General features: G+C 41.2%; 2 protein-coding genes across 2 annotated transcripts in view; one reads left to right on the top strand and one right to left on the bottom strand.

Moving 5' to 3' along the window:
• Positions 1–8,058, top strand: part of RUFY3 (RUN and FYVE domain containing 3) — a gene marked incomplete at both ends in the record, with an annotated part of 68,004 nt that extends 59,946 nt beyond the window's left edge. Inside the window, 3 exons of the mRNA XM_080697643.1 lie at positions 1,538–1,608; positions 6,696–6,813; positions 7,915–8,058. Of these exons, the coding sequence (XP_080553769.1) occupies positions 1,538–1,608; positions 6,696–6,813; positions 7,915–8,058 (333 nt within the window). The remainder of the gene's footprint in view (positions 1–1,537; positions 1,609–6,695; positions 6,814–7,914) is intronic.
• Positions 8,059–22,371: 14,313 nt separating this feature from the next.
• Positions 22,372–41,104, bottom strand: GRSF1 (G-rich RNA sequence binding factor 1; the record flags this gene model as incomplete). The annotated part of the gene is made up of 9 exons (XM_080697566.1): positions 22,372–22,421; positions 23,926–24,061; positions 28,268–28,389; positions 30,458–30,642; positions 33,620–33,755; positions 35,578–35,721; positions 36,539–36,694; positions 38,767–38,923; positions 40,769–41,104. The coding sequence occupies 9 exons, from the start codon at positions 41,102–41,104 to the stop codon at positions 22,372–22,374; spliced, it is 1,422 nt and encodes a 473-aa protein (XP_080553692.1).
• Between the last annotated feature and the right edge of the window lie 30,985 nt (positions 41,105–72,089).

Genomic DNA, 72,089 nt, shown 5'->3' with positions numbered 1-72,089 from the left:
AGTATAGCCCGGAGGTAGAAAGCTTCTGGGTTCCACCCCCAGTACCACCCAAAAAAAAGAAAAAGAAACAGAAAACTAGGCTTGAGGAAGGGAAAGTAATGTTTTAAAAGGTAATGATATAAAGAGCAGAAGTAGAAATTTCTTCATAACACTCTTAAAAGGAGAGACCTCAGCCAGGTGTGGTGGCACATGCTTGTAATCCCAGAATTTGGGAGGCAGAGAGATACGGGAGGATTGCAGGTTCAGAGCTGGCCTCAGCACCTTTGTGAGGCTCTCGGCAACCTAGTGAGACTCTGTTTCCAAATAAGAAATAAAATCAGTCTGGGGTATAGCTTGGAGGTAAAATGCTTCTAGATTCGACCCCCAGTACCCACTCCAAATTAAAAATCATGTACAACTGAGAGTACAGCTCAGTGGTACGGTGCCCCTGGGCTCAATCTCCAGTACCAGAAAAAAATAAAAGGAAAGACCTCTGGCACCTGTGGTGGCAAGGGAGCTAAAACTGGGCAGGATCCTCTCTGGAGTCAGGAGTCAGGAGCCAAGCTCTTCAAATAATGAAGGCTGAAAAGCAGGAGATACTTTTTACATTTTCTAGCAAAGATAGAAAGGAAATTGCCTCCTGTATGTATATTATTATGTAAAACAGAGCATATTTATAACCTTATTTAAAATTTCTAGAAAGCTAATTTGCTAGAGTAAAAAATGGTAAATGTAAATTTGTTATATAATAGTCATAACTAATTAGTTAAAATATGCAAAGAGCTATATATAAGAATGCCATCTTTATTATTTTAGTGAATCTGAAGGGTTTACAGAGGTCTGTTTAAAATCTTAGCCTATCTTGCCTCATTTTATTCAATATTCAATGAGGCTTTAAGTTTCTCAACCTCGAATTGCTCCGTAATAGGGTTTCTAGAAGGTTAAATATTGCATTGGTCTCTTACTTGATACTTGAATGCTCTGAGGACTCCTGTCCACTTTGGGAGGTAGATGGACACCAAGCAGGGAGCAGTGCATACACGTGAACGTGCAGGAATTTGTCTCAAAAACTGCCAAGCCGGGTCTGGAGAGCCCTGGTGGAGACGCAGGTTAGAACTGCATCAGTCCTCAAGCAGAAAGCCCTGAGCTGTCCAGGCTGTAAACGCTGCTGTGACGCCGGTGCATCCACACTCGACTCTGCGTCCAGAGGCTTACTGCTGGATATGGTGCGGCTTGGTTGTACCAGTTTTTCAGAGCTTGATATCTTGATCCTACTTTATAAGTAAATGGGATACGTTCTCAGTTTTATTTGAATTTCAGGAACTGAAGAAAATACCTACTCTGAAAATCATCTGTTGCGAGCTCTTACCGAAATGGTTAAGAAACTACTTGCGCAGAGTGTGAGATACCGTCTGCTTGAAACCTGGGTCTCTTCTCTAACAGCTGCTCCGCCTTCTGCCCAAGCTAAGGCATTGCTAAGGCATTGCAGAAGAAACTGCAATAGCATCATACGTGCCATCCTGAATAATTAACAAATTGGGCTGTTTTCTTTTGGCAGGAGGGGAAGCACAAATTTCAAGAGGAAAATGTTAAACTAGAAAAGCCCCTGGAAGAAAGCCGCAGGTGTTTGTTAATTAAGTATTAATTAAAATATAAAGTTCTGGGGTGGCGGGAAAGAGGGAACTTTTGATATACATTGGGATTGACACAGATCAGACACTGACTGCTAACATTACAATTCCAGAAAAGCATGTTGAAGGGAAAGGGAACAAATAATAAACCAGGTAATGTATATTACACCAAACCTGAGGGTGATCAAGGTGCCCTCTGCTCTTTCTTGACTAATCCTCAAGCTCAAACTATCACTTTAAAAAATAGGTTCTCAAGCCGGGCGTGGTGGCGCAGGCTTGTAATCCCCGCGCTTGGGAGGTGGAGACAGGAGGATCGCGCAGGTTCGAAGCCAGCCGTGCTGGCGTAAGAGACCCTGTTTCAAAAATATAAAATAGGTCTGGGAGTGGAGCCCGGAGGTAGAAGGGCTTCCAGGAACCCCAGTACCAAAAACAATAAATAAATAAATAAAATAAAATAAAAAATAGGTTCTCGTCTTTCCTGAATTGCTATCCCAAGAAGATGTAGCACAAGCCGTGTCATTCCTTAGGTTCTTAACTCTACTTGAGTGTGATTTGTTTCTACCTACGTGGCAGATTTCAAACACTACTCTGACATCACTTATTTTTCCTTTTTCTTAAGGATCTCAACAGCTTAACCTCATTCCTTTTTCTGAACTTTTTATCTGATCTCACTATGCAGAGCATAGGATCATTTCAAGGAAGATGAGTTTTAACAGTAACCCTAGCAGGTTAGGAATACCTAACCTAAAATGTTACATAGTGCCACTGCGTGAAAAAATGAAGAAGGTGCCGGCATGGCGGCACACGCTTGTAATACCTGCGCTTGGGAGGCGGAGACAGGAGGATCACGCAGTTTGAAGACAGCCACGCTGGCTTCAGATACCCTGTTTCCAAATAAAAATATAAAATAGGTCTAGGAGTGTAGCCCACAGGTAGAAGGGCTTCCAGGAACCCCAGTACGACTAAAAATAATAATAATAATAATAATAATAATAATAATAATAATAAATAAAGAATAAAAAAATAGGGCAGGGGGTGTAGCTTGGAGGTGGAATGCCCCTGGGTTCCATCTCCAGAGCCGCAAAAAAAATTAACAAAATATAATAGGATGGGGGTGTAGCTTGTAGGCTGAATGCTCTGGGTTCAATCCTCAATCTCTCTTCTCCTATCTCTCTCTCTCTCTCTCTCTCTCTCTCTCTCTCTCTCTCACACACACACACACACACACACACACACACACACACACACACTATGAATTCATACATATAGAAATGTAGATTGGGCCAGGCGTGGTGGTGCACACTTGTAATCCCAGTATTCAGGAGGCTAAGACCAGAGGATGGTGGTTCATGGACAGCCTCAGCTACTTAGTGAGGCCCTTTGCAACTTAGTGAGACCCTGTTTCAAAATAAAGAATAAAAAAGCCAGGCGTGGTGGTGCACGCTTGTAATCCCCGCGCTTGGGAGGCTGAGACAGGAGGATCGCACGGATTTGAAGCCAGCCTCAGCTACTTAGTGAGGCTTTCAGCAACTTAGCGAGACCCTGTTTCCAAATAATATACACACACACACACACACACACACACACACACATACACACACACACACACACACACACACACACACACACCTGGGAGTATGGCCCGGAGGTAGAATGCCTCTGGGTTCCACCCCTAGTACCACCAAAATAAAGAATAAAAAAATAGGACAGGGGGTGTAGCTCAGAGATAGAATGTCCCTGAGTTCCATCCCCAGACCCACAAAAAAAAAAAAGAAAAAGAAATGTAGATTGGAACTGCATAACATGTGGCACATTTTCCGCAGAACCAAAAGTAGGCTCTGAGCCGGGCTTGGTGACACACACTTGTATTCCATTGGTTGGGAAGCTGCGACAAGAGGATTGCACAGGTTCAAAGCCAGCCTCAGCTACTTACTGAGGCTCTCAGCAACTTAGTGAGACCTTGTTTCCAAATGTAGTATAAAATAGGATTACCAAAAAAAAAAAAGTAGGCTTAGCTTCTAAGTTCTACTCCAAGTTGGAAACGTCAGTTAGCTCAGCCTAGTCACATGAGTAAATAACACCACCTAGCTGGGCCTGGTGGTGCACACTTGTAATCCCAGTACTTGGGAGGCTGAGACGGGAGGATCGCAGGTTCATGAACAGCCTCAGCTACTTAGTGAGGCCCTCCGCAACTTAGTGAGACCCTGTTTCAAAATAAAGAATAAAAGCCGGGTGTGGTGGCACACACTTGTAATCCCAGTGCTTGGGAGGCTGAGACAGGAGGATCACACAGGTTCAAAGCCAGCCTCAGCTACTTAGTGAGGCTCTCAGCAACTTAGTGAGACCCTGTTTCCAAATAAAATAGAAAATAGGTCTGGGAGTGTAGCACGGAGGTAGAAAGCCTCTGGGTTCTACCCCCAGTACCACTAAAAAATAAAGAATAATAATAAAAAATAAAGAATAAAAAATAGGCATGGGGTGTAGCTCAGAGGTCAAATGCCCCTGGGTTCCATCCCCAGACCTGCCAAAAAATAAAAATAAAAAATATATAGAATGAGCCGGGCGTGATGGCTCACAATTTTATAATCCCAGCATTTGGGAGACAGGAGGATCGCGGTTCACGGACAGCCTCAGCTACTTATAGTGAAATCCTTTGCAACTCAGTGAGGCCTTGTTTCAAAATATAGAACAAAAATAAGGCTGGGGGTGTAGCCTGGAGGTAGAATGCCCCTGAGTTCCATCCCCAGTACCACAAAAAGAAAGGAAAGAAAGAAAGATAGGCAGGCTGGCTGGCTAGGGATGTGTCTCAGAGGTAGAATGCGCTGGGTTCAATCCCCAGTACTGCGCACACACACACAAAAGCATAAACTATGACTCTAAATCTATTTGTAAATGAGAATCATAATGTTTAACAAGGATCAGATTCCAGTAATAGTCTTAACAACCAAAATTTCCAAAACCTTAGAGGTCAAAATTAATAATTCTGTTGGTCCTAGCAATATAAAAATATAAATATAAAAGAGTGGCAGCATTGCTTGTTTGGCAGAGTATTTGTCTTCTGATTTTTTTTTTTTTTTTGGTGGTACTGGGGGTGGAACCCAGAGGCTTTCTGCCTCCGGGCTATACTCCCAGCCCTATTTTATATTTTATTTGGAAACAGGGTCTCACTAAGTTGCTGAGAGCCTCACTAAGTTGCCGAGGCTGGCTTCGAACCCGTGCGATCCTCCTGTCTCAGCCTCCCAAGCACAGGGATTACAAGCGTGCGCCACCACGCCCGGCGTCTTCTGATCATTTATTGAGGTTAGATAAATGGAAATATATTAATTCGTTATTTGTTACTATTTTATTTCTCTTATAGCCTGCAGTCTCACCCCACAGATCACCCCACAGATGAACAGGTAATCAAGCCTCCTGTTTTAAAGTGCCTGCATGACTTATGAAGCTGGTGTACCATGCCTAGACAGTAAAGAAGGCAGCATGGGAAGAAGATAAATGGTGCAGTCCTCTGTGTGCCATCCTTTTAACAGTGTCCTGAACATGTGTATGGCCTGAAGCACTCGCATGTTGGAAATATAAATGCTAACCATTTCTTGCAAGTCCAGTCTATTTGTACATTTGAAACACAATGTGGATAAAGGGCCAGAAAATAGCAGTTTTGAACAATTTGCTAAAAGTTCTCACTTATTTGAAATTACTTCTGATGTACTGTGAGTGCTAGGAGACGTCAGTCCACCTCGTTCCTTTAGTTTTCCCTTACATAAAGTGGAGAGGGGCCGGGCACGATGGTCACGCCTGTCATCCCAGCGCTGGGGAGGCAGAGACAGGAGCATCGCGCAGGTTCGAAGCCAGCCTCAGCTACTGAGTGAGGCTCTTGGCAACTTAGTGAGACCCTCCTTCCAAATAAAGTATAAGTTAGTTCTGGGAGTATAGACCAGAGGTAGAAAAGCCTCTGGGTTCCACCCTCAGTAACACACACACACACACACACACACACACACACACACACACACAAATGGAGAGGAAATAAAAACTTTTTCATCACTTAGAAATAAGCTAACATAAATGGTTGTAAAACACTTTGTGAGCCCAGCATGGTAGCACATGCCTTTAATTCTATTATTTGGGAGGCTGAGACAAAATAGTGGGATCACGGCCAGCCACAGCAACTTAGTGAGGCCCTCCACAATTTAGTGAGACTCTGTTTCAAAATAAAAGATAAAGCCGGGCGTGGTGGCACACGCTTGTAATCCCAGCATTAGGGAGGCTGAGACTGAAGGATCGCCGTTCGCGGACAGCCTCAGCTACCTAGTGAGGCCCTCTGCAACTCAGTGAGACCCTGTTTCAAAATAAAGAATAAAAATAGGGCAGGGGGTATAGCTCGGAGATCAAATGTCCCTGGGTTCCATCCCCAGACCCACCAAAAAAAAAAAAAGAGAGCTGAGAGTATAGCTTGAAGACAGAATTCTTCTGGGTTCAATCCCCAGTAACACACACACACACACACACACACACACACACAATTTTGTGAATATATAGTATGACAACCTTGTGAGAAAAATAATGGATGCTAATATATCTTAGTCACTCTGTGAAGTATCTATTAAGTTATAAATAAATCCTCTGATTTTCTTTCTTAATGGTGGCATGAAACAAGGGAAATGAGGCAGTTTTTAAAACTTTATACTTCTGTATACTTGAATTATAATTTTATAAATAAAATCATGCTGGGTGTGGTGGTATACACCTCTAATCCCAGTGCTTGGGAGGCTGAGACAGGAGGATCACAGGTTCAAAGCAGCCTTGGCAACTTAGGCTCTCAGCAACCTAGTGAGACCCTGTTTCTAACTAAGGAATGAAATCCAACTGGGGGTGTAGCTTGGAGGTAGAAAGCCTCTGGGTTCAATCCCCAGTACCAAAAAGAGAGAGAGAATATCATATTACTTTATTAAAAAGTTAAAAGAACTGTAAAGATAATAAGAGTTTTATTAAGGTGGTAAGACTATGTGAAATTTGATTCTTTAGTTTCCAGATAGAGTGGCTTTAGTAAGCTGAAAATTATGTAGCTAGATAGGCATGTTCTAAAAGCACTCATGTTCCTGGTGCTGAGAATCTGACTGGCTTGTTCTGTGTTCAGGATCGACTGCTGCTCTCCACAAAGCCACAGGTGTGTCAGCTATGCCAGGAAGACGGCAGCCTAACAAAGGTAACTGTTGAGAAATGAATGGGTTCTTCCCAGGAACGTCCACTGTGCCATGAGCTTCTTTCCTGGCATTGCAGGGCCTTTGCAAGGGAGTACAGAGTGCATTCTCACAGCATGCAGAGTGAGTAGAATGCACTTCTCAGGTGCTAATCTTTTTCCGCAATAGTAATTCATGGTAGCACATCTCACTCAAATGAATATAAACAACTATATAATTTAAAACAAATCAGCAGCTGGGCGTGGTGGTGCACGCTTGTAATCCCAGCATTTGGGAGGCTGAGACAGGAGGATCTTGGTTCGCAGACAGCCTCAGCTACTTAATGAGGTCATTTGCAGCTCAGTGAAACCCTGTTTCAAAATAAAATTATAAACAAAATAGGCTGGAGGTGTAGCTTGGAGGTTGAATGCCCTTGGGCTCTATTAAAGTGGCCCTTCTCTCCAGCCACTGTACTGCATACTAAGGAAGATGAATTGCTTGGGGTGAAGCTCCCCCATCATGGGAGCTCTGTACTGCGTGCAGCAGCTTTAGCAGCGACCCTGCCACCGCGACTGCGCACGCTCTCCCAGCACTTGGCCACAAGGCTTGCAGAGCTTCCCTGTGAGCATGGTGGAGAAAGCTGTGCTCCCGCTGCACTGATAGCTCAAACAACGAGCTCCTCGGGCATCACAAGAAAGCACTAAGCACATCAGTGTTTTGGAATTCTATTTTAAGCTTAAACTCAGCGGGCTTTTTCTAGGCTGTTCACCCAAGCCATTGCTAGGTCACTGCCATATTGGACTGTGCTTAGATACGTGCAAACTAAATTAGCCCACCCAAGTGAATGTAGGGATCAGAAGTATAAAGTGCATTCCAAAGACTTGAATGACTTGGCTATCTGTTCTTTTGAGAATTTTGTGCACTGCTGCTTCTCCTCGTTCAGATCTAGACTAATGAGCTCCTTTGTGGACCAGGATGGTTTGGTCAGCGACCGTCTGGCACATAGCAGAACTCAGTCAATAACTGATGAGGCTTTGAGCATTCACCATTATTTTCCTTTTCTATCTCATCCATGTTTACAATTGCCTTTTCTCTGTGCCCCACCTGACTTCCTCTTCTCCTTGCAGAATGTGTGTAAGAACTGCAAAGGAACCTTCTGTAATGCCTGTTCAACAAATGAACTGCCTCTTCCTTCAAGCATCCAGCCTGAGCGAGTCTGCAATCCCTGTCACAAGCAGCTGATGAAGCAGTACTCCACCAGCCCCTCCTAGACCGGAGGGGAAGCCTGGACCACAGATTTCAGGCAGGGCCCTTGTCTACCCGTGTTAGCGTCAAGATCCTCGACAGCCTCATTCTTAGAGTCAACCAAAGAATTAATAGGAATGATTCAAGTAAACCAGTCTAGGGAGAAAAGGCAGTAGTTGGGAATTGCTGGAAGTTTTGCTCGTTTTTTTTTTTAATGATTGTATAAATAAAAGTTACTCGGTTGAGCCTTTCTTTTTTAAATCTAAGCAACCCCAAGTTGAAGGGTTTATTTTATAGTATATCTTTGGAAAGGCTATTTTTGTGAATATTGATAATAATATTGGGGTTGATGTAATAGGAGAGTCCAAGCATCTGAGAATAAAAAGAAAGGGACTGGAGTTGTAGCTCAGAGGTAGAGCACTTGTCTAGCATGCGTGAGGCCCTGGGTTTGATTCCCAGTGCTGAAAATAGAATAAAAAGAACCAGTCATCTTATTATACTTGCAGCTTGAAGGGGGAAAATGTTAACTGAGATCAAAACAACAGGCTCTATCTAGTTTCCCAGGTGCTACTAGACACAAAAATTGTTTCCTTTTCACTCCCACAAACTACCTCTCTTTACTCTACCAAACTGTGAACGCAAACTCAGGGAAAAGAAATTAGAGAGTAATATAAATTCTGAATGTATTGAAAACAATGTTGTAATATATTAGGATTTCAGGACTAGAGTTTTCTGATCTTCGTCTACAAGTACTTTCATTATCAGAACAAGAACATTTGTTGTTTTTCTACTTAGTAACTTCAGAAATAAATATCAGCCCTTTTCAGAATCCCCTACCACAAAACAAGCCATCTCTCTTTCCCAGCCCTCTTCAACTCATAATGAGTATTAAAGGTTGGGTTAGTATTTTACAAATAGGAAGTATTGATTAAAACAAAGCTAAGTCAGGTATAAAGCAAGTTTAATTTGTTGATAACTGAGAATAGTTAGCTCTATATTTATTAAATTATTTTTGAACTGGGCGTAGTGGCGCATGCTTATAAACCCAGTACTTGAGAGTGTAGATTAGAGTAGAATGTCCCTGGGTTCAATCTCCAATACTGCAAAAACAAATAAATAAATAATATTCTTGAATAAGAAAATCCTTATTCTGAACCAAGAATCAGAGCTGCTAGACAGGTTGTTTGCTTGCTTGCTTATTTGTTTTTAAAAAGACAATACTCAAACATCTCTTACAAACACGCTCTTTGTGGGAGAAGAGGGGAATGCACTCAGCAAGGGGAGGAAGGAACTGATAATACTGTTGTGATGATGTTATGTGTGCCTAGATTGTGTGATTCCAGTTAAGACCTAAGAGGATATAATTCTATGACTGCTTTAGAATTCTGGGACAGAAACATCCCAGGACCATGTTATTTGATAAGTTCTATATCCTAAAAAGGCTTACAACCTGGGAAAGAATTGTTATTCTGGAAGTCTGGCCTGTTACTTTTTGAAGATGAGTTTAAGAGTAAGGGGAAAATAAAAATAAATAATTCTAGTCTATATGTTGTCTTTTTTCCCATTTATATATCTTTTGAGCCTTTGTTTCCTTATTTTTTGGCCGCCTAGCTGAGCCAACACTGGTTTACATATAATGAGGGGAATAAAAATAGACAAATGGAAACTATCCTAAAATAGCAAATGTCATTTTGAGTTTTTAATTAAATTGAAAAGAGGCAGTTCCATGACATAGAATTTAATGGTAGGGAAATAATTAACAACCTGAGATTTTACTTAGAATTGCACGACTATTTAGTGGTTAAAATAGTAAGTTTTGCATTTTCTATTTTACCAGTTTTTTCAATTGCACATGCCATTTAGATTCAGAAAATACAGAAATGTATTTTGGGGTCATTATACATGCATACAGCTCTATACTGAGACAGCCTAACAGCAGACACCCCAGTAGCAATAGGCACACCCAGCACCCACATCTTGTCTTCTAATTCCATTTTCCAATACAAGGAACCTCAGGGTTCCCTGCAGAAATGGCTGATTCCAGTTCTGGCACATCTTGTAGTGCCTAAAAGTAAGAAAGGACACACAAAAGCCAGGCATGGCAACACTTGTAACCCCAGTACTTGGGAGGCTGAGAAAGGATGCTCACAGGTTCAAAGCCAGTCTGTGCAACTTAGTGAGACCTTGTTTCCAAATAAAATATAAAATAGGTCTAGGAGTGTAGCCTGGAGGTAAAAGTCTGAATTCCATCCTCAGTACCACAAAAACAAAAGTGACAAAGGAGTCAACTGAAAGAACTTCCAGTGCCCAAAGATGAAGAAGTTTGAGCCACGTGAATGTGTTACAGGAGCATGGCCCAAAGTGGAGCATCCTGGGTCCACATCAACATGTGACTAAATGAATAGAGGTACCCTGTCAAACAATTTATACTCCTCCCTTCAAGGAGACTGAGTTAAATTCCCCACCTCTTACATGTGGGCTGTGATCACTAAGTTGCTTCTAATTTTAAAATGTGAGAGAAAAGCAACTTTATAGTAACACCATCTTCATTAAGCAATCAAAATTTCTTATCAGTGATAAGGGGTTTTGATAACATGTACGCTGATGTGGTGAGAATGCCCCCTTGTGGTCTTCCCAGAAACTTCTAACTTCAAGCCTAGCACAAGGAGATTAAAAAAAAAAAAAAACCTACTCAAGGGACAGTCTACAAAATAACTGACCAGTACTCCTTAAAACTGTCAAGGCCATCAAAAAACAAGTCTGAGAACCTGAGGTCGTCAAAAGAAAAATCTGAGTAGGCTAAGGAGACAATGATGACTAAATGTAATGTGGGGTTTCCTAAAATGAAAAGAATTGGGAAATATGCTTAAGTAAATTTGAAGTGTGGAATTTAATAGTAATTTACCAACACTGGCTTGTTTTTTTTATTTTTATTTTTTTATTTCTGTACTGGAGATTGAACTCGGGATCATTCTTCCTCGAGCTATACTCCCAGTCCCTTTTTATTTTTTATTTTTTATTCTATTTTGAAACAAGGTCTCAGCCGGGCGTGGTAGCACACGCTTGTAATCCCCGCGCTTGGGAGGCTGAGACAGGAGGATCTCACAGGTTCGAAGCCAGCCTCAGCTACTTAATGAGGCTCTCAGCAACTTAGTGAGACCCTGTTTCCAAATAAAATATAAAATAGGTAGAAAAGCCCCTGGGTTCCACCCTCAGTACCACAAGAAGAAAAAAAAGAAACAAGGTCTTGCTAAGTTGCAGAGGGCCTAAGTAGCTGAGGCTGGCCATGAACCTGCAATCCTCCTGTCTTAACCTCCCAACCTAGGTGTCCATCAACAGATGAATGGATTAAAAAATTCTGGGAAATACACACAATGGAATTCTACCCAGCAATAAAGAACAAAATTACATCATCTGCAGGAAGATGGAACATTGTTAAGTGAGAACATCAGAGAACATTAAGTGAGATTATCCGAACACACAGTGACGGGTCATGTTTTCTCTGATATGTGCAAGCCATATTAAGAGACATAAGGACAGGTATTTCAAGTTCAAAGATACCCGAATGGCCAGTGTTATGGAAAAGGGCTATCAATTGTCAGAGAAAGCAAATGAAAACACTATCAATTGTCAATGAAAGCAAATTAAAACAAAATACCACTATACACAGTGGCTAAAATTATAGACAACACCCAATGGTTAGGATGTGGAACTCTGTGGGAGCATGAAATAGAATGACCACTTTAGGAAAAGGTGTATCATCTAGTAAAATTTAAAATATTTCAAGCTGCGTTTGGTGGCACACCCCCCACCCCGGTACTGGGGATGGAACCCAGACACATTCTACCTCCGAGCTACACCCCCCAGCCCTAGTTTTTATTCTTTATTTTGAAACGGTCACACTGAGTTGCAGAGGGTCTAAGTAGCTTGAGGCTGTCTTTGAACCACAATCTTCCTGTCTCAGCCTCCCAAATGCTGGGATAACAAGTGTGTGCCACCACGCCCGGCGGCACACACTTATAATCCCAATACTTGGGAGGCTGAGACAGGAGGATCACAGCCTCAGCAAATTGTAAGGCCCTCCACACTGAGACCGTGTTTCAAAATAAAAAATAAATGGGGGTATAGCTCAGAGGCAGAATGCCCTTGAGTGCAAACCCCAGTAACACACACACACACACACACACACACACACACACACACACACAACACTATGATCCGGAATATGGGGGTATAGCTCAGAGGCAGAATGCCCTTGAGTGCAAACCCCAGTAACACACACACACACACACACACACACACACACACACACAACACTATGATCCGGAATATTTTATTTCTAAGCACTTACCCCCAAGAAACTAAAATGTAGATGCATATAAGCCAGGTGCAGTGGCACATGCTTATAATCCCAGGGTACTTATGACACCGAGGGTGGAGAATTCCAAGTTTGAAGCCAGCTTGGGCAACTAAATAAGACCCTCAACATTTTATTGGGATGTAGTTCAGTGGTAGAAAGCCCGAGTTCAGTCCCCAGTAACACACACACACACACACACACACACACACACACACACACACACAGTCACAAAAAAACTTGGAGAAGATGTTCATAGCAACTTTATTCATAACAGCCAAAACCTAGAAAAGCCCACTGCCCATTAGTTGTTCACCTAACAGACGAAAGGTTAAACTGTGGCATATTTATACAAAGAAATACTACTCAGTGATGAAAAGGAACAATGACCTGAAACTCAATCGAATCTCAAATGCAGGTAAAAGAAACACACGCATACACAATATGATTCCATTTATATTGTTCTAGAATAAGCAAAACTAACAAATCCTAATAATGTTTGCCTTTATAAGGGGAAGGAGAAGGAACAGAAAAGGTATAGGAATTAACTAGATAAAAAAAAAAAGTTTCTAATAGAATTATTCCATGGCTTGTTAAGGGCTGGACCACAGCACATCAAAGCTCATAAAATGGCACACATCTGTTCATCTTGTAAACTTTCATTCAAGAAAACAAACCTCAGCTAGACATGGTGGTGCAAGCATGTAATACCAGCACTCGGGAGGTTGAAGCAGGAAGATCATAGGTTCAAGACCAGACCCAGCAACTTAGCTAGACTCTCAGCAACCTACCAAGACTGTTTCAAAATAAAAAATAAAGAGGGCTGAGGGGTAGAGCTCAGGTAGAATGCCCTAGGGTTCAATCCCCAGTACCAAAGGGGAGGGAGACCAAAAAAAAAAACAAAAAAACAAAAACGAGTTAATGACAAGTGCGCTGAAAATCTTAAGATTCAAGTATAGATGTATATAACTAACTTTGATATAAGGATACATCAAGTGATAGGTACATGATAAAGTATGGCAAAATGTAACTAATCTGATGGGTAAATACATGTTGATAATCCAAAGTTTAATGTATGCTTAAAATACTTTACTAAAAAAAATATGGTATAGAGGTACAAACTTGTAATCCCAGCATTTGGGAGGCTGAGGCCGGAAGATCATGGTTCACAGCCAGCCTCGGCTACTTAGTGAGGCCCTCTGCAACTCAGTGAGATCTTGTTTCAAAATAAAGAATAAAAGCTGGGCATGGTGGCGCACGCTTGTAATCCCCGCACTTGGGAGGCGGAGACAGGAGGTTCGCGCAGTATGGAAGCCAGCCTCGCTGGCTTGAGACCGTTTCCAAATAAAAATATAAAAAATAGGTGTCTGGGAGTGTAGCCTGGAGGTAGAAGGGTTTCCAGGAACCCCAGTACCACCAAAAACAAACAAACAAAAAAAAAACCCCCAAAAAACAGGCTAGGGGTGTAGCTCTGAGGTAGGATGCCCCTGGGTTCCATCCCCAGCACCAGAAAAAAAAATTTTTTTACTAAAAAAAAAAGTTACAAGTAAAAATAAGCATAGCACCCAATTGCAACATACAGGCTATTTGCATCCTGATTCAAAGAAATATTTCAGATATATACTTGGTTACATGAAATTTTGGTTTTGGTTTTAGGAAATTATTTTAGGTGCTTTATTAAAAAGAGGTGCATAAAGCTGGGTGTGGCAGCCCACGCCTGTAATCCCTGTACTTGGGAGGTTGCCAGGTAAGAATCACAGGTTCAAGGACAGCCTCAACGAGTAGTGAGACTCATCAACCTAGCAAGACCCTGTTTCCAAATAAGAAATAAAATCAGGCTGGGGGTGTAGGTTGAAGGTAGGATGCCTCTGAGTTCAATCCCCAGTGCCACACAAACACAAAAAAAGAGGTACATACCTGGGCATGGTGGCACATAGCTGTTAGGGAGATCACGGGTTCAAGGACAGCCTCAGCAAGTAATGAGACTTACCAACCTAGCAAGACCTCGTTTCAAAATAAAAATAGAGCTGAGGGTGTGGTTCAGAGGTAGAATGCCCCTGAATTCAATCCCCAGTACCAACCACACACAAGAAAAGAGTTGCGTACTGAAACATTTACAGATGAGGTGATGCTGTCTAGGGTTTGCTTTAAAGTTAGTGTGTGTGTGTGTGTGTGGGGGGAGTATAGTGGCCTGAGCCCACAGTCCCAGCCACTCAGAAAACGGAAGCAGAATTACTTGATTCCAAAGTTCGGAGCCAGTCTGGGCAACAAAGTGAGACCTTATCTCTTGAAAAAGAAAATTAGAGTAAGTAGATGGGGATTATGGATGAAACAGGGCTAATCATAAACTTATAATTGATGACTACATGGGAGTTTAATTACACTATTATAGTTTTGTAGGTTTGAAAATGCCCATTTTCAAACCTACAAATGTAGGGTTTTTTTTTTATTTTTAAATGGGAAGAAGACATGAAGACAGTTCATAGAAAAGAAATCCAAATGTTCTTTTGTGTGTGTGTGTGTGGTACTGGGGTTCCTGGAAGCCCTTCTACCTCCGGGCTACACTCCCATACCTATTTTTACATTTTTACTTGGAAACAGGGTCTCCTAAACCAGCGCGCGTGGCTGGCTTCGAACCTGCGCGATCCTCCTGTCTCTGCCTCCCAAGCGCGGGGATTACAAGTGTGCGCCACCACGCCCGGCTCCAAATGTTCTTAAAGAAATGCTACATTATAAAAAAAAAGTGTTTTGGTGTTTTTTTCTTGTCACATTGGCAAAGACGGAATTGTTTATACACTATTGGTGATGATGTGGGGAAATGGGCACTTGTATTGCTGGTACAAACTATGGAATAACTTTAGATATAAATTTTAGATATAATTTAAAAGTGCACAAAATCTCACCATTTAACCCCACAGAGAAACTTATATATATCATGACATAAGTCAACACAAGGTAATTCAAGTCAGTATTGTAATAACAAAAGATTAGAAGGAATTTACATGTTCACCAGTAAGGGAGAGGTTACATACATACACCCACACTATATACAATCATAATATAGGAAAGATTTTATATACTGATACAAAATAATCTTTAGTTTGTTCAAGTGGGGAAAAAATGCAGACCAGTAGGCATAGTGTACTATAATTTATATTTTAAAAAGAATTAGAAATGTCCAATATTTTCCTATATAACACAGTAAAAATCACTCTTACGTTTACATTGGAAACTACTGAGTACAAGGTTGCTGAAGAACTAAATGTAGATGAGGAGGAGGATGTCCACTGTATCTCTTAATTGTCTTCAAAAATAGAATAATTTTTAAATTAGCCCACTCTTATTTCCACTTCATCAAGGATTAAGACAGATCTGATCTCTTCCCATATCCCCTAAAACTCAGTAAGAAAACTACTCAACTAAAATACTGGGCCAAAGATCTATATGGACTCTTCAACCAAAGATCACATACAAACAGCAATTAAGTATAAGAAAACAATGCTTAACCCATCACTATGGAAAGAGAAATTAAAACAGTAAGACAACACTACCCCCTAAAAGAGTAGCTAGAATTCAAATTGACTTACATTACCACATGCCGGTGAGGAGGGACAGCTACAGGAACTCTCATTCATTGCTGGTGGGACTGAAAAATTATATGGCACTTTGGAAGACAGTTCAGCAGTTGGTAACAACTAAACTGTTCTTTTTACCAAAGTGTTGAAAACATCCACACAAAAACCTACAAGCTAAGGTTTACAGATTTATTCCCTTCCTAGAAACTTAGGGAATTTTTTTTCTTTGTGGTACTGGGGATTGAACTCAGAGGTTTTCTACCCTTGAGCTAGAAAGCATATTTTAGTTTTTATTTGGAAACGGTCTTGCTAGGTTGCCAAGAGCCTCACTAAATTACTGGCTTGAACAAGCAATCCTCCTCTCAATCTCCCAAGTACTGGGATTACAGGTGCGCACCACCACGCCCAGCACCACCACGCCCAGCTCGAGTAGTTTCTAATGTGTTAAAACTAGGGGATGGGGAGGGGAGGCTGAGGAGGGGAGTACTGCATTAGAGCAGTCTTATTTTATCAAAGTCCCTGAACCTGCCTCTACGGCTGAGGTATACTATTCTACTTTGGTCCTACCAACCGAATATGAATCCTTTCAATAATCTATGAGAAATCCTCAGAACAGTGAAGTGTTTTAAATGATAAATGAACTGGATGTAACCCAGAGGGGAAAAAAAATCTCCAAATAAAAATCTAGTAAGAACTGTTTAGGGCAGAAGATTATAACAAAGCATGTTGGCTAATAAGCATTTGCTCCTGCACACCACACACCACACTGCCCCCATGGAAGTGACTTTCTCATGCTTCTTCATCCCCACAAGGCAGGAGTGAGGATAGAGCCTTCCAACCACAGCCGCTCAGTCTGCCTTCCCACAAAGGGACAGACGCTCGGCTCTGCCTGCTCCTCTGGAATCAGTGAGTGTATTGCATTGGCGTGGTCTTCAGGAATGTTCTTGGTATTAACACACTTCTCATTACAGTTTTCCCTTCCTAACAATTCCTTGAGAAGTAGGTAGGTCAAAGCAGATATGATATGAGCACCCTGACCTATACCCCAACCCCACCATTCTTTTTGGTAGCTTTACAACAAAGATTACAAACATATAAGGAGCACAAACACACAAGGGAAATTCACTATCACCGCTTCCTTCCATAGCAAATCATGACGCACAACCAAGTTTTAACAAATTTTGGGAGAAAAAATGTCTTTTGGTTGAATAAGATTGCTTTTATTCTGTTATGCAGTTCTTTTCTTCTCCCAAAACATTTGCCTTATCAGCCATCATTCACTAGTTGAAATTATGAACAAAAATTAAACTGAGTAGAATTTGTGAATTCATATGGTTGACTTCCCAGTTATGGGCCCGTTTTATGTGGGAACTCGGCCTCTTAGTGAGGCAAGAAGATTATAGAGTACTTCAAAGCTTTGCTCTCATAATCCTTTCCTAGAGATTTGCAATGACTCATTAGCTGAAAATAAAGTATCAATGAATTAACCCCTTACCAATCCCAATCCCAAGAGAACCTATAGATCTTTTCCAGAGAAAATTAGACACTGACTATAAAGGAGAGAAAAAAAAATCACACCAGAACAGATTAATAGAACTATGGACACCAGTTCTCACAAGTTGGTACATTCAACCATATATGAAAAACACATTTCCATATTAGTACAACTACTCAAGCTGTTTTATGTTCTTATAGAATGACTTTTTTTAAAAAATACAATGGAAAACTAACCATTTTTCTTATGTTAATATACCAGGGCTTAATGTATCACAAAATATATGCAGTTGACACACACTCCAATAATAAATACTCTTAGGTAATATTCAGCCTGAAATAAGCCTTCATTTATTGACTACAGTACAATGATTTCATATCTTAGCTGGTAATCAAAGACAATTATATATTAAGTGAGAGAAGATATAATCTCTCTTCTAGATATCACCTCTCTGAAATCTGGGGAAATTCAATTTTAAGAACTAGAATTAATTCTCCTGGTGGCAGCTGTCACCCTGAGAGCAGGAACAAGGCAAGTAAAGCATACAGGACTTTGATTCTCCTACACAGGTTCATGTAAAGTTAGTTTATTAATGACTACATTTTGAAGCCAGCCATTTGTCCAATATTTAAATAACAAGCTGTTTAATATTAAAGCAGAAAGTACTGCCATAATGTGACAAGAGTACAGCTTTACTCATAAACCCTTCACACAATTATACATTAAATGCTATTTTTTATTTAAAGCAAGGCACCCCTACTTGTTCTAAAATATGGGATGTGCTACCCCACTGAAAAAGCGAATGAGACTTGGATTTTTTTCCCTAACTAGAGCTGGTTTAAATTCAAGTGAAGCCATTAATGTCCTTACCAGCCTGGACTACTCTGACATATCACTTTTCAGTTTTGATTCCGACAAATACCCTTAAGACTTAATCAAAACCAAAAAAAGTGGGGTGGGGGGGTTTCAGACAACTTTAAGTTAAAACTAGTCATCCCCCTTAGACAGACAGGCACCAATGTCAAACGCCTTTAGTCACAAGGCATAGAAAGGTAAAATATTTCTAAAAACATAAAACTGCCAAATTGTCGTTACACTCACTAACCTGTGGTATTTTAATTGCTATCCCTTCTCTAATCAAATACAGCTAAAATTAAAACTATTTTGCCAAACCATACTATTTAAAAGGTTGAAACCTTCCTTGCTTTGGTGAGTGGTTAAAATAAAGCATTACTTTATTCCACGGAAAACTTTATATCAGAGCTCTCAATTCAAAGGCAAAAAACAAAACCTTGAGCAGGTTATTTTTTAAGTGGGAAAAAGATTTTAAAGAATAGCACTGAATAAAAATATGTTGTCTTTACAATGGGTAACATATTCGCTATAAAAACAAACTACTTAATTATATAAAATAAAGACCAGATTTTCTTAACCAGATCCTGGCACAGATTAAATGAAAATTTAAATCTTTGATCTACTTCATAATCCCAATTAAATCTTTCTCTTTCTAAACAGTCCATTATAAATTTTCTTAGGAGCAATAGACCCAAAATCTTTTCTCTAGCAGCTGCTGCCAATAAACTGGAACTTTATAGCCCATGTCCAAGAAAGATGTGCAAATGAAATGCTTTTTGCTTCATCCTGAAAATAAAAACAGAACAAAAAAGGTTGCATTTACTTAAAATGAAAAAGGAATATGTGTTCCTGTATTATTTAAACTACAAATCCAGCATTTTTTTTCTTTCTGACTTACTCTAAGTTATCTGACAAAATTTAAGGGAAATTAGGCACTAGTAAGAAAAATTAGGCACTAACGTATGCAACCTGGTAGGATAGATTTCTGGAACTGAGCACAAAATATATTTTACTTAAAACTGAGCTATATAATTATTTAACATCATGAGATTCTAGAACTTTAAATCCAAAAATAGTTTATTAGATATCTATAGTAATAAAATTCCCATGTGTTTTTGAAAAATCATTAGTTAAATATTTGTCTCAGCCGGGCGTGGTGGCGCACGCTTGTCATCCCCACGCTTGGGAGGCAGAGAGGAGGATCGCGCAGGTTAGAAGCCAGCTGTGTGCGCTGGCTTAGGAGACCCTGTTTCCAAATAAAAATGTAAAAATAGGTCTGGGAGTGTAGCCCGGAGGTAGAAGGGCTTCCAGGAACCCCAGTACCACCAAAAAAAAAAAAAAAAAAAAATTGTCTCAGAAGAAGCCAGGCATGATGGTGCATGCCTGTAATCCCAGTACTTGGGAGACTGAGACAAGAGGATCACAGGTTCCAGAACAGCCTCAACAAGTAGGGAGATTCTCAGCAACCTAGTGAGATTGTTTCAAAACAAAAAAATAAAACAGACTGGAGATATACCTTGGAAGTAGAATGCCTGGGTTCAATTCCAGCATCACACAAAAAAGGGAGGAGAGCTGGGAATATACCTCAGTGGCAGAGCAATCCCCATTACAGTAGAATTCAACTCCTAGGTGTGAGGAGGGGGAGTCTCTCTAGCAATATGTCATAGGTAACCAATTAACAATATAAAATCATGTTTTCCTAAGATAAAAATAAAAATCATTTTCAAAAGGAAAAAAAGAAGCTGGGTGTGGTGGCGCACACTTGTAATCCCAACATTTGGGAGGCTGAGACAGTAGGATCACAGTTCGCAGCCAGCCTCAGCTACTTAGTGAGGCCCTCTGCAACTACTTAGTGAGACCTTGTTTCAAAATAAAGAGTAAAAAAAAAAAAAAAATAGGGCAAGAAGTATAGCTCAGAAATTAAATGCCCCTGGGTTCCATCCCCAGTGCCAAAAAAAAAAAAAAAAAGACCTAGGTGCAGTAATCCATGCCTGCAATCTCAGTACTTGGGAGACTGAGAAAGGAGGATCGCAGGTTCAAGACCAGCTGTAGCAACAAGCGAAACTGTTTCAAAATAAAAATAAGCCAGGCGTGGTGGCACACACTTGTAATCCCAGCATTTGGGAGGCTGAGACCTGAGGACCACGGTTTGCGGACAGCCTGAGCTACTTAGTAAGGCCCTCCGCAACTCAGTGAGACCGTTTCAAAATAAAGAATAAAAAATTGTGTGGCTTGGAGATAGTATGACCCGGGGTTCAATCCAAAGCACCAAAAAATAAATAGAATTTAAAAATAAAGAAAAGGAGATGGTATTAACTGTGTATATTAACAATATACCCAGATTTCATATATATCTTTTTTATGGTCACTGGGAATTGAAATCAGGGGTATTCTACCTCCAATGTAAACTCCTAGCCTTTTTTATGTCTTGTTTTTAAAACATGGTCTCGTTAGGTTGCCGAGAGTCTCCCTAGGTTTCTGAGTCTGACCTAAAACCTGCAATCCTCCCAACTCAACCTCTCAAGTACTGGGATTACAGATGCTTATCACCACTCCCAGCTAATATATAAGTTCTTTTAAGCCAAGCATGCTGGCACAGAATTGTAATCCCAGTACTTGGGAGGCTGACACAGGAGGATCAAAAGTTCAAAGACAGCCTCAGCAACTCAGTGAGGCTCTCGGCAACTTAACAAGATCCTATTTCCAAATAAAAAATAAAATAGGTCAGGTAGTGTAACCTGGAGGTAAAAGGCCCCTGGGGTCCATCTTCAATATCACACAAATAAAGAAAAAATATATGCAACAACTTTTAAACATCTTTAAAAAATTCTTACAACTGAGGAAATGTGTCTGCATTTTAGTGGGGACAGAAACTAAAACAAGGTACATTTTCCATGTATTATGGTTTATAGGTAGCTGGTACAATTTTGAGAGGCACATAACATGATGAATCTTTTTATGCAAAAAGATTGCACACGGGAAAACCCAGGCATGGTGGTGCATGCTTGGCTTGTAATTCGAGTACTTGGGAGGCTGAGACAGGAGGATCACAGACTCAAGGACAGCCTCAGCAACTTAGCAACTAACTCCTAGCAAGTCTGTTTCAAAAATAAATTAAACAAAGGGTTAGGGGTATAACGTAGAGGAGGAATGTCCTTGGTTCCAACCTTGACCCCCCATCTCTCTTGCTACACACACACACACACACACACCAGCACGCATGCATGCGATTCTACACAGGGACAATGCTAGACCACTATATAATAATAAATTTTCATTCCTTATATTGATGCTTCAATTATCATTACTTTGATCTTTATCTATTTAGCAAAGAGGAAAGTTGTGGGGCTAAGCTTTGTATTTTCTTTCTTAAGCTCTAGAATATTTTTTCATATTTTTATTATTTATTAAGTAATGGAGATTGAACAGAGGGCTATCTCTGAGCTATACTCCCAGCCCAATTTTATTCTTTATTTTGAAAAAGAGGATCCGGGAGTGGTGGCGCACGCTTGTAATCCTAGCATTTGGGAGGCTGAGACAGAAGGACTGCGTAGGTTCAAAGCCAGCCTCAGCTACTTAGTGAGGCTGTTTCAAAATAAAGAATAAAAATTAGGGCCAGGGGTATCACTTGGAGGTAGAATGCCCCTGAGTTCCATCCCCAGTACCACACACACAAAAAAAGCAAAAGGGTCTAAGTTATGCAAGGCCTCACAAGCTACTGAGGCTGGCCACAAACCTGAGATCCTCCTTTTTCAGCCTCCCAAGTATTGGGATTACAAGCATGCACCATCACACCTGGCTACGTGTGTTCTTTTTAACAAATATTATGTACAATCTTTAATTTGATCAATACTTGGATCAAAACAAGACCTAGCTTATTTTTTATTGCTATAAATTACGCAAATTAAGAAAACATACTAAAAACAAAATGAAGGAGATAAAGGAGAATACTTTCCACATTATAAATTAGTAAGCTGCTAATTATCAATTTATCTTGATAATAACTTCTAAAATTTACCTCTTAAATTTACCTTATTATCTGGAATCCCTGGAAATCTTATTTTCCTTTTGGACAGGAATTCAGGAACAGCTCAATATACCTATGTTCTGAAAATAATAATTCAAAGAACAAAGATTAGCTTTGAAGGGAAAATGCATAAAAAAATGCCAGAGCCTTTTTTTTTTTAATGGTACGGGGGGGGGGGACCCTGGGGCTTTTCTACCTCTGGGCTATAATCCCAGATCTATTTTCTATTTTATTTGGAAACAGGGTCTCACTAAGTTGCTGAGAGCCTCACTAAGTAGCTGAGGCTGGCTTTGAACCTGTGCAATCCTCCTGTCTCAACCTCCCAAGCACTGGGATTACAAGCGTGCGCCATCATGCCCGGCTCAGAGCCATTTTCTCATAACTCAAACAGCAACTATAGCCTTTGCTCTTCCCCTAATTAAAAAAAAAAAAAAGCCAGTTGTGGTAGTGCATACCTGGAATCCTAGTATTTAGGAGGCTGAGACTAGGAAGATCAAAGGTTTGAGGCCAGACTCAGCAATTTAGTGAGGTTCTCTGCAACCTGGTGAGACCTTGTTCCAAATTAGAAATTTAAAAATCGGGCTGGGGATGTAGCTTGGAAGTAGAATGCCTTTGGGTTCAATCCCGAGTACCACAATAAATAATAAATAAATAAGTAAATAAATGAATGCAAGCCAAATATGGAAGCACATGCCTGTAATCCCAGTATTTGGGAAGTTGAGACAGGAGGACCACCGGTTAGAGGCTGACACAGTTCCTTAGTGAGACCCTGTTTCAAAATACGAAAAAGAAAAACAAACAAAGGCAGGTGCGGTGACACACAGCCATAATCCCAGCTACTTGGAGCCTGAGACAGGAGGATCACTTGAAACCCTTCAGTTTGAGACCGGCCCAAGCAATACAACAAGGCCCCATCTTAAAAAGAAAAAAGAAAAAAAAAAGCTAGAGTGGTGGCACAGACCTGTAATCCCAGTACTTCAGACTCAGCAATTTAGCGAGACTGTTTTAAAATAAAGAATAAAAAGGGCTGTGGGAGCCGGGCACACTATTGTAATCCCAGGTGGGAGGCTGAGACAGGAGGATGGCAGGCTGGAGGGCAGCCTCAGCTACTTAGTGAGGCACTCTGCAATTTAGTGAGTCCCTATTTCAAAATAAGAATAAAAAATAAGGCTGGGGTATAGCATGGGATAAGAATGCCCCTAGGTTCAATCCCCCGTACTGAAAATAAATAAATAAATAAATAAATAAATAAATAAACAAACAAACAAATAAATAAATAAATGGACTGTAGATAGAGCTTAGAGGGAGAATGTCTCTGGGTTCCATCAACAGTTCCATCACCTCCACCCCTCAAAAAAATAAAAATAAAAATAAAAAAAATAAAAATCCAGGTAAGCAAAGAAAAGTAACTCTGGGTAGAAACAAGCAGAATAATCAGTAAATAAATGTTTTTCATTTTAATATAGTATTTTACCCTTTACATTCCAGTTCAATATTCCCAAGGAAAAATTCTAGGCCAATCCCCAGAGAAAGACATAAATAAGAGACAAGCATCAAAATAACAAGGGCAAGCACAGTACTTACGAACATGGGACCGATCCTTGAGCATAGCTGCAACGGCGTCCTCATGGGTATCGAAGTGCACATCAGCTTCCCCAGTGGCCTTTCCGCTTGAGCTGTATTCCATGGTGATTCTCACAGGCTTCAGCGGAGCGAAGAACTAAACAAAGGCAACCCAAAGGAGTGTGTTCAACTGAACTAGGCCCAATTTTACACGTCTGATGGCTCTGCATTTTTCTTTCATACTCTGAATCACTCACCTGACACATTTGTCTTCAGGAAACCTTTTCTTATTTTTTTCCCCCAGAACTGGGATTGAAATCAGGGGCATTCTACCTCTGAGCTACACCCCTATCCCTATTTTCTACTCTTTACTTTGAAACAGGGTCTCAATGAGTTGCAAAGGGCCCCAGTAAGTAGCTGAGGCTGTCTGTGAACCCAGATCCTCTGTCTCAGCCTCCCAAATGCTGGGATTACAAGTGTGCACCACCACACCCAGCTCTCTCGGCCCTATTTCTTAATTCTTTATTTTGAAACACTGAGTTGCAGAGGGCCTGCCCGCGAACCCGTGAGCCTCCTGTCTCAGCCCCGCAAGGACTGGGATCACAAGCGTGCACCACCACTCAAGCTTATCTACTAGTCCTTTTAAAAAAAATTATTATTTTGCCAGGCATGGTGGCGCATGCTTGTAATCCCCGCACTTGGGAGGCAGAGACCGGAGGATCACGCAGGTTCGAAGCCAGCCGCGCACACTGGCTTAGGAGACCCTGTTTCCAAATAAAAATGTAAAAATAGGTCTGGGAGTGTAGCCTGGAGGTAGAAGGGCTTCCAGGAATCCCAGTACCACAAAAAAAAAGAAAAATTATTTTGAAACAGAATCTAAACTGGGCATGGTGGTGCACATTTGTGATCTCAGTATTTGGGAGACTGACACAGGAGAATCATAGGTTCATGGCCAATCTCAGCTACTTAGTGAGACCCTGTTCCTGTTTCAAAATATATAACAAATAGGATCAGGAGCCAGATTTGGTGGCACACCCTTGTAATCCCAGTACTTGGGAGGCTAAGACAGGAAGATTTGGCTTCATGGCTAGCCTGAACTACTCAGTGAGATGAGACCCTGTTTCAAAAATAAAGAAGACAGTTTGCAGACAGCCTCAGCTACTTAGGCCCTTTGCAACTCAGTGAGACCATTTCAAAAAACAAAGACTATAAAGTAGGGCTGAAAGTGAAGCTCAGAGATAGAATGCCCCTGGGTTCCAGTCCCGGAAACACACACACGCGCACTCGCGCGCGCGCACACACACACACACACACACACACACACACACACACACACTAAAATTAAATAAATTAGAAAATAAGGCTGGGGTGTTGCTTAGTTACTGAGGCCCTCCTCAAACCTGCAATCCACCTGTCTCAGCCTCCCAAATGCTGGAACTACAAGGCACATACCACCATGCCCAGCTAGACTTCATTTCTTAATAATACTTTTTTTAATCATACATGTACCCTTATCATCAGATTCTTATCATCGGAACTACCACACTAAGTTCTTATCACTCCTCCAAACCAAAGCAACAGAATATAATGCTTTAATGAACACATGCAACCTTCATTTAGGACAATATATAATTCTTCCATCAGGCTTTTAGAAATAATGACAACTCTCAGGTTTCACTAATAACTGATGACTCTGTGTTTAGATCTTTTGTATAAGGTCTCAAGTTCATAAAGTCCAGGGCATTATTTTTTTGTGTTTTTATTACATATTGTATCTACCATAAGACAAAAATGCATTTTAAATTTATTTTTTCAGAATTTAGGGAATCCTATTGCAATAAAGCTACATGATATCTAATGAAAACGGTAGGTATTTCAAATTCCTAGATTCATATGTTGCACAGATGGGCCCCTTAAGTCTGAGACTAGCCCAGGAAATAGAGCAATACCACCGTGGCTCAGAGGTACAATGCCCCTGGCATTCAATCCCCAGCACCACTGGAGGAAAAAAAAAATTTATATACACATACATACATACATAATATATACATACATACATACATACACAGCAAGGTATCCATTTCAGAAAAGTTAAAACACACACACACACACACACACACACACACACACACACACACACACGCTGGGTATGATTGCCCGTGGTTGTAATCCCAATACTTGGGAGGCTGAGAAAGGAAGATTATAGGTTCAAGGACAACCTTGAACTCAGTGAGGCCCTCTGCAACTTAGTAAGACTCTGTTTCAAAATAATTAAAATAGGAATGAGATATAGCTCAGAGGTAGAATGCCCCATGGGGGTGCAATCCCCAGTACCACACACACAAAAAAACAGGTTAAATAAAGAAAAATCCGAATTCTAGATAAAAACATGCAGGATAATCAGCAGGTAAATAAACACTTTTCATTTTAATATAGTATTTTAGCCAGGTGTATGCCTGTCATGACAGTACTTAGAAGGCTAAAACAGGATGGCAGATTTGAGGTCACCCTTATCATGTAGTGAGACTCTCATGAACCTAGTGAGACCCTGTTTCAAAATAAACATAAAATAGTGCTGGGGGTGTACCTCAGAGGGAGAATGCCCCTGGATTCAATCCTCAGTAGCACACACAAAAGTAACAGTATTTAGCCAGGCGTGGTGGCACATGCTTGTAATCCCAGCATTTGGGAGGCTGAGACCGGAGGATTGCGGTTTGTGGACAGCCTCAGCTACTTAATAAAGCCCTTCGCAACTCAGACCGTTTCAAAATAAAGAATAAAAAATTGGGCAAGGGGTGTAGCTTGTAGGTCAAATGCCTCTGGATTCCACCCCCAGACCCGCAAAAAACAAAAAATAATAATAGTATTTTACTTTTGTATTTGAATACAGTTTCCCTGACTTTATGATGGTTCCAGTTACAATTTTTAAGTGTAACGTTGCACAAGCAATCCAAATTCAGTAGAAACCATACTTTGAATCTTTATCGTTTCCCCACTAGCAATATGCGTGAGATTCGCTGAGATGCTTAGCAGCAGCAGCAACAGCTTCTAGTCAACCACGAGATCACGAGAACAACAAATACTCTAGTTACAGTGCACTGTGCTGCTGTGGCATTCAGTAGATTAGGATTAACAAATGCATTTTCAGCTTATGGTATTTCTTTTTTTCCTTTTTTTTTTTTTGCCCTACTGGGGATGGAACCTAGGTGCGTTTTGCCTTCGAACTACATCTCCAACCTTTTTTTTTTTTTTTTTGGTGGTACTGGGGGTGGAACCCAGGGGCATTCTACCTCTGGGCTATGCTTCCAGACTTATTTTATTTAGAAACAGGGTCTCACTAAGTTGATGAGAGCTTCACTAAGTAGCTGAGGCTAGCTTTGAACCTGTGGAATCTTTCTGTCTCAGCCTCCCAAGCACTGGGATTACAAGCATGCGCCACCATACCTGGCTCCCAGCCCTATTTTTTATTCTTTATTTTGAAACAGGGTCTCACTGAGTTGCAAATGGTCTCACTAAGTAGCTGAGTTTGGCCACGAACCGCAATCCTCCTGTCTCAGCCTCCCAAATGCTGGGATTACAAGCGTGCACCACCACACCTGGCAGCAGCTTATGGTATTTATTTATGATGGATTCATCAGGACATAAACCCATCACAAATAAAGTAACATCTGTCTACAACTGCTCTGTGACCAAATGCCTCAGTCTCAATTTCCTAAAGTAAAACATGAGTTGGGAGGCTAAGACAGGAGGATCACAGCTTCAAGGACAGCCTCAGCAACTTAGCAAGACCCTGCTTCAAATTAAAAAATTAGCCAGACATGGCTAGTACTTGGGAGGCTGAGACAGGAGAACTGCAGGTTTGAGTACAGCTTCAGCAAGTACTAAGACTCTCATCAACCTAGCAAGACCCTGTTTCAATTTAAAAAAAAAAAAAAAAAAAATCAGGCTGGAGGTAAAACTTGAAGGTAGAATACGCCTCTGGGTTCAATACCCAGGATCACCACCAGGAAATAAAAAAAGAAAAGACCTTTTCTTTCTTCTTCTTCCTTTTTTTTTTTTTTTTTTAAGAGATTGGATTCCGACTGGGTTCCCTATGTTGCCCAAGCTGGCCTTGAACTCCTGGATCAATGGATCCTCCTCCTTCATCTTTCAATACTTGGGACCACATGTGGGTACCAACATTCCTAGCTTTTGTACACATTTCAGCTAAAAAAAATGAAACAAACCTCAGCAACAAGGGAGATCCTTGATTACTGCCCAAAGACTCCAGAAACACTGCGTTTTCTTCCCTACCCTCCCCAAACTAATTCAAGTTGAATTTTTGCGCAAACCTATTGAGACTGGTTATCTTACTGCCACATACATTTATAATGTCTTGGGCATTAGCTTGAAAAGGCAATCCTCGCATGTGGACAAAATGCAGTGAAGGTGTAGTTCCAAAATCAACAGCCTCTGGAAGCTTTTCTGACATCTCCTTAGGCAATTCTGAAGGTGGAACAAAAAACACTGTCAAGGACACAAAGCTTCATGAGCTATTAACAGATTATAATTAGATATAACCTTTATGTCAAAATCCCCAATTCATCTTGAATCAGTAAGAAAGGGCTCTAAAAGCCAAACCCATCTGAAATTTCTTTTGCCTAACAAATACCACCTGAACACCCATGAGCACTTAATGACTCAAACCATTACCAGATTAAGAACTTATCTTTTTGTATCAGAGAGAAAGTAAAATGATCATGAATTAAAATGTAAAGTAAGAGAAACTTTCTGGGCTATAAATAATTTTTAAAAAAGAGAGAGAGAGAAGAACAAATAACTATCCAGGCATGGTGGTACCTGCCTGTTATTCTTATACTTGGGAGACTGAGACAAGAGGATCACAGGTTCGAGGACAACCTCAGTAAGGAGTAAGACTCTCATCAACCTAGCGAGATCCTGTTTCAAAATTTCAAAATAAAAATAAAATAGGGCTGGGAGTGTAACTTAGAGGTAGAATGCCTGAGGTTCAATCCTCAGTAACACACACACACACACACACACACACACACACACACACACACACACGTATTTACTAAATTTCAAAGATTTCAAATGTTCCCTTGGGGTTAGAAATCAAATAGTTAAATGAAGAGACAACCAAAATATTTATTCAATATTTCTGCTTTCCACCTTAATCTTTCCTCACCGGAGTTTAAATATTAACATTTTACTTCCTTTTACTACATTTTTCCTAGCTAGCTTTCAGTACAAAAGCCATGAAATGATGAAAGTAAAAACACAGTAAAATTAAGTCCTAATCTCAATACTTGGGAGGCTGAGACAGGAGGATCACAAGCTCAAGGACAGCCTCAACAACTTCGTGAGAGCCTGAGCAACCTAGCAAGACCTTATTTCAAAATAAAAAAGCAGCCGGGCGTGGTGGCGCACGCTTGTAATCCCTGCGCTTGGGAGGCAGAGACAAGAGGATCGCGCAGGTTCGAAGCCAGCCGCGCGCTAGCTTAGGAGACCCTGTTTCCAAATGAAAATGTAAAAATAGGTCTGGGAGTGTAGCCCGGAGGTAGAAGGGCTTCCAGGAACCCCAGTACCACCAAAAAAATAAATAAATAAAAAAAAAAATAAATAAAATAAAATAAAATAAAATAAAAAAGCAAAAAGGGCTGGGGTTATAGCACAAAGCCCTGGGTTCAATTCCCAGGTTCAATTCCTGGGTTCAATTCCCACCACCACCACCAAAAAAAAAAAATACAGTACATACTACATTCAAACATTAGATCTTAAACTCAATTTCCTATCCTAAAGTCTCATAATTTCATACAACACAGTTATTTTAAAAAAATGTTTTGCCAGGCATGGTGCACATACTTATAATCCTAGTACTTGGGAAGCTGAGACAGTAAGGTTCAAGGATAGTATCAGTAAGTAGTAAGACTCGCATCAACCTGTCTCAGACTCGCATCAAGACCCTGTCTCAAAATAAAAATAAAAAAAAAAAAAAAAAAAAAAAAAAAAAAGCCAGGTGTGGCAGCGCACGCTTGTAATCCCAGCAATCAGGAGGCTGAGACTGGAGGGTTGCCATTCCTGGACAGCCTCAGCTACTTAGTGAAGCCCTCTGTAACTTTTCAAAATAAAGAATAAAAAATAGGACATGGGGTGTAGCTTGGAGGTCGAATGCCCCTGAGTTCCATCCCCAGACCTGCCAAAAAATAAAAAAATAAATAGCATTGGAGGTGTAGCTCAGAGGTAGAATGTCCCTAGGTCCAATCGCCAATATCACATAACATACACACACATAAAAAAAAGTTTAGCCAGGCACTGTGCACAGGCCAGTAATCCCACTTTGTGGAAGGCCAAGACAGGAGGACTGCAAGTTCAGCGCCAACCTCAGCAACTTAGTGAGACCATGTTTCAAATTTAAATATAAAACAGGGCTAAGGCTATAGCTCAAAGGTAGAATGCTCTGGGTTCCATTCCCAGTACAAGAAAAAAAATATGTTTAACAAAAACCAAAGATACAAGATAGACCCACTGAGTCTCAAGAAAAGGATCTTACCTATCTCCTTCTCACTTTCAAATGCTGTCATGGGTCGAACATCCTCATTGACTTCATGTTCTTCAAAGACCACTTCTGGCTCATTAATATACTTAGCAGGAGGAGAAGATACCATTTTCTTTCCCTTATGAGAGCCAACATGTGTTCGGACTTCATTTCTTCTGCTTGGAAATATCTCTATATATCTAAGCAAAATTAAACAGGCACAAATGGTACAAAGGAATTTATACTCAACTCATTCAAAATAAACAGGATTATATATTTTCAGCAGCTTATGAAACAGACAATAGGTAGGGGGAAAATTAACAATGCATAGAGGTATTAATCCATGTAACATACTTTCAACAGAATAGGTCAATGATTTTTGCCTCAAGATTTCGGCCCCAGTGGGCGTGGTGGCGCACGCTTCAATCCCAATACTTGGGAGGCTGAAACAGGATTGCAGGTTTGTGGCCAACCTCAGCTACTTAGTGAGGCCCTCCCCAACTTAGTGAGACCTTGTTTCAAAATAAAGAATAAAAAATAGGGCTGGGGGTATAGTTCAGAGGTAGAATGCCCCTGGATTCAATCCTCAGTACCACAAAAAATAAATAAGTAAAGATTTCTGCCCTGATATAACAGCTTTGTTCTAAATATATTTGATAAATATTTACTGTTTTGCTTCATGAGAAGTATTCTAAAATTAACTATGACTAGAGAAAAGAACCTAGTGAGAAAGTTGCTATGGTTTAGATATTTAGTGCCCAGTGTTTTTCTGTTGGGAGATTGGTCCCTTGGGTGACAGTATTGGGAAATGCTGCGGAATCTTTAAAAGATGGGGCCGAGTGGGAGGTCCTTTGGTCACCTGGGGCACTGCTCTAAGAAGGGAAGGCTGGAGCCAGGCTTGGTGGTACATGCTTGTAATCCCAGCATTTGGGAGGCTGAGCCAGGAGGATCCCCGTTTGTGAACAGTCTCAGCTGCTTAGTGAGGCCCTCTGCAACTAAGTAAGACCTTGTTTCAAACTAAAGAATCACAATAGGGCTGGGGTATCGCTCGGAGGCAGAATGCTCCTGGGTTCCATCCCCAGTAGTACAAAAAAAAAAAAAGGGGGGGGGTGGCTGGTCTTTAGAGTCAGTTTTCAAGAGAGGGAGTTGTTATAAAAGCCTGAGCCTAACTATTGAGTAGTTCTCTGACTACCTCTTCCAAAATGTGATTCCTTCTTCCCACACCCAAGTGCTCACACCATCAGGGGAGGGGGACCTTACCAAATGTACCATACCAGGGGGATATTCATCATCTAAAATTGTGATCTAAGTTGAGCAAGGTGGCACACATCTAAAAATCCAAGTACTTAGGAGGCTGAGACAGGAGGATCACAGGTTTGAGGACAGCCTCAGCAAATAGATTCTCACATCAACCTGGTAAGTTCCTATTTCAAAAGCAAAATAAAATAGGAGCCAACCGTGTTGGTACACACTTATAATCCCAGTAGTTGGGAGGCTGAGACAGGAGGACCACAGGTTTGTGGCCAGCCTCAGCAACTTAGTGAGGCCCTCAGCAACTTAGAAAGATCCTGTTTCCAAATAAAAAAGGTTGGGGTGTAGCTCAGATGTAGAATGCCCCTGGGTTCAATCTCCATTACCAAAAACATAAAATAGGGCTTGGGTGTGTAGCACACAGGAGAATGGCTCTGGGCTCAACCCCCAGTGCCAGAATAAATAAATTAAATAAATAAACACTGTGAGCTAAATGAAACTCTATTTTTTTGTGGATCTGGGGATGGAACCCAGGAGCATTTGACCTCCGAGCTATACCCCTGCCCTATTTTTTATTCTTTATTTTGAAACAGGGTCTCACTAAGTTGCAGAGGGCCTCACTAAGTAGATGAGGCTGGTTGTGAACTCCGATCCTCCGGTCTTAGCCTCTCAAGAACTGGGATTACAAGCTGCCATCATGCTTGGCAAGAATTACTTCTTAAAGATGACCTCTGATCGCCGGGCGTGGTGACACAGGCTTGTAATCCCAGCACTTGGAAGGTGGAGACAGGAGGATTGCACAGGTTTGAAGCCAGCCGTGCTGCCTTAAGAGACCCTGTTTCCAAATAAAAAGTATAAAATAAGTCTGGGAGTGTGGCCCAGAGGTAGAGGGTAGAAGGGCTTCCAGGAACCCCAGTACCACCAAAAAAAAAAGACCTTTGAACCAATTGTTTAAGTGGATTCTGAAATTAGAGACATATCAAAAACACTGCATAGACTTGTCTAGAATCTGGTTCGACAAACCAACTACAAAAAGACATTTTTGGTATAATTGGGAAAATATAATTATGAGCTATTACTGCTAATTTTGTTAGGTACTCTTATGTAAAGAAAAAATGTCTGTACAAAGTCAGCGGTGGTGGCACACACTTGGGAGGCTGAGACAGGAGGATCCTTGGTTTGCGACCAGCCTCAGGTACTTAGTGAGGCCCTTTGCAACTTAATGAGACCCTGTTTCAAAATAAAGAATTAAAAAATAGGGATGGGGTGGAGCTTGGAGGTAGAATGCCATCAAGTTCAATCCCTAGTGCTGAAAAAAAAAAAAAAAGAAAAGAAAATATCTGTAAAAGATAACATAATGAAAAAAATGAAGCAAATATAACAAATATTAATAACTTGCTAATCCAAGTGATTAATAGAGATTGAGCTCAGTGGCATTCCACCTCCAAGCTATACCCCAGCTTTTTTTTTTTTTTTTTTTTTTTTTTGTGATCTAGGAGATTGAACCCAGAGGCATTCTACCTTTGAACTACACCCCCAGCCTGATTTTATTTTTTATTTTGGAAACGGGGTCTTGCTAAATTGCTGAGGCTGGCTTTCAATCTGCAATCCTCCTGTTTCAGCATCATAAATTCTGAGATTATAGGTGTGTGCCACTACACTTGGCTCCTATTTTAATTTTTATTTTGAAACAGGGCCTGAGTTGCCGAGGCTGGTTGTGAACCTGCAATACTCCTTTCTCAGCCTCTCAATTACTGGGATTACAGGTGTGTGTCGCCACACCTATCTTAAGTGATGGATGTCTAATGGCACATCACACTATTCTACTTCTCTGTGTTTGGATAATTTTACAGTTATATTACAGTACATTCACCAAAATGACTTGATGTGTGACACTTCTACACCACTGGTGTCTGCTTCACTCACCGGTTACCGATTTCTTCCCTGTGTTTCAACAGGGCTTGGTTGGCCATTTCTGGTTCTTCAAACTGCACATAGGCTTCCCCTGTTTTTCTTCTCCCTCTATAGTCCATCACAAAAGTAATGTCTACTATATTCAGGCCTAAAATAACAGAAAAATTAGTATAAACTAATGCTACTAATTGGGAGCTTTCTTTTAATCTTTAGAATTAACAAATTCAGATGTGCATGGTGACAGATGTCTGTAATTCCAGTACTTGGGAAGGTGAAACAGGAGGCTCACAAGTTCAAAGTCAACTTTAACAATTTAATAGGACCCTGTTTCAAAATTAAAAAGTTCCAGGCGTGGTGGCGCATGCTTGTAATCCCAGCACTTGGGAGGCTGAGACAGGAGGATCGCACAAGCTCAAAGCCAGCCTCAGCTACTTAGTGAGGCTCTCAGCAACCTACTGAGCCCCTATTTCCAAATAAAATATAAAATAGCTCTATCAGTGTAGCCCAGAGGTAGAAAGCGCCTGGGTTCCATCCCCAGCACCAATAAATAAATAAGTAAGTAAGTAAGTAAATAAATAAATGGGCTGGAAGTGTAGCTCAGTGGTAGAGCTCCCCTGCGTTCAATCCCTAGTACCAAATATAGTACTATAAAAACTCACTCCAGGGTCAGGCGTGGTTGCGCACGCTTGTAATCCCCGTGCATGGGAGGCGGAGACAGGAGAACCACGCAGATTCGAAGCCAGCCTTGCTGGCTTCAGAGACTCCGTTTCCAAATAAAAATATAAAATAGGTCTGGGAGTATAGCCTGGAGGTAGAAGGGTTTCCAGGAACCCCAGTACCACCAAAAGACAAAAAAAAAACCTCACTCCTGCCCAAATATTTGTATACTGTTTTGCCAATCCCAATCCCAAACCTGGTATCTCCAAGCTATACCCTCCAACTCTATTTTATTTTAATTTGGAAAAAGGGTGTAACTAAGTTGCTAAGAGCACCAAACCCAGCTCAAGTGGCCTTTTTTTGTTTTTGTTTTTTGCGGGTCTAGAGATGAAACCCAGGGGCATTCAACCTCCGAGCTACACCCCCTGCCCTATATTTTATTCTTTTTATTTTGAAACCGGGTTTCGGAGGTGCAGAGGGCCTCACTAAGTAGCTGAAGCTGTCCGCGAACCCCCATCCTCAGGTCTCAGCCTCCCGTTACAAGCGAATGCTGGGATTATAAGAGTGTGCCACCACACCCAGCTTAAATGACCTATTTTAAACACAGCTATACATGGTGGCACATGCCTGTAATCACAGTACTTGGGAGGCTGAGACTGGAGGGTTATAGGTTTGAAGTCAGCCTTAGCAACTTTGTGAGGCTCTCACAGCAACTTAGTGCGACTGTTTCCAAATAAAAATAGAATGGGGTAGGGGGGTACCTGGGTTTAATCCTCAGAACCAAGAAAAAAAAATACACCTCTCAATATTTCTTTTTTGCCATTTATTATATTTTAGAAAATAAATTTATATTAACATTGCTACTAATGATGTATATTTTACAGCTAGGAATTAGATAACTTTTTTTTGGTACTCGGGATTGAACCCAGGGGTGTTCTGCCTCTTAGCTACAATCCCAGCCCTCTGTTTTTTTATTTTGAAATATGGTCTCTCTAAATTGCTGAGGCTTTCCTCAAACCTGTGATCCTCTTGTCTCAGCCTTCCAAGTACTGGGGCTACAGGTGCATAATACCACGCCCAGGTTAGGTAACACTTTTAAATCATATAAATTGTCTTAAATATGGTTGCTCTTCTGTTATTTTCTTCAATGGTAAAACAAACTCTCATGAATTTATTTTGAAATTTGACAATTCTGAAATATCTGCCTGATAGACCAAAACACTTCTTATATATAGGAGGAGAAATTAATGGAAGGAGATGGCTAAAGGAGAGAAACGATATGAAGGTCCAAACATGATTTAACTGCAAATCACCTGCGAAGAAGTCTACAATGTCTTTTTCATTGCAACTATACGGAAGTCCTCTCAAACGAACCACGCCATCATTCACCACAGGTGAAGACTTGACCTGTAGGCTCTTCATTAAGGCATCCACATCTTCATTATTAATCTCATAGACTACAAAAACAGCACAAAATTTACATAAGAAAGCCAGTTCTTTTAAATCAAATACATTACCGCTTTGTGGGTCATCTAAGAATTCAAATACTAATAATTTAAATTTTATGCACTTCTCACAATAAAATAACATTTATTACTTGTTATGTGCCATGCCAGGCATAACCCATGTAATCCTTGCAATTTTAAAATTAAACTTGGTCAAAATCCTCGTTTTATAAACAAGAAACTATGATGATCTGTTTCATTTTCAAGGGTATAAAATAATGCAGCTACAATATTTAACCACTTCACTATTATTAAAGATCAAAGGAGCCGGGTGTGGTGGCGCAAGCTTGTAATCCCTGTGCTTGGGAGGCGGAGACAGGAGGATTGCGCAGGTTTGAAACCAGCCTCGCTGGCTTAAGAGACCCTGTTTCCAAATAAAAAATATAAAATAGGTCTGGGAGTATAGCCGGGAGGTAGAAGGGTTCCACCCCCAGTACCACCAAAAAAAAAAAAAAATCAAATGCAAACTGCCAGCCAGGTGTGGTGGCGCACATCTGTAATACCAGTACTTGGGAGGCGAAGATAGGAGGATCGCAAGTTCAAAACTAGCCTCAGCAACTTAGTGAGACTCCAGGCAACTTTGTGAGATCCTGTTTCCAAATAAAAAATAAAATAGGACTGGGGATGTAGCTCAGAGGTAGAATGCCCCTGGGTTCCATTCCTAGTACCAGACACACACACACACACACACACACACACACACACACACCATTGAAAAGTATAAAATCCAATGCAAGATCCTAAAACACCAGAAGCTGACTTCACGTACCTTCCACGTACCGCTGACCCATGTACATGCGGTGCTTTTCTAAGGCTTTCTGCACATCTTGCTCTGACTCCATTTCAATTAAGGCATCACCCCTTCGTTTCCCATCTCTATTTAAGAGGAAATGTATTCCATTCTCATTATTGCGGATTCTGCAGTCTAGAAGTAGATGAGTAAAATCAATTAAAAACAGAAATCAAACTTTTCGCTCAACTATACAAATCATTGGGATGCAATTTTCAACAACAAAGAAACCAAAATGTCATATTCTTTACACCAAATCCCCATCATTGAAGTCATCCAAATGCTAATGAGATTATAGTATCTAAAATGTTCCAAAGATTAAAAGATAAGCAAACCCTAGCACAGCTTACGATCTCCCAACTTTTAAATGGCAGTCAGGTTAGGCTCACCACAAAATGCATTACGTCTATTAAAATGCTTATACAATCAGTTCTAAATCATTTAAATAATACGGTTAGGTTTAAAATCATGTCCATAAAACATCTCCTATAAAATAATTTTGCTACAATGATTTAAGTTTCCCCTTTTACATGACTAAGGAAGGATATTCTTACACTGCATATTTTTTAAAATGCAAGTCAAAGATAAAAGTAGCAAGTAGCTTTATAAAATGATTGACTCACACAATGCTGTGCACATTAAGGTAATTAATATATTCAAATATGTCCTTTTACAATATTTTAAGGTGGCATCTTTTAAGTCTCTTAAACTGGGTGTGATGGAGTAAGCCTATAATCCACTACTTAAGAGGCTGAGATATGAGGATTGAAGGTTTAAGGACACCCTCAGCAATATAGTGAGACTCAGCAACCTAGCTATTAAGACCCTGTTTCAAAACAAAAAATAAAAAGGGCCAGGGGTATAACTTGAAGATATAATACTCCTGGGCCAAACCCCAGCATAATGCTGGGGATATATATATATATCAGATGCATGCATGCACGCACACACACACATGCAAAAGCCTCTTAAGAAAATTAAAGAGCCAGGTATGGTGCCACATGCTTGTAATCCCAGCATCTGAGAGCCTGAGACAGGAAGATCTCAGTTCATGGCCAGCCTCAGCTACAACTTAGTGAGGCCCTTTGCAACTCAGTGAGACCCTGCTTCAAAAATAAAAGAATAAAAATGAGGGCTGGGGGTGTAGCTTGGAGGTAGAATGCCCCTGGGTTTCATCCCCAGTACCGGGGGGTGGGGGGGATTAAAAATCAGAGACAGGTGTGGCGGTGCATGCTTGTCATCCCAGTACTTGGCAGGCAGAGGAGGATCACAAGTTCATGGATAGCCTCAGCTACTTAGTGAGGCCCTCCACAACATAGTGAGACCTTGCTTTAAAATAAATAATAAAAATAGGGCTGGGGGTAGCTCAGAGGTAGAATACTCCTAGGTTCCATTCCCAGTACTAAAAACAACAAACAAACAAACAAACAGAAGCAGGCATGGTAGCAAACATAATCTCATTGTCTGGGCGGCTGAGGCAGAAGGATTACAGGTTCGAGGCCAATGTCAGTAACTTATTGACTTCCTGTTTCAAAATAAAAAAAAAAAATAGGCTGGGGGAGTGAAATGTAGGTAGAATGCCCCTGAGTTGTTTCATCTCCAACAACACACACACACACACACACACACACACACACACACACAAAATAAGCCAAAGATTGGCAAACCTTCCAAACACACACATTACAGGAATTTTATACAAGTGATCTCATATTCTAAACGTTTGTACTGTATCAACAGCTACTCTGAATCTTGTATTGACACAAGTGGGTTTAGCTGTTTGTTATATATACATTAAAATTTCAGAAAAAGTGGCTTCATATCATGTAGTTTTAACATTACTTTTGTTGCAAAGTCTTTTGTGTGGTGTGCATTAATGGGATTGAACCCCCGGGTGTATACCTCTGAACTACAACTCCAGCCCTATTTTATTTTTTATTTTGAAACAGGGTCTCAGTAAGTTGCTGAGGTTGGCCTCAAACATGCTATCCTCCAACCTCAGTCTCCCAAGTACTGGAATTATAGACATGCACGGCCACACCTGGCTGCTGCAAAGTTTATAAATTTGGTATATACCACAAATAGGTATCATTTGGTAAGAATATGTAATCAGTCATCAAAAGCATGTCTCCTGTATAACCGGACTTGGATTTTGTAGGACTTTTTCTCAGATGAAACGACATATTTTAACCATACATAAGAAATACCTGAGAAAAAGTTAAGTACATCTTCCACAGTGCAAGACCAGGGCAATCCTTGAGCTCGAATGAGATAAACATCATCCACTTCCTCTCCTAGCTTGGATGGTGCTAATTCATACTCAGGGAGTGGTGGAAGGTCTTCCAGGTAGGTAGTTTTGGACTCCTTTTAAGAGAAATGAAGAAATATAAAAATATTTGACAACCGACTTAGAAAATACTTTCTAGATGTTAGATTATTTCAGAGCTGAGAAGTAAACTTCACAAAATCTAACTCAACTTATTTTGGCTTAAATTGCACATCCAAAAGCAATAAGCAAATATATCCTAGTGGTTTAGCAGGACACAAATTTTATTCAGAACTTATTTTAAAACCCCCTAGCCCCAAATTGTACCTAATATTAGTGGCTTAGTTAAGGTAGTAGAAGGGTCCCTTCAATTTAGCAGACTTTTGATTGCACACACCATATTCGACTCATCTCAAAAAGCTTACAATCTAAAATAAGACGAACATATAAAACAAGATGCTTTAAGTGTTATAATTAAGATACAAAAATACAGCAAGAATTCAAAACAGAGCACCAACAGAGAAAGAATTAGGACATGAAAGGAGATAGGCCTTGCTGGAAATAAAAAAGATAGGGCATTCCAATTTGAGAGGTGAAGAGAAGCAGCGGTCCAAAGACACATTAAGAAAAAAATAGCAATTAATCCCATTTGTCTAAATTGCAGGGCAAATATAGGAGCCAAAGAGGATGAGCTGGCAAAAGGAACTCGGTAGTGTACAGAAGAAGGCCTTGAGCGTTGGAAGGCAAAGGGAAGTTAATAAAAGACACTGAGGAGTGGGTAAAGCACCGAGACAGCAGGAAGCCTTGGAAAGGTTAATCTGTCAGACCAACTGAATAAAGGAAAGATCATAAAAAGAGAACAGAGTGTGAGGTAACAGGACCCTGAGATATACATAAAGTGCTCCATTGTATAAGACTAAGCCAAAGCTACAATGGAGAAAAAACCCAACAAGCACTATAACCATAAACTGGGAAGACAGCTCAGGCTTTAAGACTTGGAATCTGCTGTGCTAAGGACAGAAATATCTGTGTTTTCTAGTCATCTTTTTCATGAGGGCTTATGTCCAATTTTAAGGAGTTAATAAATGTAAGCAGTGTCTAATACAATAAAATCAATAGATTTTATCACTGTAGTAATTTCAGAGAGGAAAAAAAAAACAGCTCACAAACAGATGTTTTTTTTTTTTTTTTTAATAAGGCAACTTTTCCTATTTTCCCAGAATTCCATAAGCATCACAAGCTTTCACAGAAAAGGGCAGGAGAAAGTATTGGGCCAGCATTCAAATCAATTAGCTCAGCCACTGGCCGACAGCGGCCATGCCGATTAGCCTCCCAGATTCCAGAAATTCAAGGAGAAACAAAACAAAACAAAAAAATGAATTAAGGTAAACATGACCCAAAGCCTCAGGGGGGCAGATAGTCAAAAAGTGAGCAGGCACTTCCCGGACGCCACGTAATAATCGGAGAGGTGGGGGGGAGCTTCATATACAGGACACAAAATATTTGCAATCTGGATTTTTAAAATGCACACTTTAAAAAAAAATGGAAAGAAAAACTCCGCCGATTCACACCCGGGACCCCGAGTCGCAGCGCGGGCGCCCCCACCCACCCCGCGCGTCCTCCCAGCCCGGCGACCCCGGTGCAGGAGGCGGCGGGGGTGACCTTCAGGAGGGGCCGCCCGCCCGCACCTGCGCCAGCCCAGAACCTACCATGGGCCCGGCGGGACACAAGGCCTCAACATCCACCCCCGCCACACTTACACTGCCCGACCGGCCGGACGCTCGAGGGGAGAACAAAACAAGGAGAACCCCGGGGCCCGGAGAGCGTCCCTTGTTCCCGCGCCCAATAGGAGCCGGGGCGGGAGGGGCGCGCGCGCTCCCGAGGCGGGCCGGCGGGCGGGGGCGCGCGCGCGCGGCCGGCAGGGGTCCCGCGCGCCCACGTACCTGGCTGTAGCCCCGCGCGGGGCCGGCGGCCGAGGCCAGCGCCCGCGGCAGCAGCGGGGCGCGCAGGGCCGGGTAGGCGGCGGCGGCCGCGGCCGCGGCCGAGGCGGGAGGGCCCGCCAGCCTCGCGGGGGGCGCCGGCCCGGCCTGCAGGCCCCGCGCCTGGGCCGCGGCGGCCCCGAGCAGCAGCAGCAGGCGGCGGCGGCCCGAGACGCCCGCGGGGAAGGCGCCGGCGGCCGAGTACGCGGGCAGGCAGGCGGCGCCGGTGCGCCGGCAGCTGCTGCAGTTGCAGCCGCAGCCGCGGAGCAGCGCCCCGAGCACCCAGCGCGTCCCGGCCATGGGCTCCGCGGGGCCCGCGGGCGGCGCGAGCGGCGCGGACGCGGACTCCAGGGCGGGCCGGGGGCGCCGAGCACATGCGCCGGCCGAGCCCGGGCCGCGAGCGCCGCCGCCCCGCCCGCTCCCCGCCCCCGGGGCGGGGCCGCCGCGGCCGGGAGGGGCCGGGGAAACTGAGGCCCGCGCGCCCCGGAGCCGTCGCGGGAGGGACCTGCGGCGCCGCGGTTACTCCAGGGGCCTGGGCGATGGCGCAGGCCGGGGGTTCCGCCGAGCTGGAGATAGGCCCCGGAAGCCACCTGTGCCGAAAAAGCAAAATACTGACTCCGTGTTGCGGGCGGCGAACATAAAGTCTCCCTTAAGAATGCCGGGCGTGGGGGCGCAGGCTTGTCATCCCCGCGCTGGGGAGGCTGACACAGGAGGGTCGCACAGGTTCAAAGCCAGCCTCAGCTACTGAGTGAGGCTCTCAGCAACTTAGACCCTGTTTCCAAATAAAATATAAAATAGGGCTGGGAGTATTGCCCGGAGATAGAAAGCCTCTGGGTTCCACCCTCAGTACCACAAAAAAAAAGAATGTGGTCAAGCCGGGAGTGGTGGCGCAGGCTTGTAATCCCAGCATTCGGGAGGCTGACACAGGAAGATGGCAGTTCACGGGCGGCCTCAGCTCCTAAGGCCCGTTGCAACTCAGTTGGACCCCGTTTCAAAATAAAGAATAAAAAATAGGGCTGGGGGTGTGGCTCGAGGTAGAATGCCCCTGGGTTCCATCCCCAGACCCGCAACAAAAAAAAAAAAAAAAAAAAAAAATGTAGTCAAGCCAGGTGCACACATGTAATCCCACCACTTGGGAGGCTGAGACCCCAGGATGGTAGGTTCATAGCCAAGCCTCAGACATAGCGAGGTTCTCAGAAACTTAGGCCCTGTTTCAAAATAAAAAAGGTTGAGGATGTATCTTGGAGGTTAAAAAATAAATAAAAGTGTAGTCACAACCATACAAAGATTTTCAAACAAATAATGGTTGGTTATATACTTTTTCTCCTGTGGCCAGGACCTGCCAAAATCAAAGATAATTGGAAATTCTGAGGCTAAAAATTAGAACAAAGCTTTTTTTTTTTTTTTTAACTTTTAGGAATGGATTCATAGGTCAGTGGTAGAGAGCCCTTGCCTTAGGATTCGGGAGGCCCTGGATTCAATCCCAGTAACGCAAAAAGAAAAAAGTCACAGAGTATATTGAATTTACAGAACTTAGATGTTTGTTTTGAGACAGTCTCGCTATATTGGGTTGCCGAGAGTCTCCATACTTTGCAGAGGCTATCTGGAACCTGTGATTCTTCTGTCTCAGCCTCCAAGTACTGGGGTTAGAGGCATGCACCATCATGCCCAGATTAACCTGCCATGAAAGTTCAGTATTTCTCAGGAAACTTTCCATGCCCAAAAATTAAAGAACAAGAAAAAATAAAATGATTGGCTTGGCCCTTTGAACCTGGAGCATCATAGAAGACAAGACTTCTTCATTGGCAATATTTAGAAATTGTAGAGGTTTTTACTTATTTTAATAAACTTCTCTCTCAAGAAGAACAATGTATTAGCCCTCCTGAGCAGATTATCATTATAAAGCACAAGTTGCAGATAAGTCAGAGATTCTACCTTGCATTTACTCTTGCCTTTGTTTTCTTAATAGCAGCAGCCATAATTCATAAGGTAAATTTGAATGGATTAGAAACCTAAATAGATAGAAGGAAACACTGGAGTTTATAATCAGGCATAATAACCCCTAACCATTGACATGGAAATTTTAATCTTTACTTAGAGGAAGTTGGAGAAAGTGAAAGAGAGACAAGAAACTTTGAACAAATATTCATCTACAAAATATGTATTTTGTCCCAAGTACTGTCCTATCTCCTGTACATTCAGAATTGTAATAGAGCTTACATTAAATATAAAACTAAAGTAGATTAAATATAAAACAAAAGCCAGACATAGTGGCTCATGGATGTACACCCAATACTTCTTTGAGAGAGCTGAGACAATAGGATCACAGTTGTGTAGGGGGCAGGTACTGGGTACTGAACCCAGGGCATTCTACCTCTGAGCCGCCCCTCAAGACATTTTTAATTTTTGTGTTTAAACAGAGCCTAGCTAGGTTGCTAAAATTCTAACTGTGTTACTGAGGCTGTCTTTAAACCCATGATCTTCCTGTCTACAGCTTCCCCAAGTACTTGGTTACAGGTGTGTGCCACAGCTCCCAGCTAATGATAGCCAAGATATATATTTATTTATTTTGTGTGTGGTACTGGAGGTGGAACCCAGGGGCTTTTCTATCTCCGGGCTATACTCCCAGACCTATTTTTTATACTTTATTTAGAAACAGGGCCTCACTAAGTAGTGGAGGCTGGCTTAGAACCTGTGTGATCCTCCTGTCTCAGCCTCCCAAGCTCTGGGATTACAAGCATGCGCCACCATGCCTGGCTGTTTATTTATTTATTGTACTGGGGATTGAATCCAGGGCATTCTACCTCCAAGCTACATGTCCTGTTTTTTTATTTTTATTTTGAAATGGTCTCACTAGGTTGATGAGAATCTGTCGCTTGCTGAGGCTGTCCTTGAGTCTGTGATCCTCCTGTCTCAGCCTCCCAAGTATGGAATTACAAGAGTGTGCCACCACACCCGGTTTAACAAACAAGATTTAAAAATTGTTGTGTTGCCATATGTGGTGGTACATACCTGTAATTCTAGTACTTGGGAGGCTGAGCCAGAAGGATAGCAGGTTCGAGGTCAGCCTCAGCAACTCAGAGAGGCTCTGAATAAGGGTGACCCTGTTTCAAAACAAAAAATAGAAAGGACTCGGGGTGTAGCTTGGAGGTAGAATTATGCTGGGCTCAATCTCCAGTATAAAAAGAAGAAAAGGTGAAAGAAGATAGGCATTAAGGCTCACGTGCAGAGATAAGTTTTTTGGTTTTAGTTTGTTTTATAGAAGATTGAACCCAGGATGCTCTACCTCTGAGCTACATCCCTCTGAACTTCTTTTCTTCCTGACTCGACCTCCCGAGTCACTGGGATTATAGGAATGCACCACCACACCTGGTTCAGAGGTCAGCTTTATCTTTAAATTGATCACCAAAAAAATTGTTCTGGTATTGTCACTTAACGTGTACTGTTGCAGTGTATACAGCATAGCATAGCACCGGCAGGTTGTCAACCTACTTCTTTGACGGGCTTTGAGATAGGGCTAGTCTAAATTGGTGGGAAGAGAGATTTAGGGGAATGTAAAGAAAAGGAAGAAAAACAATTGCCTCCCATCCCTAGGGAAGAATGTTCAAAAGATCCTCGCAGCTCTAAAGAGCACTTTATTATGAGCTGGGAGAGAGGATCTGGAAGGGGATGCTGTTCTTGTTACTAATAAATAAATGAAAGCACTCATTTTATTGTCTGTGCCCTTCAATTCTCAGAGGTGAATGTATACTTTTCTTCTGATATGCAATGAAGCTGGGTTAATCTCAAAGGATCCCAGCATTTGCCTCCTTTGCATTTGAAAGAAACTCAATATCAAGAACCATAGATGTCAACAGACCTAGGGTGGCAAAAGGAAAAGGGACTGAAGTCAAGTACCATAAAGAAACGGTGCCCATTTGTGTAACCTGTGATTAAGGTGCTATTCATCACCCAAGATTAAAGGAAAGAGTTTATTGGGTTGAGTGGATGCAGGAGAGCTTCGGGAATGGAGGTGACTAGTTATTTCCAAGGAAAGACAAAGAGACGTATTTTACCACCACTGTCACTTGCCTCATTCTTTTATCTGACAAGAAAAGCGGTTCCACAAACTCAAAGATTTGTCTCTGCCGCAGTGATGTGCTTTTTAGGTTAGCTTTGTCAGTTGGTCTCTATCCACTATTAACAACTCCATGCTAAACAGTTTTTGTGTCTCTCGTACATTCCTTCTTCGCAGGAAAAAAAAAATGTAACTATTTATGACCCACACATTAAAGACCAATACACCTTCAAAACCTGCAACTTCGTGTGTTAAAATAGTTCTCTGGGGCCGGGCGTGGTGGCACACGCTTGTAATTCCAGCATTCCGGAGGCTGAGAACTGGGGGGATTGCAGTCCGTGGACAGCCTCAGCTACTTAACTCATTGAGACCCTTTTTCACAAATAAAAAGACTAAAAAATTGTGTGTGTGTGTGTGTGTGTGTGTGTGTGTGTGTGTGTGTGTGTGTGTGTTATTGAGGACTGAATCCAGGGGCACTCTACCTCTGAGCTACACAACCCAGCCCTATTTTTTTATTTTTGAAACAGGTTCTCACTAGGTTGATGAGAGTCTCATTGCTTGCTGAGGCTGTCTCCAGCCTGCAGTTCTCCTGTCTTAGCCTCCCAAATACTGGGATTACAGCATGTACCACCATACCCAGTTTTATTTTTTCTTTTGAAATAGAGTCTTCCTAGTTTGCTGAAAGTCTTGCTTAAATGCTGAAGCTGGTCTTTCTTTCTCTTTCTTTTTATTTTTTGTGGTACTGAGGATTGAATCCAGGGGCATTCTACCTCTGAGCTACACTAGCCCCTTTTAAAATTTTTTTTGCTTTTGAAACTGTATCTTATTACGTTGCTAAGAGTCTTGCTAAGATGCTGCGGCTGGTCTTGAACCTGTGATCCTCCTTTCTCAGCACTCCACTAAGTACTGAATTACAGACATGTGCCACTAGGCCCCTCTTGTTGATGTCCTCGTAGTCCTCTTCCTCCTCCTCTTCCTCTTATTCTTTTTGTACTGGGGATTGAACCCAGTGGTATTCTACCTCTAAATGACACTCTGCACCCTTTTTCATTTTTTATTTGGAAACAGGGTTTTACTAAGTTGCTTAAGTGCCTCGTTTAGTTGCTGAGGCTGGCTTGGAAACTGTGATCCTCCTATCTCAGCCTCCCAAGCGCTGAGATTACAGGTGTGCACTATCATTTTCCACTTTATTTTAAAACAAAGTCTCCCAAATTGCTAAAGCTGACCTTGAACCTGTCTCAGCCTTCCAAGCACTGGGATTATAGGCATACACAACAAAAGTCATCTCTTTGTAATAAGTAATATATAAACCTGGGTGGCACAGGCCTGTAATCTCGATACTTGGAAGGCTGAGACAGGAAGATCACAGGTTCTAGAACATTCTGAGCAACTTAGTAAGACCCTGTTTCAAAATAATAAAATAGGGCTGGGAGTGTAGCTTGGAGGTAGAATGCTCCTGGGTTCAATCTCCAGTATCAAAAAAATAAATAAATAAAATTATATACACATGGTGTAAAAAAAAAAAAAGAAAAGTCAAAATCTATTAAATTGGCCAGGTTCAGTGGCACATGTTTATAATCCCAGTTCTTGAGACAGGAGGATGGTAGGTTCATAGCCAGCCTCAGCCCTCTAGAATTAGTGAGACCATTGGGTCCTCTATAATTTAGTGAGACCCTGTTTCCAAATAAAAACTAAAATAAGGCTGGGATTGTCATTCAGAGGTAGGATGCCTCTGGTTCAGTCCCCAGTACCACACACACAAAAAAACCATACAAGATTATATATAAACATATACACACATAAGTGTACACACACACACACTAGTGGGTGAGCATGCACACAATACTGTTTGCCTTTAACCACTATTTATCCAGTTTTCCTCAAAGATACTGTTACCATTTTCTTGTGCATACTTTCAGAGATGGTCTGTGAACTATTTTATCACTTATATTTGCAGCTAGGCATAGTGGTGCATGCCTATAATCCAGTATTTGGGAGGCTGAAATAGGAGGTTCACAAGTTTGAGTACAACCTCAGCAATTTAGCAAGACCCTGTGTTTGTGACACTAAGGATGGAATCCAGGAGTCTTTTATCTCCAGCCTGTACCCCAGCCCTGTATTACTTTTTATTTTGAAGCAGGGTCTCGCTAAATTATGGAGGGCCTTACTAAACTGGTGAGGCTGGCCTCTGCAATCCTCCTGTCTCAGCCTGCCAAGTACTGGGATTAGAAGTGTGTGCTATCAAGTCCAGCTGAGACCCTGTTTTGAAAAATAAAAAATAAAGCCGGGCGTGGTGGTGCACACTTGTAATTCCAGCATTCGGGAGGCTGAGACTGGAGGATCAAGGTTCTCGGACAGCCTCAGCTACTTAGTGAGGCCCTGTTTCAAAAACATATAGAATAGACCGGGTGTGGTGGTGCACGCTTGTAATCCCCGCGCTTGGGAGATGGAGACAGGAGGATCATGCAGGTTCAGAGGCAGCCTCGCTGGCTTAAGAGACCCTGTTTCCAAATAAAAGTATATAATAGGTCTGGGAGTGTAGGCCGGAGATAGAAGGGCTTCCAGGAACCCCAGTACCACCAAAAAGAAGAAAAAAAAGAAAGAACAGGGCAGGGGGTGTAGTTCAGGGGTCGAATACCCCTGGGTTCCATCCGCAGACCCACAAAAATAAAATATAAAAGTGTACTTCCTCTGCGTGTAGGATTTTGACAAGTTTTCCACCGGCCACTGTGTTCCTAAATTGAGAGCAAAAGGAAATCTCGAGAAGCAAAATTGACAAATGAGATCATGTGGCACAGAAAGCAAAGGACAGTGGGGAAAAGACAGAAGTAAAAGTGAATCTGCTAAGATGGTAGGAAGAAGTGTCCTCCTCTTTAACAACGCAGCTATACTAGAGTTTAAGCTTGATTTCTTTTTCCATAGGATTTGCTTCCAAGGAATTCATTTTCCTTGGGGAGAAATCCACACCAGAGCCTTGCAGGGCCAAGATAAATTGTAGACAAACACTGAGGTGGAATTGGAGGAAAGAAACAGATACAAAGACAAACTAAGATTTCATAAAATCCTGTCTATGTCACTCTATAGTTATGTAACGTGGCCAAGCGATTTATCTCTCTGATCGTTATTTTCCTAAATTGTAAAAATGGGAGATAATGTTAGCTACCACACATGGCTATAAATTACCTGGCACACAGGAAAGAGTAGTAAGTGGTGACTATTACTATTTTCTTAGCTATTGTTTAAGGAAAATGATAATTGTTAGATTTATATCTGTTTCTTCCTTCCAATTCCACTTCAATATTTATTTGTCTATAATCTATCTCGGTTCTAAAAGGATTTAAAACAGTTTCCTCCCAGAGGAAAATATTTTTTTCTTGGAAGCAACTAAGGAAAAAGAAAACATCAAGCTTAAGTTTTAAGAGGCTTATTTAAGCACATAGGATCTAGGACAATAATATGCCCTACAGGATTGAAGGTATTCAAAGAAATGCTGATAGCCAGATGTGGTGGTGCATGCATGCCTGTAATTCTAGTACTTGGGAGGCTGAAACAGGAGGATCCAGGATTCAAAGCCAGCCCCAGCAAGTTAGCAAGACACCAAGCCTTAGCGACTTGGCCAGCAACTGCAACTTAGACCCTGTTTCAAAATAAAAAATAAAAAATAGGGCTAGGGGGTGTAGCTTGAAGGTAGAATGTCCCTGGGTTTAATTTCCAGTACCACACACACACAAAAAAAAATTCTGGTTTATATCTATGAGGCCAAAAAGTAATTTAAAAAGGGAGGGCAAGGGGCTGGTAAATTACACGTTTCTATTGAAATAGAAAGCTATATTTTCACATATATGTTTTTTGGAGGCAACCCAGGAGCATATTAACTCCAAGGTACACCCCCAGCCCAAGTTTATTTTTGTTTTGAAACAGGATATTATTAAGTTGATGAGAGTCTCACTACTTACTGAGACTGTCCTAGAACCTAATGCCCAGCTTTTAATTGATAGATTTGTAAGTTTTATTTACAACAAACACTCAAGGCTATTAGAAGTGCACATCCAATTTCCAATTTATATTAAGGCCTTTTTTTTTTTTTTTTTTTGCAGTACTGGGGATGGAACCCAGGGGCATTCTACCTTCGAGCTATACCCCCAGCCCCTTTCTTAATTTTTTATTTTGAAACAGGGTTGCAAAGGGCCTCACTAAGTAGCTGAACCTGTACTTGAACTGTGATCCTCCTGTCTCAGCCTCCTAAACGCTGGGATGACAAGCGTGTGCTACCACGCCAAACTTCTATTAAGGTCAATTAAGCAAGTAGGACACCATTATCAGCCATTAAGATTTCTAGAATAGCATTGGAAGTAATTCAAATAGTATATAATTTCCCTATGATCATTTATTATACTCTATTTATACATTAACTAACTATTGTATCTACTTTTTTCTCTTGGTGCTGGAGATCAAACCCAGGGCCTTCAGCATAATAAGCAAGTGAGCCATCACCAGATGCTCTACCTCCTGCTGTAATCACAAATTAATCCTCAAGACTGCAAAAGAGGAAAGGTTTAACTGTAATGCATGGGTCTGCATTCCAGTGTTTTCTTCTTCTGTGTGTGTGTGTGTGTGTGTGTGTGTGTGTGTGTGTGCTCAAGCGCACATGTGTGCACACACGTGTAGGGGGATAGTACTGGGGATTGAACCCAAGAACGTTCTGCCTCTGAGCTTCACCCCCAGACCTTTTTTTTAACTATTTTTTTGAAACAAGGTCATGTTAGGCTGCTGACTTTCACCAAATTGATCAGTCTATTCTGGAACCTTCAATCTTCCTGTCTCAGAATCCCAACTACTGGGATTACAGGCATGTGTCACTGTGCCTGGCTCTTCTTGTTGTAAAAGTGTGGCAGTGTTTTATGCTATTACAAAAACTATTCCTAGAAATTTTCAAGAAAATGATTGCATCCTCCACCGTCATGGTTTGTGGACAGCCTCAGCTACTTAGTGAGGCCCTTTGCAACTCAGCAAGACCCTGTTTCAAAATAAAGAATAAAAAATAGGGCTGGGGGTATAGCTCAGAGATAGAATGCCCCTGGGCTCAATGCCCAGTACTATAAAAAAAAAAATCAGTTGGTGCACTGGTTGTGGTGGTGTGCCCCTGTAATTCCAGGACTGAGAAGGCTAAGACAGGATGGTCATAGGTTTGAGGCCAGTCTCAGCAACTTAGCAAGGTCCTCTACAACTTAATGAGACCCTGTTTCAAAATTTGAAAAATAAAATGAAATAGGACTAGGGTGTAGATCTGAGGTAGAATGCCCCTGGGTTCATTCTCCAATAAACAAATAAAAGAAAAAATTAATCGCAGCACTTTTTTTTTTTTTTTTTTTTTTGGTGGTGGTACTGGGGTTCCGGGAAGCCCGTCTATCTCCGGGCTACACTCCCAGACCTATTTTATTTTTGGAAACAGGGTCTCCTAAGCCAGCGCGGCTGGCTTCGAACCTGCGCGATCCTCCTGTCTCTGCCTCCCAAGCGCGGGGATTACAAGCGTGCGCCACCACGCCCAGCCATTGCATCACATTTAAATTACTGCATGCTCAGTGTGAAGAGAAATACTTCACATTCTTAGGAAATGAGAGATGACAAAAAATTGACTTCAAAGTTGGATCTTTTTTTTTTTTTTTTTTTTTTTGCGGTACTGGGAATGAAACCCAGGGGCATTCTACCTGCGAGCTACATCCCTAGCCTTATTTTTTTATTCTTTATTTTGAAACACAGTCTCACTAAATTGCAAGGGCCTCACTAAGTAGCTGAGGCTATCCTTGAACCACGATCCTCCTGTCTCAGCTTCCTGAATGCTGGGATTACAAGCATGTGCCACCACGCCCGGGCAACAATAGATCTTCAATAAATAAAAATGAGGCTGAGACCTGAGGATTGCAGTTCATGGACAGCCTCAGCTAGTAAGCGTGGCCATTTGCAACTGAGTGAGACCCTGCTTTGAAATTAGAAAGAATAAAAATAACAAAGAGCTGGGGGTGTCTCTCAGAGGTAGAATGCCCCTGGGTTCCAACCCCAACCCCTTAAAAAAAAAATAAATAAATGAAAATGAGCATAATGAAGGAGGGACTGCTATCCCTAATAGAGGAAATAGTTTTTGCAGAACCCCAGATGTATAAGAAAGTCTGGAGAATTTGAGAAATTACAAATGTTTTATAACAGAAATACAAGCACAATAGAATTTTTTTTGTGTGTGTATGTGGTACTGGGGGTGGAACCCAGGGGCTTTACTACCTCCAGGGTATACTCCCAGACCTATTTTATATTTTATTTGGAAACAAGTTCTCACTAAGTTGCTGAGAGCCTCACTAAGTAGCTGAGGCTGGCTTCGAACTTGTGTGAAATTCCTGTCTCAGCCTCCCAAGCACTGGGATTACAAGCGTGCGCCACCACACCCGGCCATAATAGGAATTTTTAAAAGGCTAATAGATGTCAGATCAGAAAAAGCCTTATGCATGCATTTAAAGGCATTTAAATTCTTTTTGGTTTCTGTTTTTGTTTCCTTAATACTGAGAACTTAACCCAGGAGCATTCTATCTCTGAGCTACACCCAAGGCCCCCCCCCCTTTTTTTTTCTTCAATACTGGGAATGGGACCCAGGGGCATTCTACCTTCAAGCTATACCTCCAGCCTTATTTTTTATTCTTTATTTTGAAACAGAGTCTCACTAATTTGGGAAGGGCCTCATTAAGTAGCTGCGGCTGTCCTCGAACCGTGATCCTCCTGTCTCGGCTTCCCAAAATGCTATGCTGGGATTGCAAGTGTGCGCCACCAGACCTGGCTTCACTTAAGCCCTTTTTAAAGAAAATTTTAATATTTATTTATTTATGTGTGTGTGTGTGTGTGTGTTACTGGAAATTGAACTCAGGGGCATTCTACCTCTGATATATACCCCAAGCCCTCTTTTATTTTTTATTTTGAAACAGGGTCTCACTAAGTTGGCAGAGGACCTCACTAAATAACTGAGACTGGCTGCAAACCTGTGATCCTTCTGTCTCAGTCTTCCAAATACTAGGTTTATGGGTATGTACCACCATACCTGGTTGTTTTTGTTTGTTTGGTTGGTTGGTTTTGTTTTGTTTTTTTGGTGGTACTGGGGTTTCTGGAAACCCTTCTACCTCTAGGCTACACTCCCAGACCTATTTTATACTTTTTATTTGGAAATAGGTTCTCTTAAGCCAGCTGTGCTGGCTTTGAACCTGCGCAATCCTCCTGTCTCCACCTCCCAAGCACGGGGATTACAAGTGTGCACCACCACGCCTGGCTTGGTTTTATTTTTATTTTATTTATTTATTTATTTTAATGTTGAAGCAGGTTCTAAGTTGCTGAGGTTAGGCTAGTACCTGCAATCCTCCTGTCTCAGTCTTCCATGTTCTGGTATTATAGGCACCGCCTCGCTCAGCAAGGGCTTTTGAACTTTTTCCCACGCAATAGAAAAATGGTATACATTTAGAAATTCAACTCTGGTAATAGTTTGCAGAAGGGAGCCAGGAGTGGAGGCACAGCCTGTAATCTCAGTGCTTGAGTGGCTGAGACAGGAGGATTGCAGGTTTGATAACAGCCTCAGCAATTTAAGGAGACCCTCAGTAATTTAGTGAGACCTATTTCAAAATAAAAAGGGCTTGAGATGTAGGTTAGAGATAGAATGCCCCTGGCTTTAATCCCCAGTTCTGTACGTACACACGCGCACGCACAGTTTGAAGGAAGGATTGTAGAGAGACAAGAGACCAGAGGTAGTTAGGGGACTGTTAAAATAATTCATAGAAGAAAAAGGCAGAGCTTGAGCCAGTAGAGCAATTCTAAGAGCTCTTTGGCCTGCCCACGGAAATTCTGCCATCCTGAGAATGCTCTCTATATGGTATCCTGGGCTAGAGATCCAAGGTAGAGATCAGGATGAAACAGGTACCAGGCGTGTCAAAAGTAAATGTTTGCCAGGTGTTGGTGATGCACACCTGTAATCCCAGGACACGGGAGGCTGAGACAGGAGGATCCCAGGTTTGAGAACAGCCTCAGAAAGTGTTAAGACTCTCATCAAACTAGTGAGATCCTGTTTCAAAATAAAAACGGTAAAAAAAAAAAAAAATTAGGGCTGGGAATGTAGCTGGGATGTAGAATGCCTCTGGGTTCAGTCCCCAATATCACCGGGAGAGAGGATGGAATTAAGTTTTAGCCGGGTGTGGTAGTGCACACTTGTAATCCCAGTACTTGGGAGGCTAAAACAGGAGGATTGCAGATTTGAGACCAGCGTCAGCAAGTGAATGAAACCCTGTTTCAAAATAAAAAAAAATAAAAAAGGCTGGAGGTGTAGCTCAGTGGTAGAATGCCCCTAAATTTAATCCCCAGTACTAACAAAAACAAGTAAAGGCTTTAATCCTACTTGTCATAATCTGGGGAAATACCTGATGGAAAAGAATAATTTTTTACTATGTCAAAGGATCAGAAGCCTTTGGAACAGAAAAACTTTAAAGACTATTGAAAGATTCTAAAACAATTTAATCCATTGATAATATCCCTGCCAAATGGAGGTCTAGACTATGATGAGTAATTCTGGTAAGAGTAATCCTGTGTTCCCTAAGAAAAGTATCTCACATTGCTCTGATTAGAAGAAGAAAGAAAACAGAGTTTTGGTCTCCAAAAACTCCAAATAAGAACTTGCAAAAAAAGATTATAGGTGCAATCTACATTTTCCATTGGCTTCATTTGCACCATTCATCCCTATAAGTGATGCATAATTTATGCATAGGGCAGGCTTTATGGACAGGAGAAAGAAAGCTGTTCCTAAGTGGTCATTGGTGGGTCCAGGAAGCAAAGCTTTTCCTCTCTCCACTACCCCCACCCCAAGCTACCAGAGAGCCCCACATCCTAGCATTAGCATTTCTGAAGAAATAGCCCATTAAACTAAGTCACATCGGAGTGTTACTGACGTATCAGATAGACCGCATCCTGACTCTGGGGACCCTGGAACTACTAGCAAAAGAAACGCACTCAGAGTGGGGAGAGGAAAACGATACTCAGGCAAGTGAACCAGAGCTTCCCAGTGTCTTGGCTGACTGCATAAAAAGGACCTGGAATTTGTTCAGAATACTGTTTCTAGGGATTCCTCCCTGATTTTTTTTTTTTTTTTTTAGTGCTAGAGATTAACTCAGGGGTACTCTCCACTGAGCTATACCCTTAGCTCTTTTTATTTTATTTATTTATTTAGTACTTATTTTGCGGTACTAGGGATTGAACCTAGGGGCATTCTTTTTTTTTTTTTTTTTTTTTTTTGGTGGTACTGGGGTTCCTGGAAGCCCTTCTACCTCCGGGCTACACTCCCAGACCTATTTTTTATACTTTTTTATTTGGAAACAGGGTCTCATAAGCCAGCGCGCGCTGCTGTCTTCGAACCTGCGCGATCCTCCTGTCTCTGCCTCCCAAGCGCGGGGATTACAAGCGTGTGCCACCACGCCCGGCCTGAACCTAGGGGCATTCTACTTCTAAGCTACACCCTCAGCCCTACATTTTATTCTTTATTTTTGAAACAGGGTCTCACTAAGTTGCAGACAGCCTTACTAAGTAGCTGAGACTGGCAGAGAGCAAACCTGCGATCCTCCTGTGTCAGCCTTCCAAATACTGGTATTACAAGCATGCACCATCATGCCCAGCTTTTTATTTATGTATGTATGTATGTATGTATGTATGTATGTATGTATGTATGTATGCAGTACTGGGAATTAAACCCAGGGACATTCTACCTCCAAGCTACACCCCCAGCCCTATTTATTCTTTAATTTGAAACACGGTCTCACTGGGTTGCAAAGCGCATAAGTAGCTAAGGCTATCCGTGAACTGCAATCCTCCTGTCTCAGCCTCCCAAATGCTGGGATTACAAGCATGTGCCACCACACCCGGCTTTTATTTTATTTTATTAAAAATTTTTATTGGTGCATTGTATTTATACATCATAATGGGGTAAAAAAAACTTGTGTAGACATAAATGCACACATGTATTTTATTTTCTTTTTAAATGTTTAAAATTTATTTATTTATAGCCAGGTGTGGTGGCGCATGCTTGTAATCCCCATACTTGGGAGGCTGAGACAGGAGCATGGCGCAGGTTCAAAGCCAGCCTCAGCTAGTTAGTGAGGCTCTCAGTAACTTAGTGAGACCCTGTTTCCAAATAAAATATAAAATAGGTCGAGGCTATAGCCCGGAGGTAGAAGGCCCCTGAGTTCCATCCCCAGTCCCATCAAAAATATATTTATTTCTTTATTTATTTAGTACTGGGGATTGAACCTGACAAGTTGGGTCTCTCCCGACTTCCCCGCAAGAGGCAGAACCCTGGAGAAGGAGGAGGAGACTGCTAGACAGGCAGGAGACAATATCAATATTGCAAGAGGAGCGGCATTCCCACGCATAAATCCCACCCCTGAGATGCTTACCTTAAAAAGAGAGGCTTTCCCCTTCTAGCCTCAGATGGGCTCCCTGGTCTTCAGACTGCCCAGTGGCCCCCCATCCCCGGGAGGGAGAACTGCACCATTAAAAGCTGATACTATGCATACTGGACTCCTCGTGTCTTTACACACTCACACACACACACACACACACACACACACACACCCCGAAGACTTTACAGAACCTATGGGTGTTATACCACTAAACTACACCCCCAGCCTTTTATTTATTTATTTATTTATTTATTTATTTATTTATCTGGTGCTGGGGTTTAACCCAGGGGCATTCTACCTCTGAGCTACACTCCTAGCCCTATTTTTTTTATTCTTTATTTTGAAACAGGGTCTCACTAAGTTGCTGAGGGCCTCACTAAGTAGCTAAGGCTGGCCGAGAACCTCCGATCCTCCTGTCTCAGCCTCCCACGTGCTGGGATTACAATTGTGGGCCACCACACCACACCTGGCATATTTAGCCTTCTTTATCGGGCTTCCAGTTTACCTGTAATACATGGATAGAAGACTAGCTGCAATTCTAAATTACGGCACATATTATAGGACAGTTGATCTCTTCAGCAGGTCAGGGTCATGGATAAAGGAAGGAAACAATTCCAGATTCAAAGATTTTTATCAAACACCAGTCTGCATGATCTCAAGTGGGCTGCAACCTCTCCTGACGGAGGACAAGCAAGCAGCCCCAGTGAGCTGTGAGAGTCGGCTCCCGCCCCACCGAGCGCCTGTGGCAGTCACTCCTTCAGGACCATCCCACGAGGTCCCACCATGACGGTTCGTCCTGTGCCCTGCAGCTCTTCTGTGATGATGAGGTATGAATTGGTCTGCTGGGCACCCATGCTTTTAACCCAGACATAAAGGGCGGTAGTGCCTCCCAGGACAGATCTTTGCCAACAGGAAATGAGAAGTAGCAGATACAATCCTCATTCCACCATGGACTTTCCTGAAAGAAATTTGTCCAACTTCCCAGAAGATGGCCCCATAGGAACAAGCAATCAGTCACCCTGGGTAAAAGCAGTGATCAGGCCGACGCGCCCTCCCAGTTTCCCCGTAGTCTCTTCCCTCACTCCTGCTGCCCTAGGGTTGAACTCTCTCTAAAGCAGCAGCATATAAGCCTTAGGCTGAGCTCTGCATTCTGGCTAAAGTAAAGACACAGGGAGACACAGCAACCAGGTGCAAAGAATGATCCAGTAAAAAAAAGCATTTGGGTGGTGATTGGAAAAATTCATGTATAGGATAGTTTTTATACTAAAGAATTATAAATTTTATTATGTAATTGTTATTTTGGTATACAGGAAATATTTTTCTTAGAGATGTATACTGAAGCATTTAGCAGTGGAATAATATGCTCTAATTCACTTTTTTTTTGCATGTGTATGTGTGGTACTGGACATTCTACCTTTAAGCAAAACTCCCAGCCCTATTTTTTTGTTTTTTATTTACTTATTTTTTTGGAGGTAGTAAAGAATACTGGAACATTCTCTCTGACCTATTTTATTCTTTTATTTAGAAATATGTCTCACTAAGTTTTGGAGGGCCTCACTAATTAGCAGAGGCTGGCCTTGAATTTATAATCCTCCTGTTTCAGCCTCCCAAGTACTGGGATTACAGGTATGCGACATCATGCCCAGCTACTTTAATTTTTATTATTATTATTTTTTATTTTGCTGTACTGGGAATGGAACCCAGGGGCATTCTACCTCCGAGCTACACCCACCAGCCCTATTTTTTATTCTTTATTTTGGAACAGGATCTCACTGAGTTGCAAAGGGCCTCACTAAGTAGCTGAGGATGGCAGCAAATCACGATCCTCCTGTCTCGGCCTCCCAAATGCTGGGATTACAAGCATGTGTCACCGTGCCTGTCTTTAGTTTTTATTTTGAAACAGTGTCTCACTAAATTTCAGAGGATCTCACTAAATTGCTGAGGCTGGCCATGAACCTGTGGTCCTCCTATTTCAGCTTCTCAAGTACTGAGATTACAAGAGTGTGCTACCAAGGCCGGCTTTATTTCACATTTATTTATTATTTATTTATTTTGTGGTACTGGGGATTGAACTCAGAGGCATCCTACCTCTGAGCTACACTCTCACCCCTTGTTAATGTCAATTTTAATTTAATTAATTTATTTTTGCAGTACTGGGGATTAAACCCAGGGGCATTCTACCTCTGTGCTATACCCCAGCCCTAGTTTTATTTATTTACTTTTTAATTTTTAAACAGGGTGTCACTAAGTTTCAGCCTTCCAACTATTGGGATTACAAGTCTGCACCACTATATCTGGTTTAATTTTTATTTTGAAACTGTCTCGCTAGATTGATGAGGGTTTTACTATTTGCTGAGGCTGTCGTCAAATCTGCAATCCTCTATCTCCACCTCTCAAATATTGGGATTACAGGTGTGTACCACCAGGCTTGGCATTTAATTTATTTTTAGATATTTCACCATTAAGCCAGGTGTGTCGGGACATAACTATTATCCCAGTATTTGGGAAGCTGAGACAGAGGGATTGCAGATTTGAAGACAGACTTAGCAAGACCTTCAACACTTAACAAGACCTTGTTTCAAAATAAAAAATAAGATGGACATGGTGATGCAGGCTTGTAATCTTAATACTTGAAAGGCTGATCAGAACAGGAGAATTAAAGACTTAAGGACAGCCTCAGCAACTTAGCAAGACCCTGTTTCAAAATAAAGAATAAAAGGGCTGGGAGTATAGGTAGAATGCCCCTGGGTCCAAGTGCCAGTATCCCCCAAAAAAAAGAGAGGAAAGAAAGAAAAGAAAAGAAAAGAAAAGAAAGAAAGAAAGAAAGAAAGAAAGAAAGAAAGAAAGAAAGAAAGAAAGGAGGAGGGAGGGAGGGAGGGAGGAAGGAAGGAAGGAAGGAAGGGAGGAAGGGAGGAAGGAAGGGAAAGCCAGTTATGGTGGCACAGTCCTGTAATTTCAGTACTTGAAAGGCTGAGACAGGAGGATAAAAGATTTGAGACTAGCCTCAGCAATATAGCGACTCTCAGCAACTTAGTGACTCTGTTTCAAAACAAAAACGGGTTGAGGTGCAGCTAAGTGACAGAATGAACCTGGGTTCAAACCCCAGTGCTTGAAAACCAAAAGAAACGCCGGGCGTGGTGGCTCACGCTTGTAATCCCCCCACTTGATCGCGCAGTTGGGAGGCGGAGACAGGAGGATCTCACAGGTTCGAAGCCAGCCTCTCTGGTTTAAGAGACCCTGTTTCAAAAAAAAAAAAAAAAAAATATATATATATATATATATATATATATTATATATATATACATATATATGTATATGTATATATATGTGTGTGTGTGTGTGTGTGTGTGTGTGTATATATATATATATATATATATATATATATATATATATATATATATATTAGGTCTGGGAGGGTAGCCCTGAGGTAGAAGGGTTTCCAGGAATCCCAGTACCACCAAAAAATAAAAAAATAAAAAAGAATAAGAGCCAGGCATGGTGGTGCACGCTTGTAATCCCAGCGCTTGGGAGGCTGAGACAGGAGGATCACACAGGTTTGAAGCCAGCCTCAGTTACTTAGTGAGGCTCTCAGCAACTTAGTGTGACCCTGTTTCCAAATAAAGTATAAAATAGGTCTGGGAGTATAGCCTAGAGGTAGAAAAGCCCCTGGGTTCCACCCTCAGTACCATAAAAAAAAAATATATATATATATATATATATATATATATATATATATATATATATATATATTGGCTGGGGATAGAGCTCAGAGGTAGCCCCTGGGTTCAATTCCCAGTACTAAAAATTTTTTTTAAATAAAATAAATAAATAAATTAGTAAAAACTTTTATATTTTTATTATATATCATAGCTCAAAGATTTTTTAAAGTTAAAAAGAAGCTGGGTGTGGTGGTGCATGCTTGTAATCCTAGCATTTGAGAGGCTGAGACAGGAGGATTGCTGTTCTTGGACAGCCTCAGCTACTTAGTGAGGCCCTTTGCAACTCAGTGAGAACCTGTATCAAAATAAAGAATAAAAATTAGGGCTGGGGATGTAGCTCAGAGGTAGAATGCCCCTGGGTTCCATCCCCAGTACTGAAAAAAAAAAAAAATTAAAGAGGAGCTTGTTATTTCCTATGTATATGCTTATAAAAACCAGGGTCCAGAAAATTAAAATAATATCCAAAAGCACACACTAAATTAATGAGGAGGTTAGTAATGAGGTAATGGTCATTTAGTTTTTCCATAGGACTACACTTCTTTTTTTCAGATATTATGACTATAGAAACTGTAAACAAATTCTAAAAAATTTGTTTCTAAAAAGAAAATGGACTAGCCGGGCGTGGTGGCGCACGCTTGTAATCCCGCATTTGGGAAGCTGAGGCCGGGGATCGCGGTTCTCAGACAGCCTCAGCTACTTAGTGCGGCCCTCTACAACTCAGTGAGACCCGGTTTCAAAATAAAGAATAAAAAATAGGGCAGGAGATGTATCTTGGAGGTCAAATGCCCCTGGGTTCTATCCCCAGACCCGCAAAAACAAAAAACAAACAAACAAAAAAAACCCAAAAAGCAAAAAGCAAACAAAAAAAAAATGGACTAACCTAAACATCAGTCATCTCTTCTTTCCGTGGCTATACAAGTCTACTGCCAGTTGGTAATGTTATAATTTTATTAATGTAAAATAATTTTGTAGCTGGGCGTGGTGGCACACATTTGTAATTCCAGCTTTGGGAGGCTGAGACAGGAGGATCGCAGTTCTCAGACAACTTCAGCTAGTGACCCGTTGCAACTCAATGAGACCCAGTTTCAAAATAAAGAATAAAAAATAGGGCTGGGGGTATTGCTGGGAAGTAGAATGCTCCTGGGTTCCATCCCCAGTACCTCAAAATAAAATAAAAATAAAATTTGTTCTTTCTTTTACAGATATTTTGGCAGAAATTGAATTTAGATAAAGAGGTTTTGGATTCATTTGGGGGAATTAACCTAAACCAGTGGGTTAGAGTAGAAGCTTATTTATTGCCATATATACATATATATATATACATACATTTAATACGTTTAACATATATATGGTCTAGGGAAAGACCATATATATTCATATATGTACACACACACACACACACACACACACACACACACACACACACATATATATGTACTGGAGGTTGAAGGCAATTTACCTCTAGCTACACCTTCAGCCCTATTTTATTTTTAATTTTTATTTATTTATTTATTTTTGCGGTACTGAGGATGGAACCTAGGGGCATTCTACCTCTGAGCTATACCCCCAGCTCTATTTTTTATTTATCTATTTATTTATTTATTTATTTATTTATTTATTTATTTATTTATTTTGTGGTACTGGGGGTGGAACCCAGGGGCTTTCTACCTTCGGGCTATACTCCCAGACCTATTTTATATTTTATTTGGAAACAGGGTCTCACTAAGTTGCTGAGAACCTCACTAAGTAGCTGAGGCTGGCTTCGAACCTGTGAGATCCTCCTATCTCAGCTTCCCAAGTGCTGGGATTACAAGTGTGAGCCACCACGCCCGGCTTATTCTTTATTTTTAAACAGGGTCTCTGGCTGGGCATGGTGGCACATGCTTGTAATCCCTGCGCTTGGGAGGCTGAGACAGGAGGATCGCACAGTTTCGAAGCCAGCCTCAGCTACTTAGTGGGGCTTTCAGCAACTTAGTGAGACCCTGTTTCCAAATAAAATATAAAAAAGGTCTGGGAGTATAGCCTGGAGGTAGAAAGTCTCTGGGTTCCACCCCCAGTACCACCAAAAAATAAAAATAAAATAAACAGGGTCTCATTGAGTTGCAAAGGGCCCCAGTAAGTAGCTGAGGCTGGCCGTGAACTGAAATCCTCCTGTATCAGCTTCCCAAATACTAGTATTACAAGTGTGCTTGTAATCCTAGTACGTCAGAATTTCTCATTTATATTTTTTTCAGAATGGGAAGTGTTAACCAGTTCCTTTTTTAAAAATTTTTTATTCTTTTGGTGGTACTGGGATTCCTGGAAACCCTTCTACCTCCAGGCTACACTCCCAGAGCCATTTTTATATTTTTTTTATTTGGAAACAGGGTCGCTTAAGCCAGCAAGGCTGGCTTCGAACCTGCGGGATCCTCGTGTCTCTGCCTCCCAAGTGCGGGGATTATAAGTGTGCACCACCACAGCCGGCTAACCAGTTCATTATTTAAAGGGCCAAAGATTTTTGCAGTCTGTCTAGAACTTATAGAACATAAAAATGGATATTTTTTTCTGGGCATGATGGCACACTCTTGTAATCCCAGCATTTGGGAAGCTGAGACAGGACAATTGTGGTTTGCAGCCAGCCTCAGCTACTTAGTGGGGCCCCCCCTTTTTTTTTAATTTTTTGGTGGTACTGGGGGGTAGAACCCAGAGGATTCCTACCTCCGAGCTATACTTCCAGATCTATTTTATATTTTATTTGGAAACAGGGTCTCACTAAGTTGCTGAGAGCATCACTAAGTAGCTGAGGCTGACTTCGAACCTGTGTGATCCTCCTGTCTCAGCCTCTCAAGCGCTAGGATTACAAGTGTGCGCCACCACGCCTGGTTTAGTGGGGCCCTTTGCAACTCAATGAGACCCTGTTTCAAAATAAAGAATAAAAAATAGGTCTGGGGTATAGCTCAAAGGAAGAATGCCCCTTGGTTCCACTTCCAGTAGTGCCAAAATAAAAAAGAATATTTTTCTCATTAAAATGTAATTTTCAATTTCTTATTCTTTCTCAAAATAAATATCATTGTGTGTCTTTTGTTTACACAGAGACATAAAAATATAACTGCAAGTACACATTCTTTGATTCAGTAAGAAGAGTATGTTTTTCTAAGACTTATCTTTAAAAATGGAGGCTTGCCTTGGTAGTGAAGTTAGGCTGCTCTCCCTAGACCTTATCTTACTGATAAATAGATTTATTTTTTCTCCTTAATTTTTTTATTTTTATTTTTATATTTTTTATTATTTTTATTTTATTTATTTTTTTATTGGTGCAATGTATTCATACATCATAATGGTATAAAGAAAATACTTTTGTAGACATACATGCACATATCACCTAGTTAGCCCCTACCCGATCCCCACCCCGTTCCCTCCCCATCCCTCCTTCCCATGCTTGGCTTAGTGGTTGACATCTAGTTTTATAGCAATTTATCCAATATAAACGATGATAATCTCACAAAACAGTTTCATTTGTCTGATACCAAGCTTTTGATGACTAAAAGATAACAGTTCAATATTTCTTTTTGCTTTCTTTCTTACCAGAGAATACTTTTTCTTTTCTTTTTTTTTTTATTTTTTAGGTGAAGCTATCATACATTTATTTATTTATTTTTCAGAAAAAATCTATCCTGATATGGAATATGGACTCTAGATACCCAAAACAATCTCGAAGAACAAAGCTAGAAGATGTATATTTTCTGATTTCAAGCCATATAAAGCTACAATAATTGAAACAGTGTAGTACTGTTCTAAAGGCAGATATATAAACTATTGGAGTTAAATAAAAGCTTAGAGATAAATTCTTCCATATATTGTCAAGTTATTTTTGACAAGGTTTCCATGAACATTTGGTGGAGGAAATAATAATCTTTTAACTAAATATTGTTGAAAAATAATAATTACATGAAAAAGAATAAAATTGGACCCTTACCTAACACACATACAAATATTAACTCAAAATAGATAAAAGACCTAAATATAAATCTTAATACTATAAACTTTTAGAAGAAAATCTGGGTCATAAAACCTCACAACATTGAAATTGGCAGTGATTTCTTGGATATGATTTCAATGGCACAGGCAACAAAAGGGTAAATAAACTCCCTAAAAAAATAAAAAAAAATATATTGTATATCCAAAGACACTGTAAACAGAGTTAAAAGTTACTGATAGAATGGGATAAAATATTTCCAAATGCTATATCTGAAGGTATATTAATATTCCAACTAGAAATCCTAAAAATAGCAACAATAAAAGCAAACAATACTATTTAGAGATAGGTAAAAGACTAACATAAATAATGAATTTCCACAGATAACCAATCTTAGTTGTCTGTTGGATGGAAAATCTTGTTTCTCTGGTTCTGGCGTGTGTTACCTATTTCTTCTTTGTAGTTAATCTCTTTGAGTATTTTCTCTAGCGCTGGTTTTGAAGACATAAATTCCTTCAGTTTCTGTTTGTCATGGAAGCTTCTTATTTCCCCATCTAATTTGATAGAAAGTTTTGCTGGGTAGGAAATTTTTGGCTGGAAGTTGTTTTCTTTCAGAGTTTGGAATATGTTACTCCAAGCCCTTCTGGCTCTCATGACTTGGTTTGGGAAGTCTGGAGTGATTCTAATTGGTTTGCCTCTGAATGTCACTTGGCCCTTTGTTTTTGTTGCCTTTAAGATTCTCTGCTTGGCTTCCACATTGGTCATTTTGACAATTATGTGGCGTGGGGATCCTCTTCTCCGATCCTGTCTAAAGGGAGTTCTATAAGTTTCCTGGACCTGTGTATTGACCTCTTGCTCTATGTTTGGAAAATTTTCTGCTACTACTTCCTTGAAGATATTATTGATCCCTTTGGTTTCACTTTCTTTTCCCTCCTCTATTCCAATTATTCTTAGGTTAGCTCTCTTAAAATGGGCCCATATTTCTTCAATGTCAGATTCCTGCTGTCAGATTTTTTTTTTCTAAATTAGAAACTATGTGTTCATTTTTTGAATGATCATCTTCTAGGAGTGAGATTCTATTCTCCATGTGGTCCAATCGGTTGTTTGTACTTTGAATTGAGGCCTTTACTTCATTAATTGCATCCTTTATCTCTCTTTGGCTCTCACTGAATTCTTTTTGAAACACCTCTATTATTTCTACAGTTATTTTCCTGATTTGATTTTCTATAAATCTCTGAATTTCTGTTTTATCAGGTTCTGATGTTGTGGGGTTGTGGGCATTCATTGCTCCAGTGTTATTCCTCTTTCCCATGATTTCGGAAGTTTGTGTCTTCTCTGGGTTCTTCCCTAGGTCACTACGACTTCACTTAAGGTGCTGTGGATCTCGAGTCTGTGGTATCTCAGTCCTCACTACTCCTTTACTGGGTTGTATCGCAGAGTCTCAGACCCAGGGAGTCAAATGAGGCTGCTTTAGACCATGGGGTGGGGGGGGGCGGTGCCAGGTTGGGCGTTCTCCTATGGTGTAATATCTCTGCCACCACCACTCCCCCACTGGGTCAAGTCCCTGGGAGTACAGTACTGGGATTTCTCCTCTAGGGGCCGCAATTTGACTCACTGTTGAGTGCGCAGATGGAGCTGTCGTGGACTCGGTGAATTCGCTGCTGCTGCCGCAGGTAGCAATATGGCGCCGCTGCCACGCCCTCGGCCGTGAGGCTGGCGTATTTCTTTTCTGTTTTTGAACTCCACTCTGAGTCCCTGCAGGGTGTGCTGAGCCCAGCCCCTGGGAGCTTTAGCTGTTTCCTGCACCGAGAGATCTGCCGAATCCCGAATCACCTCGGCTCGCTGTCTGCCGCTCCTCTCTGGAGCTTGGTGGGCTGTTGAATGAGTTGGTCTGGTGCCGTCCAGTGAACTTGCCGCTACTGCTAGCAGTAAGGCGCTGCTGCCGCGTTCTCGGGTGTGAGGCCGACATATCTCCTCTGGTGTCTGGGCTCCATTATGAATTCCCTTCCTCTCTGGAGCCTGGTTCTGCAAGGCAAAATGGCGCCCGCCGCTTCACGCCGTGGCTCCGGCTGCAGCACTGCGGTCTGGTTTCTGGTGTCTCGTTTTTCCAGCCCTCTTTTCTCTGTCCCTTAAAATTACATTTTTTGTTTCTCTGCTGATAGTGTTTTCTGGCTATGAAAGGCGCTGATTTTGTGGTAATAGAGACTGGTTGTTAGCGGGGCTCGTAAGCCCCGTTTTGCTCCGTCGCCATCTTCCCGGAAGTCCTCCTTCTCCTTAATTTAAGTTAGAATAGGCATGCTTTTATGTATATATTATATATGTGTGTTTACATATATATATAGTGTGTACATATATATATATACATATATATATATATATATATATATATATATATATATATATAGTGTGTGTGTGTGTGTGTGTGTGTGTGTGTGTGTGTTACTGGTAATTGAAACCAAGGATATCCTACCTCTGATATACTCCAGCCCAAATTTTATTTATTTTTGTTTTGCTTTTAGGTGTGCTTTAGGCTTGGACACTTTCAGAATTCTACCAAAGCTACAAGGTGGGGTATAAGTGTAGCTCAGAGGCAGAGCACTTGCCTAGGAAGTGAGAAGCACCAGAAAAAAAAAAAAATCTAGAAAGAAAACTGGGTAGTCTTTTCCTTTAAAGCACTGCTTTGGGAACCTCAGTCAGAAAGAAGAGAGGAAACAGATCTATTTATAATGATGATTATCATTTCTTGTGCACCTCTCCTCACAAAAGCCCTAAAAAATAAATTAGCCCCAGTATTTTACCCTAGATTCTATTTTTTCATAGGCGTTTCATTGGTGTTTTATAGTCTCACCTCATAATGTAAATCATGTTTGCACTGGACTACATGCATACAGCACTTGGTGGGTCCCCCGCATCCCTCCTTCCTTTTTTCCAATAGAGGTCTGAGATTGACATTGGTATATTCATATAAGTACACATGGTCAATGGTAGTATTTCCATTAATGAACTTCAGTCTTCCTCCTTCCCTTCTCTTGGGCCACCTCCCTGGCTCCACTGAGTTTTCTCCTTCATTATTTAGAGCCCTTTTGGTATTCCAAACTGAGATGTAGTGTGGCATGCCCCAAGTCCCATGCTCAGATAGTCAGAGCAAGGATTGAAGCTAGATTTCTCACTCCAAACCTTGACTTTACACCACAGTTGTTTTTTTTGTTTGTTTTTTTTTTGTACTGGAGATTGAACCCAGGGCTACATTCTACTTCAGCCTCCCAAGTTTTGGGATTACAAAATGTCCAGCCACCACACACGACACGTGTGTGTGTGTTGTGTGTGTGTGTGTGTGTGTGTGTGTGTGTGTGTGTGTGTGTTACTGAGGATGGAACCCAGGGGCATTCTACCTCCGAGCTACACCGCCAGCCCTATTTTTTATTATTATTAATATTCTTTATTTTAAAACAGGGTCTCACTGAGTTGCAAAAGACCTCACTAAGTAGCTCAGGCTGTCTGCAAACCACGAACCTCCTGTCTTAGTCTCCCGAATGCTGGGATCACAGACTACCCAACCACCAAACTTTAAAAAAAATTTTATTATTGTTTTTCTTTTCTTTTCTTTCCTTTCTTTTTTCTCTTTCTTTCTTTTCTTTCTTTTTTATTTTTCTTTCCTTTCTTTCCTTTTTCTTTTTGCAATATTGGGGACTGAACCCAGAGACATTCTTCCTCTGAGCTACACCCCCAGCCCCATTTTTAATTCTTTTTATTTTTGAAACAGAGCCTCACTAAGTTGCTGAGGCTAGCCTTGAACCTGCTATTCTCCTGTCTCAGCCTCCCAAGTACTGGTATTACAAGAGTGCATCACCACACTTAGCTTTTTGCTGCTTTATAAAATTCATAGTCATGCATTCATATATGCACAAAGCATAATACGGTCTGTTTCCTTGCTGGGGCCTCCCCTTTCTTCCCTCCTCCCTCCCCTGCCCTTTCCACTGCTCTCTCTCTTATTATTATTAATTTTTTTTTTTTTTTGGTGGTACTGGGGTTCCTGGAAGCCCTCCCAGACCTACTTTATATTATTTTTATTTGGAAACAGGGTCTCTTAAACCAGCACGGCTGGCTTTGAACCTGCGAGATCCTCCTGTCTCCGCCTCCCGCAGGGATTACAAGCGTGCGCCACCACGCCCTGCTTGGCCCTTGATTTTCTGAGTCGGGATTTTAACATGACTAATGCTGTACAGGTGGGTTCTCATACTGTCCATCAGAAGAATGAGACTGAGGCGCAACTGCCACAGGAATGAGACTATTGGAACTTCTCACTGGGGTTGAAGGGAGACACAGCACTGAGTGTCGAGCTGGCTCTCAGGACAAAGGAAGGAGCCAGTTTTATTATGTGAAAGGTGATGAGAGCAGCCTCAGCAATTTATTGAGACTCTCAGTAACCTTGCAAGACCCTTTTTGATTTTTGTTTTGAAACAGGGTCTTACTAAGTTGTTGAGGGCCTTACTAAATTGCTGAGTCTGGCTTTGAACCTGAAATCCCCTATCTCAGCCTCCCAAGTACTGAGATTACATTTGTGCACCACCACACCCAGTTTATTTCTAATTTTAAAACAGGGTCTCATGCCAGGTGTGGTGGCGCACGCTTGTAATCCCCGCGCTTGGGAGATAGAGACAGGAGGATCGTGCAGGTTGGAAGCCAGCCGCGCTGGCTTAAGAGACCCTGTTTCCAAATAAAAAGTATAAAATAGGTCTGGGAATGTAGCCTGGAGGTAGAAGGGCCTCCAGGAACCCCAGTACCACCAAAAAACAACAACAACAAAAAACACACAATAAAACAGGGTCTCACCAAGTTGCCACGGTCCTCACTAAATTGTTGAGACTGGCCTTGATCCTGTGGTCCTCCTGTCTCTGCCTACCAAGTATGAAGATTACAGCTATGCACCAACACAGCCAGTTTCAAAATGCAATTTTTTTCTTTTTGTAATAATGGGGATTAAACTCAGGGACTCACACAAGCTAGGCAAGTGCTCTAGCACAGAGCTATATCCCTTGCCCTTGAAATACATTTATACTTTTCCATATTTTTCATTCTTCAGAGCAACTTGGGAGAAACAGCCAGGATTGTGAAACTTAGTTTTTATAAAAATGATACCTGTGAAAAAGTTTGGAAAGCCTGCAGTTCTCTATATAGATGTTTGAAATGATTACTTATTCACTTTTTAAAATGTATTGTGAGCTGGGTGTGGTGGCACACACTTGTAATCCTAGTACTTGAGAAGCTAAACAGGAAGACTGCAGGTTTGCATCTAGCCTCAGCAACATGAGGCCCTCCACAACTTAGTAAGACTGTTTCAAATAAAAAAATATTTTTTTTAGCAGTTTTACATCTAAGTTCATCAATAATATAGGCCTATAGCTGTCTTTATTTGGTTTTGGCATTAGTATGATGTTGGCTTCATAGAATGTATTTGGGAGAGTCCTGTTTCTTTCTATTTCATGAAATAGATTGAGTATCAGGATTTGCTCTTCTATAAAGGTTTTATAAAATTCACTTGGGAAACCATCTGATCTGGGCTTTTCTTTGATGGTAGGCTCTTTATTGCTGCTTCAATCTCTTTGGGTTGCTATTGGTTGGTTTAAATGTTCTATATCTCCTTGAATCAGTTTAGGAAGGTTGTATGTATGTAGAAATTTGTCAATTTTTTCTAGATTTTCCATTTTGTGGGATTATATCTATGCAGGTCTGGGGATGCAACCCAGGGGCATTCTACCTCTGAGATACACTCCCAGCCCTATTTCTTATTTTATTATTATTATTATTATTATTATTAATTATTATTATTTTGGTGGTACTGGGGTTCCTGGAAACCCTTCTACCTCCAGGCTATACTCCCAGACCTATTTTATACTTTTTATTTGGAAACAGGGTCTCTTGTCTTCTACTGGCTTTGAACCTGCATTATCCTCCTGTCTCCGCCTCCCAAGCACGGGGATTACAAGCATGTGCCACCACTCCCGGCTTCTTATTCTTTATTTTGAAACAGGGTCTTGCTAAGTTTCAGAGGGCCTCACTAAGTAGCTGAGGCTGTCCCTGAACCGCAATCCTCTGGTCTCAGCCTCCCAAATGCTGGGATTACAAGCCTGTGCCACCATGCCCAGCTGTTGGATTGTATTTTTTTCAAAGTAGTTTCTGATAATCCTCTGGATTTCCACACTATTGGTAGTAATATATCCTTTTTCATTTCTTATTTTAGTAATTCAAATTGATTTTCTTTTGGTTAGGTTGGTTAGTGGTTTATCTATCATGTTTATTTTTTCAAGGAACCAGCTTTTGGTTTTGTTGATTTTTGTATTTTTTAAATTCTCTACTTCATTGATTTCTGCTCTGATTTTTAATAATTTCTTATCTTCTACTGGCTTTGGGGATAGACTGTTCCTGTTTTTCAAAGCTTTGGGGTGTGTCATTAAGTTATTTGATGATTTTCTGTTCTTTTAATGTGGGCTCTCAGTGATATAAATTTTCTTCTTAGGACTCCAGATGATGGAGGGGAAATCTCAGCAAAGCTAGAATGGAAGAATAGGAGAGGAAGAAAGCTGAGGTTGTTCAATGGAGGAGCTACATATGTGTAATAGTATAAATATAACATGGTTAACCTGGACACTCTTTATTCGGAGGGGGGAAGGGAAATGGGTGGGAAGGGCACAAAACACAATCTAAATGTACACCATTTTCAATATGTTCCACTTATAAATTAAAATAATAATAATAATAATAAATTTTCCTCTTAATACTGCCTTCAAGGTGTCCCAGAGGGGTGTGTGTGTGTGTGTGTGTGTGTGTGTGTGTGTGTTGCTAGGGTTGGAACACAAGGGCATTCTACCTCAGAGTTACACCCCCAGCCCTATTTTTTTATTCTTTATTTTTGAAACAAGTTCTCACTGAGTTGCAAAGGGCCTCACAAAGTATCTGAGGCTGTCCGCAAACCCAGATCCCCCTGTATCAGCCTCCCAAATGCTGGGATTACAAGCATGTACCAATATGCCCGCCTTTGTCCCAGAGGTTTTGATATGTTATGTCTCTATTTTCATTTGCTTCTCAGAATTTCTTAATTTTACCCCTTACTTCTTCTATGAACCATTCCTCGTTCAGCAGTGTGGTGTTCAGTCTCCATGTGATTATGTAGTTACTTTGGGTCTTCTTATAGTTGATTTCTAGTTTCATCAAATAAAATAACCTAACTAAGGGGAATGGGAGAGAGGAAGAGGGAAATTCCCTAACGTATATTAAAAAAAAAAAAAACATATCAAAGTCAATTAGTTAGCCAAACATGAAAAAGAGGGAAGGGAGAGGGCATGGGGTGGGAATTGGGTAAGGGCTAAATAAATGATATGTGCATGTATGCCTCTACCATCGTGTACCCCATTAAGATGTATGATTACAATGTGCCAGTAAAAATAAATAAATAAAATAAAACAGGGCTGGGGGTGTAGCTCAGAGGTAGAATGCACCTGGGTTCCATCTCCAGTGCCACACACACACATACACCCAGATACATTATAGAATAGTTAAGCCACACGCTTGTAATCTCCACGCTTGGGAGGCTGAGATAGGAGGATCACACAGGTTTGAAGCCAGCCTCAGCTACTTAGTGAGGCTCTCAGCAACTTAGTGAGACCTTGTTTCCAAATTAAATATAAAATAGGTCTGGGAGTATAGCCTGGAGGTAGAAAGCCTAGAAAGCCTCTGGGTTCCACCCCCAGTACCACCAAAAAAAAAAAAAAAAAAAGAATAGTTAAAACATATGCAAATGGTTTTGGTGGTGCATGCCAGTAATCCCAGTACATGGGAGGCTGAGACAGGAGGTTCACAGGTTCAACAACAGCCTCAACAACACAGTGAGACTCTCAGCCCCCTAGCAAGATTCTATTTCAAAAATAAATAAAATAAAATAGGGCTGGCGGTGTGGCTCAGAGATAGAACCCTGTGGATTTAATTCCGAGTACCAATTAATAAGAAAATTAAAATAAAAAGGACTGGAGGTGTAGCTTGGAGACAGAATGCCTCTGGGATCGATCTTCAGAACCAAAAATTTAAAAATAAAGTATATGCAAAAGAAGAATTAATGGTATAATGAGTCTTCATGTTCTCATCACCCAGCTTTAGTAATTAATAATTTATGGTCAATCTTGTTTCATCTTTGCATACGCCCATTTCTTTCCCACCACCTACTCCTAGATCATCTTAAAGCAAATTCCTAAGTAATTCGGTTAGTCATAGGAGTGAATATTTTTCCCAAAATTAAAAAATCAGCAGAAATTTTCTGATGCATAGCATTGATCAAACAAGACGTTGTATGAAGTGGGTCAATCAAGCCTCGGTAATTCCTTCTTCAAGAGTGGTTTTTTTTGAGTCTGGAGGCTTGATTCTTGGAGAATGTGTTTCTTAAAGCTACAATGAGATAACTGTGACCCGCTCTTCTGACTACACCTAAATGGTTAGAGCAGAGTCCTTTCATAACTTTGGAAATTTCACTAGGCTATCCAGTCAGAATATTCCAGCTCACTGTGGCCATTTCTCTAAATTCTGTCTAATGAATTTCTGTCACTAGATATTTTCCTAAAGAACTTGGCATTTCTTCGATCTGTGCTTTACTTTGTTCTTCTGACTGGGATGCAAAAGTAAGCCAGCATGGACCCAGAGATGAAGCTCTATATTGAAAGTGGCAGAAACATTTGTTTCTGGGCTGTTAGGTAAAAGAGAGAGGTCTTTTTTTCTTAGGTCACTATATATGCCAAATATATAGATATATCATGCCGGGCATGGCTGCGATTGTAATCCCAGCATTTGGGAGGCTGAGACTGGAGAATCATGGTTTGCGGCCAGCCTCAGCTACTTAGTGAGGTCTTAGTGAAACCTTGTTTCAAAATAAAGGATAAAAAATAGGGCTGGGGGTATACCTCGGAAACAGAATGCCCTGCGTTGTTCCACCCCCAGTACCGAAAAAAAAAATATATATATATAATATATATATATATATTATATATATTATATATATTATATATATATATATATATATATATATATATATATATATATA

Source organism: Muscardinus avellanarius (genome assembly GCF_963383645.1).
Source record: "Muscardinus avellanarius genome assembly, chromosome: 6".
NCBI lineage: Eukaryota > Metazoa > Chordata > Mammalia > Rodentia > Gliridae > Muscardinus > Muscardinus avellanarius.
The sequence above is the reverse complement of the archived record's forward strand: the minus strand, read 5'-3'. Positions and strand labels throughout refer to the sequence as shown.